The sequence below is a fragment of the Erpetoichthys calabaricus genome, chromosome 6 (genome assembly GCF_900747795.2).
Source record: "Erpetoichthys calabaricus chromosome 6, fErpCal1.3, whole genome shotgun sequence".
Taxonomy (NCBI): Eukaryota; Metazoa; Chordata; class Cladistia; order Polypteriformes; family Polypteridae; genus Erpetoichthys; species Erpetoichthys calabaricus.
This window is the reverse complement of record NC_041399.2, coordinates 154,054,036-154,116,176: the sequence shown is the minus strand read 5'-3', so window position 1 is coordinate 154,116,176 and position 62,141 is coordinate 154,054,036. Positions and strand designations below refer to the sequence as shown.

At 39.6% G+C, this 62,141-nt stretch overlaps 1 protein-coding gene across 1 annotated transcript; it reads left to right on the top strand.

Moving 5' to 3' along the window:
• The first annotated feature begins 4,539 nt into the window (after positions 1-4,539).
• LOC114653953 (leukocyte elastase inhibitor-like) lies at positions 4,540-30,506 on the top strand. The gene is made up of 6 exons (XM_028804477.2): positions 4,540-4,723; positions 6,317-6,457; positions 6,912-7,029; positions 14,204-14,346; positions 23,097-23,264; positions 29,936-30,506. The coding sequence occupies exons 1-6, from the start codon at positions 4,559-4,561 to the stop codon at positions 30,338-30,340; spliced, it is 1,140 nt and encodes a 379-aa protein (XP_028660310.2). The 5' UTR covers positions 4,540-4,558; the 3' UTR covers positions 30,341-30,506.
• Positions 30,507-62,141: the final 31,635 nt, after the last annotated feature.

Genomic DNA, 62,141 nt, shown 5'->3' with positions numbered 1-62,141 from the left:
TCACTGACTGACTCACTGACTGATTGACTGACTGACTGACTGACTGACTCACTCATCACTAATTGTCCAACTTCCCGTATAGGTGGAAGGCTGAAATTTGGCAGGCTCATTCCTTACAGCTTACTTACAAAAGTTAAGCAGGTTTTATTTTGAAATTCTACGAGAAACGGTCATAACTGAATCCTACTTACGTACATATATACGTCAATAGCCTGCAGCTCGGTCGCCATGTGAGGCAGGGTTGCGTCCTGCATCCCCCAGCCTCCCACGTAGTTGGCTGCCTGCCTATGTTGCATTGTAGCGGTGCCACATAGTTAATGTTGTTAAATGTCAGTTCTGAATGCGTCTCGTTTCATTGTCCCGTTTGCTGTTAGAATGTGTATCAGTTAATGCCGTCCCCGATGATGGAAGGAGACCACAGCCGCAAACCTGGAAAACACCTGTTCACGATTAATCAATTACTGCCGTCACAGGACTATTTAAGCCAGCAGGAGGAGGAGGAAGGGGAGGAGAGAAGGAGATTTTTTCACATTCACGGCCACGAGCCATCTGTACCTGTTATATTCCACATCGCGCATTTCCATCCAGTTTGTTTTTCTATCTGCCGGACTTGCTTCAAGAACCTCATCATGAGAGACCCCGGGGTCGGAATTAATCATCCACCACGCACCCAGGATTCACGGTGAGGCTGCTCCATTTTGTCCGAGGAAAATCAAACGACTCATTTTTCGCTAGTTCAGTCAACCGCATTCAGGACAGTTTTTTTATAACCGGACTCAAGTTCACATTCATTTCCGTATCTCATTCAATTTTTCTTATTCGTGTTGTGTGTTTATATGTTACAGGAGCAAGGGAGGGTTTTTGTTGTATTTATATTTGGTGGTGTCTTGTTGTTGCTGGGATGGAGGGATATTTATATTTATATCAGTTTTCTATTTTTTGCATGTCTTATTGTTTCATTTAATACATTTATTCAGTTTAATTTTACATCCTGCTTTTGTGTACTTATATTTACACCGTCGATTGTGGGGAAAAGTTTAATTGGTTAGAAGTACGGCTTGATAGTTAGATTCAGTCTCAGTAAATTATCCAGGCCACAGGTCTTGGAGGTGTAGCTGCCGGCTGGGTAAAGGGGTCGGTCGGTACAGCGTCCCCCATCCCCACTCCTCCCACATAATTGGCTGCCTGCCTATTTTACACGTTTGGAGAACTGCTAATGCTTCTTAAACATCTTAGATTCACAGGTGACGATTTCAGTAGTGGACACTTTGATGTTTATGAATGTTTCAACTCTCAAAAGCTTGATGCAAAGTTATCGATGAAACTGGTTGTATGCTTACAACGCTTGACAGATGCGAAAATTTCACTTCAACACAACAAGTCCTGCAAATAATTATTTGTATATTTTCCCTCAGTTTAAAAATTTTCTTCTTAATAACAATTTTAAGGCAGTACTTCGCCGCTGCGAAGCGCGGGTATTTTGCTAGTTGGTAATAACTGCTGACTCATAATCAAGAGGTTGTGGGTTTGATTCCGAGTGCTTCCCAGAATTACCATTTTGAATAGTGAGCTGCTCTTATTGGAGGAGAAGAAAAAAAGTATGTAAAAGAAAAGAAAGATGGAGATTGAAACGGAGGTTGCATGGATGAAGGAGGCAAGAAGCAGTGTGGTGAGAGAGCCAGTGTGAGCAAGAGCGAGCAAGCGAGCGCGTGCAGACTTGCAGGCAGCTGGACTGTGAGCTCTAGCAGGGTGTTTGGCCAACACCTAGGGCAGTTGGCTGTGGTTGCTCCCGCTGAGCATTCTATGAAGAGCAAGAGTGACTGGAAGAAGGACGGCTGGCTGTGTAAGGCCGAGAAGGCAGCGGGAGTCAGGAGGCTTGGGTGGTGAATTCCCTGATGTGAGCGTCCTGGTCATTAGGGAAGCCAAGTCTTGGTCTGGGGAGAGTGCTGAACCGAAGCCAGGGATCGGGAAGCCTCCAGACCAGAAGGAAGAAGGAAGGACAGCTGCAGGTAGGGTGGCTCCCCTGTTGCGAAGCCTGGATAGGGAGAAGCAGGGGGGTCACCAGTTAAAGAATGCACCGGCTTGTTTTTAAAGAGACTGCTTCATGTCATAGTTTTAACCTCATTTTTTAAAAAGTTTTTTCTATTGGTTTTTAAACCTTCACTCGTTTTACTGGATTATTTATTGAAAATATTTTGAAAGCACTGCACTTTATTTATTTGATTGTTGTTTTGTTGATGATTTTAATAAAAGCACTTGACACCTTTTTACAACATCCTCTTGCTCAATTTGTTATGCCTCACTGCCAAGCTCATCGGTGACATTACCGATGGTGCAGGGTTCAAGGACTCCCAGAAGCTGAAAGGGAGCATGGAGCGAACCCGCATCATCTCAATATGCAATGAGCAATAAAATGGCTGCCTAATTTTAGCCTGTTGATGTGTGCTGTAGATAAGCTGTAATGTACTGTAGCTTAACTGAATTCTGTAATACTCTACTGATACTGTAGAGTACAGATCAAAGAGTAAATACCAGATTTATTACATAAAATGCCTTCTTTTAGAGTGTCAAAAACCTCAAAGACCTTCACTAGGGCTTTTACATAAAGTATGGCATGTTACTTATGTTGTACTATTATTGGCTTAATTATAAATGTAAATACTTGACATTTTTATAAATGAAGCTTGTCTATTTGTCTCAGTTAATTATTTTGTTCTTATTAAACTGGATTAATTTAGATTAGAAAAACTGTATTAATTCTATGGGGAAAATCAGATACATACAGAAGCAGAAACATAAAAAACAAGCATACAGACTCACAGGATACTTTGATTCTTAGATACTTAGATTCTTAAATAAACAGATACTTCAGAAAAATCAACTTACATCATAAATAGGAAACTGAAGTTCCTTTGGAACTGGCTTTTTGATTTGAAAAAAAACTTTTACTTGGCTAATGATAAGAGAGCAGTCACAGTCACAGTGAGACTTTATAAAGGCATATTGTGGGTATAAAGGAGCCCAAGTATCGTTTTTTGACAAATGTCTGCTGAATAATTTTTAGGTATATGCACTCAAGGATACTGTGACAGAGAGACAAGAGGTTCAGCATGGTTCATAATGGTAATCATATTCTCTGTCACTACCTCCATCCGATTGAGATATCCCTTAACTGAGCCTGCCTGTTCATCAGCTTATTGATTCAATGGTCCTGTATTGAATTGATGTTACCAGTCCAGCACACCACAATGTAGAAAATTGCATTGATTGTCATAGAACATTTAAAGAATGTCACTACCCACATTAAATGGACACAGCCTCCTAAAAATGAAAGTCTGTTGTGCCTTTTCTTATATAGCTTTGCTGCATTAATGCACCAGTCCAGCCTATCATTGACGTGGATCCCAAAGTATCTGTAGATCAGCACCAACTCTCCATCCTCTCCCTTAAGAGTGATTGGGTGAAGAGGCCCTTTGGTGCACCAAAGGTGAATAACCAGTTAAAGACAATACTCTTTGCACCAAGAACCAAATGTGACTTCTATACTCTATCTCATCCCCTTTTGTCAATACATCCCATTATTGCAGAATCATCTCTGCAAGTGATATGACCTGCTGTTCTGTTTATTGTCTGAGGTGTACTGAATGAACAGAAAAGTAGGCAGGACTGTTTCTTGTTGTGTTCCAATGTTGCTCACATCTCTATCCACATTCCTTGAGCATCACAAACTGCAGTCTTGAGGATGGGTGTAGTTCATTATCCAGGATGCCACAGGCTCATCCTCTAGCATATCCCCGAACTTACCGATTGACAGGGATGGCTAGATGGTATTGAAGACACTAGAGAAATCAAAAACCATCATCCTCACAGTGTTTACAACTTTAATTATTTTCATATTTTTGAGCAGTTTAAATTAACTAAAAGGAAAAGGAAGCCACTAATCAAACGAGTGTTGACATATATTATGCAAGGTGAAAGTAAGACTTTAAAGGAAATGCATGCACAATTTAAAGTTACGCCTTGGCAGCAATATTAGCATAGCTGCATAACATAAATTTTCATTTATTTGTTAACTTTATTCAAGTAAAAGATTACATTGTCATGATTAAGCTACATTTAGTTAGTCTTCCTGCCTCAAAACGTTACTCATTTGGGTTCAGTCATCAGCCTGGCCATTGTGATTCTCAGTTCTCCGGGTGTCTATATTTTTCCTTTTAGGTATCCATATTTTTCCTTTTCCTACATTTTTATTTTTAGTTTCTTACAAATCACAAATATCTGTCAATTAGGTTAACTGCCAGGTATAATTTTATGGTTATGTATGTGTTCCCTGTTACAAACTGATGTTTCTGCAGTTCCCAAACTTGTGCTTGATACTATAAAAATTAAAAGCTGAAAACAATAATGATTTTTTCTTGACTGACCAAAAGCCCCACTTCTCTGGCCTCACATCTGTCACTCTTCTTATTTATGGTAGGATAACTTTGCATTTGTATTTCCACTGTGTCTTGATGTTATGTACTGTTGTATTATAGATTTCTTTTGTAACATTTGAGTCATGGAGTCATTGTGCAGTGCAATCTCTCAGTTCTCTCTGGACCTGTTTAAGAATCTGAGTGAGAAACAGACCAGTAATATCTTCTACTCACCCCTGAGCATCTCATCTGCTCTGGCTATGGTTTGTATGGGGGCCCGGGGAAAGACAGCTGCAGAGATCATGAAGGTGAGTTACTAGAAAAACACAGGCTTTTAAATAAAAATTGAAAATTTTAGAGGAACTGCAATATCAGGGTGTGTTTGCATATCCACAATATTCATGTGGACAAAAAGTGTATTGAACAAGTGCTTCAGTGTGACCAAAGTTTAACCTAATTTTTCTTTGTTACTTTATTTGGTAAATTAAGACTGTTAATCTGTTGAAAAAAATTGCAGTTTCATTTCATTTTTCAAGGAAATGAGGTTAGTTAAGGGAAGAGTATAGTAAATTTAAATGCAAATGAATCATAAATATGATAAACACCAACGTAAATGTCTTTGTTAACACCTCTGTGGGTTTGGGGAGGTGCATTTGATTTTTATTGCATTTATGCAAAATTACAGTACATAAACATTTATCTCTGCTTCTCTTTTAAACACTGACATATATTTTTATAATCAAATAATAATGTCTTCATAGTGAATTAGATGTTTTATGAGGTTGCTATCAGTGAATCCTGAATTGCACTTCCTGCTAGTTGTTTATCCATCTATCTGTTCATTCATTTTATAATTGGGTCATGGGAATGCTTAATCCAGATGTGGCTCCAGTCCATCAAAAACATTCTATCCATGTTCACCTTTTCACTTACAATTGATTAATTTATTTATTTTATTTAAAGAAGAATGATCTGGTAAAGCCTATGTCACATTAGACAACTTTTTCAGCAATTTTCAGTTGCAGCCTTCATTTGCATAATCTTATCCATTCAGAGGCATTTGGTTTGCCGCTCCTATGAAATCAATCGTCTACTATAACATACCCAACAACTCAGACCAGCTAGTCTGCAGCTGGCTAAGATAACATCAAATGGTTTAGTTTTCTTTTTGGTCAGAGGGATGGGCTTTTTGCATGCAAGAGTTGAGAACCAATGAGTGTTCATCCAGAAGTACAATGTATACAATGTAGCGACAAGGAATAAGGAAGACAGATGTTTTGAACCTCGTTAATAGAAGAGAAGCTTACATTTATTAATATTATCTCATATACCAAAGTGAGCAGCTTCAGTAACGAACCAATGTCCCATTCAGGTTTGCTTCCTCCAATGTGTCCAATGCTTCAAAGAAAACTGTGCTGGAGTAAGGTGGTTTGGGAAATGGATGAAATGAATAATTCTTCACTTTACTACACCAAAGTACTGCACAACTGATTAATGGAGTGCAAAAAAAAAAGTGTAATGCCTGACCCAGATGATACAGACCAAACAAGTGTTTTTATGGCTGCTACTGCCTTTATAAAATGTGAACCTGGATTAAAAAAAATTGTTACCTTATTTATGCAGTAGTTTATTTATTTTCCAAATTTTTGAAAGTTATCTTTTTTAATCTGAATGTTATTCTCAGTTTGTAGTGAGGGTTGGCAAAGGTGTTTGTTATATACAGTAGTGCAGTATTCAGAATGCTGTATTTAAAAAAGGTTAATATATCATACTTGGTCTATTGCACCTTGTCTTTCTTATAAAAAATCAAACATTTTTTAACATTTTAACATGTGACAAAAGTTCTGTCACCTGGTGATCGATAGCATTGTTGATTAATAATGTTCCAATTTGTTTTTAAGTCACTTCATGTTCACAAGGCTGGGGATGATGTTCATTCCTATTTTAGCTCACTGATAACTGACATCAACAAACCAGGAGCTTCCTATCAACTGAGCTTGGCTAATCGGTTATATGGGGAAAAATCATTTGAATTTCTCAAGGTAACAAAATTTTGTTTTATGTTTTGATGTGTTGGCTCATCCACTTCCCACCATGACAATTATACTAAGTTTTTATTTATCTATTGATTGATTAATTGATTAGCTTTATTATCTTTCCTGTGAGTCTGTATTCTTGTTTTTATGCTTCTACTGCTGTATACATCTGAATTTCCCTATGGGATTAATAGCATTAATCTAATCTAAACTAATCTAATCTAATCTAATCTAAAGTACTAGATACACCAAGCATTTAATGTTACCATCAGTACCTCTTTCTATATCTCCATCCTTTGGTCTCTTCTCCTTTTACTAGTTAAACATTTGTCCAAACTCTTTTCCTGACTCCACACTCGCATGAAGAACTGGACACATGGTGGCTTTAAACCACATTGTGACAACAGAAGAAAAGCAAATATTACTAAACATAATATACATTTCTAAACTTTCTTTGCAGGAATTCATTGGTAAAACCACCACATTTTACCATGCTAGCCTTGAGGCAGTTGACTTTATTCAAGCCCCAGAAGCATCAAGAAAAACCATAAATGCTTGGGTTGAAAAGCAGACAAATGGTAAATATTTCTTTTTGTATTTGAGTCTCTAGTTGAACCAACATGAGAATGAACATTACCAATACTGGCATGAAAATTGTTAGTACTTCCCCCAGCATAAACTACTAAGAAGTTGACAAAACAACATATCTATTCAGTCAAAGAAAGAACATTAACATAGATTATATGCCTACTCATCTGTTTTTAAATCAGTGCTCAAATTAAGCACTGCTTTCATAGTCAGCTGCAAAATCTTGATTGACATGTGAGTGATCATAATAACCATTTATTTAACTGATCAAACATTATGAAATGTAATTTTGTCTTAGGCAAGCAATCACAGCTGCTATACTCCAAACATTCACTATTAATTGTATATAATACCTTTACCAGAGAATGCCTGCTTAAGGCATACTTACAAAGCTATCAATAATACAAAATAAAATGCAATGTAAGAAAAGTTTAAAATAATGAATTATCTGATATCTTGGAAATAGCACAATTTTGATTTTCTTTGTATACATTTTCTTAGTCTTGCTTTTTTCTAATTCATATTTCTTTATTACTCGCTTTCCTTTGCACATCTCTATTGTTGCTTTGCTGAAGCACTTTTCTCAATTTACAGTCATATGAAAAAGTTTGGGAATCCCTCTCAGCCTGCATAATAATGTACTCTACTTTCAACAAAAAAGATAACAGTGGTATGTATTTCATTTCCTAGGAACATCTGAGTACTGGGGTGTTTTCTGAACAAAGATTTTTAGTGAAGCAGTATGTAGTTGTATGAAAATAAATCAAATGTGAAAAACTGGCTGTGCAAAAATTTGGGTACCCTTGAAATTTTGCTGATTTGAATGCATGTAACTGCTCAATACTGATTACTTGCAACACCAAATTGGTTGGATTAGCTCGTTAAGCCTTGAACTTGAAAGATAGGTGTGTACAATCATGAGAAAGGGTATTTAAGATGGTCAATTAAAAATTGTGCTTCCCTTTGACTCTCCTCTGAAGAGTAACAGCATGGGATCCTCAAAGCAACTCTCAAAAGATCTGAAAACAAAGATTGTTTAGTATCATGGTTTAGGGGAAGGCTACAAAAAGCTATCTCAGAGGTTTAAACTGTCAGTTTCAACTGTAAGCAATGTAATCTGGAAATGGAAGGCCACAGGCACAGTTGTTGTTAAACCCAGGTCTGGCAGGCGAAGAAAAATACAGGAATGGCATATGCGCAAGATTGTGAGAATTGCTGCAGACGGTGTATCTGTACATCGTTCTACAATTCAGCTCAATTTGCACAAAGAACATCTGTATGGCAGGGTGATGAGAAAGAAGCCCTTTCTGCACTCACACCACAAACAGAATCACTTGTTGTATGCAAATGCTCATTTAGACAAGCCAGATTAATTTCGGAACAAAGTACTTTGGACTGATGAAACAAAAATTGAGTTATTTGGTCATAACAAAAAGTGCCTTGCATGGTGGAAGAAGAACACCACATTACAAAAAAAAACACCTGCTACCTACTGTCAAATTTGGTGGCGGTTCCATCATGTTGTGGGGCTGTCTGGCTAGTCCAGGGACTGGGGCTCTTGTTAAAGTCGAGGGTCAGATGAATTTAATCCAATATCAACAAATTCTTCAGGATAATGTTCAAGCATCAGTCACAAAGTTGAAGTTACGCAGGAGTTGGATATTCCAACAAGACAATGACCCAAAACACAGTTTGAAATCTACAAAGGCATTCATGCAGAGGGAGAAGTACAATGTTCTGGAATGGCCGTCGCAGTCCCCTGACTTGAATATCACTTAACTGAACTGGAGAGATTTTGTATGGAAGAATGGTCAAAAATACCTCCATCCAGAATCCAGACACTCATCAAAGGCTATAGGAGGCGTCTAGAGGCTGTTATATTTGTAAAAGGAGGCTCAACTAAGTATTGATGTAATATCTCTGTTGGGGTACCCATATTTATGCACCGGTCTAATTTTGTTATGATAAATATTGCATATTTTCTGTTAATCCAATAAACTTAATGTCACAGCTGAAATACTACTGTTTCCATAAGGCATGTCATATATTAAAAGGAAGTTGCTACTTTGAAAGCTCAGCCAATGATAAACAAAAATCCAAAGAATTAAGAGGGGTTCCCAAACTTTTTCATATGACTGTATAAAGTATTGGATGACATCTTATTTAAGGATGAAAGGCTGTTAATGTCCCTTGTCTGAATTTTAAAACAATTAAGGAAATCTTCTTGTTTTCTAAAGAAAATATATTTAAATAAATTATTTTATCTGTCCCACTTTGTGGTTTCCCATCTGTTAATTTTTTGTTTGGAACAGGCAATTAAATTACAAGAGAACAAACAGTTTTCAAGAATGATTTGGCTATGAACAATAGTAACGCTTTATGGTCTGGCATGAGGGAAGCTGCAGACAATAGGATCAACAAAGCTTTTTTTGATGTTTTCTCACAGGTGCAAGACAGCATGGGCTAAATGTATCTGTGTTGGGAGACACACTTCACAATTATCACAAGCATTATTATGCTTCAAACTTTCCTAATTCATTGAAAAGCTTAATTTTCCTTGCAAATTCTTGACCAGGTTTGGAACAAAAGTCATAATATGAGATCATTTATTTAACTTTACCTTACCTAAGCCAAGCTAATTCCTTAAGCTACAAAGATCTGAAACACACACACGCACACACCCACCCACACACACACACACACACACACACACACTATGGCCTGGACACATACCAGAATGACTAAAAAGGAATAAAAATAAAAATAAAGGAAACTTCTGAATTGGCAGTCTCAGTCACAGTGAGGCATTATGCAAGTGTATTGCTGTTGGTATGAGGAAGCCTCAATAGTGTTTCCTGACACACTTCTGTTGAATTATTTGTTAGGTGAAAGTCCACAGTGTTATTGTATCCGAGAGATCATGTTCCGGATTTGTTCATAATGGCAGTCAGTTTTGTTTTAGTTCTCTCCTTTTCTATCTGTATGGGGTCCAGAGTGTGTCCCATAGTTAAGTTTGCCCTTTAATTTGTTTGTTGATTTGGAGGGCCTCTCTTGAAGTGATGTTACCGACCCAGCACACTACAGCATAGAAAATGTCACTGGCCATTTATAGAAGATGTGAAGGATGTCACTGCCCACATTAAAGGAACACAGTTTCCCTTTCTTATATAGTGTCTCTGTGTGGGACCAGCCCAACTTGTTATTAATGTGGACCCACAAGTACTTATAGGAGCGCACTACGTCTACATCCATTCCCTGAATAGTGACTGAACATAGAGGCTATGTTGTGTTATGAAAGTTAATAACCATTTCCTTGGTTTTGCTAATGTTAAGATGCTGACAATTCTTTCTGCGCCAAGAAACAAAGTTCTCTACCTGACTCCTACACTTAAGTGACATGACCTGGGGCCTCATGTATAACGCCGTGCGTAGAACTCACACTATAACATGGCATAAGCACAAAAGCGGGAATGTGCGTACGCACAGAAAAATCCAGATGCAGGAATTTGTATGTACGCAAACTTCCATGTTCTTCTGCTACATAAATCCGCTACATAAATCCCAATCAGCATGAAAAGTAACGCACGTGCACGTGCCTTCTGTCCTGCCCCAACTCCTCCCAGAATTACGCCTCTTTGAATATGCAAATCAGTATAAATAGTCTTCTGTGAAAAGACAATGGGAAAAGCATGGGGGAAAATATAAGAATTTCAGCGAATACCAAGTGGAGGCAAAGGAAAAACGTACTATTTGTTGGTTTAAACAGTAATATAATCAACAAAAGAAAGTTGATCGAATGACAGAGTGTCGGAAAAACTCGAAAGCTCAAGTTCACAAAGTCGCACAGTGCCCGAAATAAAAAAAATGTCACATATCAAAGTCGCCATGAAAGCTTATTAGGGTACAGACAAAAAAAAATAGGCACACAGTGGGAAAAAAGCATGAAATGTCAACTTTAATCTCAAAATTTCCACTTTAATCACGTAGTTTATTTTGCCATTAAAGTAGAACATCATAAACTTCATCTTAAAATCGTTTAATTTACTAGTTTCTTAAATCCCATTGTAACTAAGGTACACGTTAAATGCTTTCTTCTGTATTTGATCTTTTATGTGCTCTGTGTGTGACTCACTACCTACTTCTTAAACGGGCTTTCTCTTTCTCCGACAGGACACATAATCCATTACATTCGTGATATTACAGCTCTCTGAATAATTAAAATACTGAGATGTATACGTGATATCTTTTTTATGATGATAGGAATGAAAGCATGTTATTAAACATGGGAACACGGTGGCACAGTGTTTGTTCATGTCTCACGCAAGAGGCTTGCTGCGCCATGCGCGACCTTCGATGAAATAATTTATTACAGAAGTACTGTCAATTTCAAACGTACTAACCTCCAATTCCTGTCCTTACTTTTCTTTCTCCAAATACGCAATCGCCACACAATAGCTCTGTAATAGACGTGAAGCCATTTGTAAGCTTAGAACGCCGATTCTTCAAAACTTTTAAGGAACATTGAAATATCTTCGTAGTAATTGTTTAATTATTCTATCCGTCTATCCTTCCAGTGTCGCGTCAGCACCAGTATAAATACAGCGCGAGGCAGGAGCTATCCATGAACTAGCTAGCGCTGCGGCACCGTGTCCTCACATGTTTAATTATTAACAATACAGATTATTTAAATGAAGTTAAAGTTTTATCTGTATAATATAATCAACATATTTTGCTGCATTTCATCATAAAAATGATATCGTCATCATATGTAAATACACACTTTATAAAGTGGCGCAGGTTGTGCAATAACTGTAGTGCAACTTTACAGTGAGGTGATTGTACTTATAAGTACAAACAGTTCTACAAGGAGCACTTGATGGACTGATTGAGTGCGTTTATAGTTCTTGGGATGAAACTTTTTCTAAACCACGAAGTCCGTACAGGGAAGTCTCTAAAGCGTTTTGCCATGGCTGAGGCAGCGTCTGCTTCATGCTGTATACCAATAATTCTCTTTCCAATTAGCTGCTGCTGTGATTCCCCACTCAGATACAGTGATATAAATACTCCGAGTGGTGCAGTGAGAGTAATATGGAAAAAGATGATCTGCTGTGGCAACACCTAATGGGAGCAGCTGAAAGAAGAAGCAGATGCAGTGAGAGTAACAACGCTAAAGCAGTTATGGTATTTGGAATACTATGGCTATTCCCTAGACCATTATATTGCTACAGGTTAATTACAATCAGATGCATTACACTAATAAACAATATGCAGTTAGTTTCAGTGTATTTATAAAGCCGCGTCAGGAATGTGGGTCTAAGAAAGAAAGGGTTACTACACAGGAACAGTAGCACTGCTTTGACGCTAGGTCCCGCCAGTCTGCAAAACCGAGCAGAGAAATTGCGTACATCAAGGTATGAGGTCCCGTGGAAATGTGCGTGGCTTTACGCCAAGTATAGGTTTTATACATCGTGATTTGAGCGTGGAAACGTTCATACGCAACATTTCTGTGCGTACGCACCATTTATACATTAGGCCCCTGTGTTATATTTATAGTTGGAGGTATAGAGAGTGAAGAGAAAAGGAGACAGGACTGATCCTTGTAGTGCTCATATCTGTATCAGAAACAGTGTCCTTGAGACTCAAAAACTTTGGTCACTGGCAGATAGTCCATTATCCAGGACACAATAGGCTAATCCACCTGTATATCACTGAGCTTACCCATTAACAGGAATGGCTAAATGGTATTGAAGTTGCTGGAGAAATCAAAAAACATTCCTCACACTGCTGCCTGCTCAGTGTGGGTGAGAATAAGCCTTGTGGAACAAATAAACAATTACATCCTCCACTCCAGTCTTTGTCCAGTAGGCAAACTACAAGGGATCCAGGTGGTCTACAAGAGGGCTCATATAGTCAAGGACCAGCCTTTCAAAGGTGTTCATGATGTGAGACGTAAATGCCACTATTCTGTAAACATTTGATGAAGAGGTGCCTGCTTTCTTTGGAACAAAAACGATACAGGATGTTTTCCACAGCAGTGGCACTTTCTGGAGCCTTAGGGACAGACTGAGCATTTGACAGATGATACCACAAAGTTGGTCAGCACAGGTCTTGTAAACTCAAGAACTGACTCCATCTAGCCCATGGCTTTTCCTGTGTACAGCTTCCTCAGTTGTCTCCTCACTTGGTCTTCAGTTATGGATAGCCCATACTAATGGTTAGAGATGGACTCATCACTGACCATTCCAGTTGAAATGATAGAAGTTCTTGATGTAGTGATAGATAGATAGATAGATAGATAGATAGATAGATAGATAGATAGATAGATAGATAGATAGATAGATAGATAGATAGATAGATAGATAGATAGATAGATACTTTATTAATCCCAAGGGGAAATTCACAATTGGGCATGGTGTAGGGGGATTGGGCATTGGAAGAAGGAGGCAGTGGAGGGAGAAACTATTAAAATGTTGGTTCAAGGCATTAGCTTTGTCCACATTCCCTTCTAGCACTGAGCCCTGGATTGCTTGAGTCCAATAATTATGTCCAGTAAGTAGAACGTATAATTCCATTAAATACAACACAATCTTCAAGGCAGCAAAAAGACAAGAACAAATACAAAGTAAGATGCAGCATCATCAATAAGGAAAAACAGCATTCTCTCAATGCTGTTCCAAAAATGAAACGCTAAGTTTTCAAGGAAACATTTATCAATATCTCAGATAAGATTTGAATAAACAAAGTGTGTTTTCCAACCAATAAGGCTTAATATTAGTCAAACTTAAAGTAGAACAGAAAAGTTATTGGTTACCTTTGGCAGAATGGGAACAACCTCTGCAAGATTAGTACAGCAGGATTAGAGGCAGACTAAATTGATTAAACCTATGCAATAAATGTGTAATAAATACAGGAAGCATGAGGTTACTATGAAATGAGAGAGAGTGTCTAACTTCACATATTTAAACAAGAGAGAATTTAACAAGAGAGTAGAGGACAGAAAAAAAATGTTAGATTTTTTTATAACAAGGTACTTAATGATAGTTTTAGGTCACACGTTGTTTTCATTCATAGTTTAAGCAAATGTCTTGCAGCAAGTGCAATAAAAATGTAATGAATTATTATTATAAAAATTGGTTAACCAATTTTATATTATTTGTCATGCAGAAAAAATTAAGAATTTGCTTGAAAGTAGAAACGTAGATGCCCTCACAAGACTTGTGCTGGTAAATGCTGTCTATTTTAAAGGAAACTGGGAAAAAAAATTCCAAGAATCTGAAACTATAAATGGGCAGTTCAGAATAAATAAGGTATGTAAACCTTAACTCTTATTATTTTTTTGTCTTACGATGCTGTATTGTGAAGGTATGATATACATTCCTGTAGAGTGCCCCAGATGTAGTTACTGCAGGGGCATGGTGGTAGGAGACTAGCATTATCGATGAAGGTATTTTCATTTTTTCTTCAGATTAGTAAAGGTAATATTTAATCTCTTGGTTTTTTGGAGAACAGAGATAACAAAGTTCCTGAAACAATAGGAGTCAATGAGAACCAATACTGAACAAACAACGTAAATCATCAAAACATCCTTGAAAAGAAAATCTCTGTTTGCTCATGTCACATAATCCATAAATCAGATATCTGGCTGTATCCTCACAACTTTGAAAACACATGTATTTTTGCTAAAATATTATTAAATAAACCATTTATGGCAAATCCTAACCTAAGTGACTGGGAAGCATATTCAAGCAGGACCAAGGTCTTTCATTGGAGACTTACAGTATCTCTCCCCTCATTCACTCATCCTTAATCCACAGCTCTGTGTTTCTGAGGTTTTTCAATAGCAGCTTGTGAAACTGAACCTTTGAATTGACCTCCTGCTTGCTGAAGCACCTTGGAAATTTTGAAGCAAAAATTCAGTCTACAGATAAAAAAAGTATGGTGTGCAATTCCCGCTTTGGTGTGACGTTCACAGACTTTTAAGCAGGCAGTGGCTCAAACATTGAGAAGAAGATATTTACAGGACAAAAAGTAACATTTTAATCCTTGACACAAATTAGTGGCAACTTTTATTTCAGTTAAATTATTAAGAAAACACTTCACCCCCTCTACAGTGCATATACTATATCCTCCTAATGTACTGCATCTTAACAAGATACAAGAGCAATAAATGAATTCCCATCTAATTACATGAAATGCCAAATGAAGTTTATTTTTATCTTAACAACAAGAGTTCACATTATACCACATCAAATCAAAGATTTGTTTTTTCTCCATATTGTGCCTTTTGTAGGTCAAATATCCTGGAAACCACTGGAACAGATGATTTGGTAACATAGATCACCATTCTTTCTTGAGCGTTAGACTTTCAGTAAGGAAAATTACAATTTTAATGATCCAGAATCCTGAAGTTCAATACAAAATGTTCATGTACTGTTCTTATACTGTATAAGCAAATGTATTGTGATCTCTCGGTAGGAAAAGCAAAACAAATAACAATACCTTCTTCCTTCTGGTTGTAGAATTTAGTGCAAAATTTTCTTTTTGGATCTGATGTTTTGATAGATGGCTGTGCTCTCTCTTTCTAAAGAAAGAATTGGGAGGTGTTTCTCAGTTTGAATTTAACCGAATTAAGCTCGGAAAAACGTTATTCAGCAGTTGCTGTAGATACAAGAAATGCAACATAGACTTTCAGCAACTGAAACAATACTTGCAGCAAACTCTCTGCATATACCCAGCATTGCTTGGACACTGTACTTTGGTCAGGTGTAGGCAGAGTAAAATATTCTCAGCACTGTCAGCAGCACTGACTCAACTGAGCTCAAATACTACTGATATTCTGCAATCTGAACTGAAACATGTCCTTCATATTTCCTCTCAAGAGAGCAGAGACACATGCCAGAATGAAGAGACATTTGACAGGCAGCCATGGTTTTACGATGCCTTACCTGTTTTCTGTATGTTTGACATGTTAGACAGAAAACTCTATGCTTTGTGAAAACATTATTTTGAAAGTTGAGAGCTTTTGATAACTTATTAGAAGCCAACTGGAACAGTTAACGTTTTCAGAAAAGTGAATATGTGTGGCTAGTGCGTCAACATTATGACTACATTCCACATTATGACATCATGCAAACCAGCACAATAATTATTATAGACAAAACTTTATATCCATATGGAACAGTAAATAGTAGACTACCCATCTTCAGCAAGGCATGTTGCTTATCACTGCTTTTTCTCTGTTTCTTACAATGAAAAGGAGACATGCACTTGTGTTCTAAAGTGATCAATTATGTCTTAATGGGAGAAACGGCACTTGGAGCAATGAGGGGAATAGGCAGACAGGGGCTTGAGCCACTATAGCCAACTCTCTGTGCATGCCCCTGCTGCCTGACCAATAGATGGCAAAAAAGAAAATGTCATGGTTTCAATTTAATGCTGTAAAACTGACTGGAAAAGAAAGAAAGAAATCCTATCACCATTTCAATCTCTCATTAGTTTTTTGTGGCTTCTTGTTTACACCGGGAAAATAAGATGAAATAAAAAAAATCATTGACTTGTAATTTTAGATAGGGGCGGCATGGTAGCGCAGTGGTAGCGCTGCTGCCTCGCAGTAAGGAGACGTGGGTTCGCTTCCCGAGTCCTCCCTGTGTGGAGTTTGCATGTTCTCCCCGTGTCTGTGTGGGTTTTCTCCGGGTGCTCCAGTTTCCTCCCACAGTCCAAAGACATGCAGGTTGGGTGCATTGGTGATCCTAAATTGTCCCTAGTGTGTGGGTGTGTGTGTGTGCCCTGCGGTGGGCTGGCACCCTGCCTTGCGGCCTGTGTTGGCTGGGATTGGCTCCAGCAGACCCCTGTGACCCTGAGTTAGGATATAGTGGGTTGGATACTGGATGGATGGATATTGCGGCAGCGCAACTTTCACAGCAGAACACAAAATCATTACAGTGAAAGATAAATAAGTTGCATAGATTACTTAGAAAATGCACACATCAGACACTGTCTGTAAATAATAGTAAATGCAAATTCAAATAAATTACACAATCTTCTATTTTACCAAAAAAGCGCCAGATTTCAAAAAAAAATATAACATAATTTGTTTCCTGTGCAACCTTAATCTACTGAATATTTTCAAAGTCACTTCCCAAAGACATCCTTCTTACATATAAACTTGTTTTATGGTACAGTACATTTTACCAAGCAAAAGGATTAGGTCTACAGGATATTAAGGTGGAATACATGATAAGGATATTAGTGTGATGAAGACACCACAAAACTAAAACCAAAATGACAGTAGGTTTAGAGTTGATTAAGAACAGGAGTTCATTGAAAGAACAGGAAACTCCAAATCAGTAAGATAAGTACAAAAGTGTTGGTCACAAAAGAATTAAACAGAATCAAAATACAAAATGCAAGACAGAAATGGCAAGTTTTCATTCACTATTCTGATATTAACATTGATAGAACCTTCAGCTGACTCTCGCTCCTTGGATCACATACCTTCTGAGGCCCAGTCTATAAGGATAAAATGTGTTCTGGTTCTAACAGATCTTGTTGTTGTGCCAAGGAAGAAAATAACTAGCACCAAGGGGCAGAAGGTCCTACATTCACAGAAGGTGTCTCGGATGTAGTTACTCTAGTATTTACAGAAGTAGAATAGAAATAGGTGGTGGAAAGAAATTTAATAGAAGTCCCGTAGATCAGTAGGTGGCAGCAAGGAGGTTTCCCACACCAGGGAAGGTACTCAATTACAGTCCTGACTGTCCACAGTGGCTGCAGGTTTTCATTTCAGCTATTTTCATATTTGGAAAGCAGTCCTAGCAGATAATGAAAGTGAGTTCATTATTTTCTTTTCTGAAAACGTTATCTGTTTTGCAGTCATTCCCTTTTCCATCACTTACTTCAAAACATTTTATTAATTTAATTATAATAATTCATTACATTAACACAGATACTTCATACTGCATGTACACAGGTTTAAATGGAGACCCGTTAGCTGGAGAGCTGGCAGTTCCTTAGTCATTTGCACCTCAATATTAATTGATGGCTTGTTAAGAAAACAGGCAACAATAAAACCTAAATGCAGCTGTTTAAAGCTAAAATAGGCAATTAAGGTTCTGAATTGTAACAAGCAAGTTAACTAAAACTGAAGCCCCCCAAAAATATGACTTGATTCGTAAATTACACAGGTTCTAATTAAAAAACTGATTAATGTGAAACCTGAAGCCACTTTGGACTTCCAGGACCATAAATGAGTACCCCTGCTCTGCACAGTGTGTGGACCTCTGCTCTATTTTAGGAAGTACAGGCTATCAGGCTGTTTCCTGGCCATGATGCCCAGGGCTGCAGGTGCACCTGGGGTTGAAAGAAGGTGCCTTAGGAGGACATCCTCTGGACTACCTCAGGGATATAATGAGATAGATATGTCCGAGAAATGATCTCAGACTAGGATTTGTCAGGACATGGGCTCAGCTGGCAGAAGGAGAGACCAGAGGATCAATGAATACTGTATAGCAGATGAGAGGAGTTTTTATTCTGGTATAACAGTGGCAAGTGAGCTACCTGTATTGATATGTAAAGATTTATATGTTTAATGAATTGTAAATGTCAGTAATGGAGCTACATTCACAATAGTTATATATATATATATATATATATATATATATATATATTAGTATGTATGTATATATATATATATATATATATATATATATATATATATATATACTGTATATACAGTATATATTACTGCCGTGAATGTAGCTCCAATACTGACATATTTATAATTATTTGGTCCTTTTGTTATTCCTTGTTTAAACCTCTTACGCCTAAATAGGCCAAGCACTGAGGCATAGTAATTACAAGGAACTTCTAAGTCTGAAATGAACAAGCTCTAAAGCTGAAAAGAAAGCAACCACAACACCAAAGCCTAATCAATAAACAAAATAAAATGTTATATTTAAAGCTACCAAGAGCCATACATTTCAGTAATAGAGCATTAGCAATTTTTTTAGTTATCCAGAAACTTGGACATCAACAAATCCTTGTCATTGACTTAACTAGCATTGCTGTGATGATATCCAATAAACACAAGGTGGCAACAGAGTGCCACAACTAATGACAACACAGTCACAGCAATAGGAGTGTGTATGTGTGGGTGTGTATGTGTATGTGTGTGCTCAAAAACAATCCATAAAATGATGACATGGTGATCTCAGAAAGGTAATGCAATTAAATAGCAAAGATCTAAAAATGCGTAGGAAAGGAATGCAGTCTTCTAAGAAAAAAAGAGCCTGCTCTGTCAGTCAGTCATTTTCTAACCCACTTTGTCCTTATCAGGGTCACAGGGAGTAAACCCTGGACTGGGCACCAGTCCAACATAGGGCACACACACACCCACACTCCAAGCACACACTAGGACCAGTTTAGGTCACCAGTTCACCTAACCTTAATGTCTTTGGACTGTGAGAGGTAACCAGAGCACCAAGAGGAAACCCAAACAGACATGAGGAGGACATGCAAATTGAATGCCGGGAGGACCTGTTACAAGACGAGTCCAACCTGTCATTGATGTGTGCACTGCCTCTAAATCCACTCTCTGAACAGTGAATGGACATAGAGGTTCTTTGGTGTGCCAAAAGTCAATAATCAGTTCGTTGGTTTTGCTTATGTTAAAATGCAGGCAATTCTTTCTACACCAAGAAACAAAGTTCTCCACCAGACTGCTATCATCTGTCTCATTCCCTTTATCAATACACCCCATAAGTGCTGAGGCATCTGAGAATTTCTACAAATGACATATCCTGGTTATATATTTATAGTCTACATGTACAGAGTGAATAGAAAAGGAGATAGGACTGCTCTTTGTGGTGCTCCAGTGTTGTTCACATCCAAATCAGAAACCCAGCCCTTGAGTCTCATAAACTGTGGTCTACCCTCCAGATAGTCCAGTATCCAGGACACCATAGGCATATCCACCTGCATATCTCTGAGCTTATTCCTTAACAGGGATAGCTGGATGATAAAGAAGGCAGTGGTAAAGTTAAGAAAAATAATCCTCACAATGATGCCAGGCTGCGGTGGGTTGGCACCCTGCCCGGGATTGTTTCTTGCCTTGTGCCCTGTGTTGGCTGGGATTGGCTCCAGCAGACCCCCGTGACCCTGTGTTCGGATTCAGCAGGTTGGAAAATGGATGGATGGATGATGCCAGGTTTGTCGAGATGAGAATAAACCTTGTGGAGCAGATAGGTAATTGCATCCTCAACTCCAATCTTTATCCGATAGGAAAATTGCAGTTGGACTAGGTGGTCTACCATAAGAGGACTTATAGTGTTGAGGACCAACATCTCAAAGGTCTTCATGATGTGACATAATCTTACTAGTCTGGGACCTTAGGAAACAGGTGACAAAGGATATCACAAAGTTGAACATCACAAGCTTTAAGAATAATAGCACATGAATGTTCAAGTTCACTACACTGAGGCAAGGTATAGTTGGAATGAATGCAAAGATGAGATGATCAGGGGCCTCATGTATAAACAGTGCGTACGCACAAAAATGTTTGCATATGTCCGCTCCATGCTCAAATCGCAACATAAAAAAACTAAATTTGGCGTAAAGCCACACACATTCTCACACCAGCACCCTGCCTTTCATACGCACATTTTCTGCTTGGTTTTGCAAACTGGCAGCACCTAGTGTCAAAGCAGTGCTACTGTTCCTCTGTGGTTTCCCTTTTTATTTTAGATTCTCATCACCAGGCGGCACGGTGGCGCAGTGGGTAGCGCTGCTGCCTCGCAGTTGGGAGATCTGGGTTTGCTTCCCAGATCCTCCCTGCGTGGAGTTTGCATGTTCTCCCCGTGTCTGCGTGGGTTTCCTCCGGGCACTCCGGTTTCCTCCCACAGTCCAAAGCAATGCAGGTTAGGTGGATTGGCGATTCTAAATTGGCCCTAGTGTGTGCTTGGTGTGTGGGTGTGTTTGTGTGTGTCCTGCGGTGGGTTGGCACCCTGCCCGGTATTGGTTCCTGCCTTGTGCCCTGTGTTGGCTGGGATTGGCTCCAGCAGACCCCCGTGACCCTGTGTTTGGATTCAGCGGGTTGGAAAATGGATGGATGGATTCTCATCACCATTGTTTTAATTGTATTATTATTATTGCTATTATTAAAATTATTATTATTTTATAGGAAAATAAGTTTATGGAGGATTTGCATATTGAATCTCATTGTACCATACAATAACAATAAAGGAATTCAATTCAATTCAATAGACGATAAAACGTATTTACAGATGATAATGACTGGCTTCTAAGTCGATTTACATTTTCATTTTCTTCTTGGAGCCCTTGATATAATTTTTAAGATGAAATGTACAGTATTAAAGTATGTGTATTACATTGTACAGATAAATTTTTAACTTCATTTAAATAATGTATACTGTTAATAATTAAACATGTGGAGGAGCGGTGGCGCAGGGGTAGTGATGAGCTGCATGCCGTCCAGGGATTGGTTCTGTCTGGCACTGTATGCTTGCTGGGACTTGCTTGACCCTGGATGGATAAATGGATGGAATAATTAAACATGTACTATGAAGATATTTCAATGTTCCTTAAAAGTTTAGAAGAATCTGCGTTCTAAGCTTATAAATGATTTGACATATATTAAAGAGCTTGTTTTGTGGCAATTGGTTACGTGGAGAAATAAAAGGAAGGACAGGAATTGGGGGTTGATACATTTGAAAGAGACAGTACTGCTGCATTAGATTATTTTATTGAGGGTCGTACAGGTCCCAGCAAGCATCTTGCAGGAGACAGGAACAATCCCTGGATGGGGAGCCAGCTCATCGCTACCACTGCACCATCGTGCCCCTGTGTTTAATACATGCTTTAATGCATTTCATCATGAAAATGATATCAAGTATACATCTTAGTATTTGAAATGCTCAGAGAACTGTAATATCATGAATGTAATGTATTCTGTGTCCTGTCAGCATAAGAGAAAGTCCATTTAAGAAGCACGTAGTGATTCACACACATAGAGCACATAAAAGAACACACACAATACAAACCATTTAACATACTTCTTTAGTAACAGTGGTATCTGAGAAACTCTAGTAAATTTAACATTGATAATAAAGTTAAGTTTATGAGATTCTACTTAAAGGACAAAATAAACCACAAGATTAAAGTGGACATTTCAATCTTTTTTTCACTGTGTCCCATTTTTTTTTTCGTTTCTCTGAACGCTAATACACTTCCATTTGACACTCAGACGGTGGGCTACAACTCGTCCTTTCACAGTGACTTTGATATCTAGCCACTCCTTTTTATTTCGGGCACTGTGTGACTTTCTGAACTTGAACTTTTGAGTTTCTTCGCCACTCCATATCACTCGAACAACTTCCTTTTTTGTTGTTTATACCACTGCTTAAGCCAACAAATAGATAAGTTTTTCCTTGCCTGCACTTTGCATTTGCTAAAATTCTTTTTTCATGTGCTTTTACCATTGTCTTTTAACCAAACACTGAATGGGGTAGGTGATATTTATATTGATTTGCATATTAAAATATGCAAAATTCTAGGAGGAGTTGGAGTGGGATGGCAGGCACATGTACATGCATTTCTTTTCACACTGACCAGGATTTATGGAGCGGAAGTGCGTGGAAGTTGGCTTACACACTGTTTTGGGCATCTGAACTTTTTTGTGCTTATGCACAGTTCCAATTTGTCTGTATGCTGTGTTTTAGTGTGAGTTCTACGCACTGCGTTATACATGAGGCTCCAGGTCTTCGTGTTACCAATGAGTATTTGAAAATCATATCAGACTCAGGCTTGAAAAGTCAACTTCATTGTGGTTTGTAAGATGAAAATGGGTATTAAAAGACTTTCATAAAGTAGTTGTTGGTAAAGGTGGGAAAATCTTTATTTTAAAATGGGTTAATATCTTTTTTGCAGTAATTTAGTCAGATATTTGCAGTAAATTTTTTTTCTTTAAAATGATACAAAGCACAATAAGCTTAGGATATGTATAGTATCCATTAGTAATTCTAATTCTTTATGACTTTTACAGAATGAAACAAGGCCAATTAAGATGATGTATCAGAAGTCAAAGTTTAATATCACCTATATTTCTGAGTTGAAGTGTCGCATCCTTGAACTCCCATATGTCGGTAATGAACTGAGCATGCTGATAATGCTACCAAATAACATTGAGGATAACTCCACTGGTCTAGAAAAGGTGAGACACTGAATTATTGGTAGATATGACAGTAACTTCCTTTGCAAAACTATCAGTCTTTGTTTTTGACTATGTTACAACAGATTTGCGGTATAATAATGTTGTGAACCAGTAGAGGCCACTACAATACGCCAAACCGCAGACACAACAGCACACAAACAGTTGCAGTTGCCAAGGAATAGATTTATTGCCACAAATACTTGAGTACACTATAAAGCTCCCTTTATTGACTCCATTTAGGTGAGCTATGTCCAACTACTCTCCTGACTCTGATTCTCTGGGTGATTCGGAGCAGCTTCCTTTATACTGGGCCCAAGAGTACTTCTGGTGCTATTACATTGCATCCAGGAAGTACTTCCAGGTCAGGTACAAAAGAGCTACTCACCAAAACTACATGCAGCCCAGTGGGTTTCCAAAAGGAATGCATTTTAAGTAATGATAATATATTATTTAACAAAAGGAATATTTGTGGTATAAAAATGTATACTAAGTATGATCATATTTTTTGTACAGGTTTTATATATATATATATATATATATTGCTAATTCAGCCTTCTTAACACTAGAATTCCTGAAGCCCACAAAACAACTCGTAATCCCAGGCCACCTTTAATTCTTTCGCACCTCTCCATCAGCATCTTTTGTGCTGTAAATGTGTCAACTGGCACAAAGAGCAAGCAGCCCCATTGACGGAGCTCAAGTCGCAGAGAAGATTCTCAGAGCTCAAGTCTTGTTTATCTGGGTGTGAGGTGCCTGGAATTGTTGAGGGTAAATAATATATTGTCATTTGGAATACATACATTTCATGTGTGTTCCATGTCTACAATGTATCTATGTAAATGTAGGATGAAAGGAAATGTGAGGCAGGAATTATTGAACACATAACTAAAAAAGAAATGTTTTTTACATTTTAGTAATAACTAGCAAAATACCCGCGCTTCGCAGCGGAGAAGTAATGTGTTAAAGAGGTTATGAAAAAAAAAGGAAACATTTTAAAAATAACGTAACATGATTGTCAATGTAATTGTGTTGTCATTGTTATGAGTGTTGCTGTCTTTTATATATATAATATGCACACACACACACATAAACATATATATACATAAACATATATATTTACATATCTACATATACACATATCTACATATACATACGTATATACACATCCACATAAACATATATATACATATACAAATTTACATATCTACATATATATATATATATAGACATAGATATATACATACATACATTCACATATATATATATATATATATATATATATATATATATATATATATATATATATATATATACTGTATATATACATATCTACTTATTGGCTCCTGTATTTAGGATATGGCAGGTTGGATAATGGACGGATGGACATCTGTATGCATAGCCCTATTTGCCCATTTTCGTTTTTTTTCTTTCTTCAGTAATATTTCAGCAAACCCGGAGCTTGTCAGTTCAAATACTGGTACTGACACCACTGTGTGACCCTGAGGAAGTCACTTCACCTGCCTGTGCTGCAAAAAACAAAAGTAATGTAACAAATTGTACTTCAGATGTTGTAAGTTGGTGGAATAAAGGCATAAGTGAAATAGATATATATGTATTATACACATAGGAACTATTCATTTATTTTCAGTTAAGTCATCTGCAGCAAACTTTTATAAATGAGGGTTTCTCCTTTTTAGATAGTGCAAACTGTTTCTTCTTCATTGACGTTTTCTCTTGGAGAGCTTTTTTCATTTCATTGAAAATGAAAGCAGCAGCTGCCAAAATATGTAGCTTTCTTATTAATTTTTCAACATTGTGTAAAATAAATGTATAAAGTAACATAAAAGGTTTAAATACTGGTTATTCTTTTACACTAAAATATTACTACACAGATACAAAAAAAGTAAAATGGATATGTTCTTTTTCTTTAAGGAGATTAAATATTACTGAAGAAAGAAAAAAAAAATTAAACAGCCAAATGGGGCTATGCATATGAACTTAAAAGGTTTAAATAAAACAGAAATATATATTTTATTTTTACTTGGTTAACTTGTGGAAGGTGTATCCTGTAGCAAAGCCCTAACTGTTTTCGTGAAAGCTCGTTTCAGTCAATAAGTCTTATGTGTGTGTTTATGTATGTGTGTATATATATGTAGATATGTGTATATGTAGATATGTATATATATGTATATGTATATAAATGTTTATGTATGTGTGTATATTATATATATAATATATATATATATATATATATATAAAAGACAGCAACACTTATAACAATGACAACACAATTACATTGACAATCATGTTACGTTATTTTTAAAATGTTTCCTTTTTTTTTCATAACCTCTTTAACACACTACTTCTCTGCTGCGAAGCGCGGGTATTTTGCTAGTATATATATATATATATATATATATATATATATATATATATATATATATATATATATACATACATATACACACATACATGCAGTTTCAATAACATAGAAATCAATATAAATATTAACATCATTATCATATGAGAATATGAAGTAATATATAAGAAGCACATTTCATATAAATATAAATTATTAAACAGTAAAATCTTCTTTTGTAATTTGCTACCGTGGCAATTTGTGTGTCTGTCCAGGATTTTAAATCACCTGTAGCTCGCAAACCGTTTCACCTATTGACTTGAAATCTGGTACACATATAGTACGTCACGTCTACTATCCGCTTTATGGGTGATGATTGTATTACTCTTTTTATGTTTATTTTATTTTATTGTAGAATCAACTCCTATCTGCGCACACCAGAGCGGCCGTGGGCGGATGCGTATGGTGTATTCACTCCATGTTATCGTGCATTGCGCTGTCACTGGTATTTTGATAAAAGAATTTGAACAACATATAAGAAGCGTATAAATTATTAAACAGTAAAACATTAACATTTAAGAAGTAAAGTTAGATTAAGTACTACTGCAGTGCCCTCGGGTATACCTCATTTTTTGTTTGTCCATTACATGCTTAAATGTATACATTTTTTGGTGTACCTACCCGAGAACACGCGACATATAACCGAGCGTGGGAGAAGCATGGATTTTAAACACACGTTGAGTTCATCTGCTGGTCTCCCTCGTGGAATAACTGGTAATGTTTGAATAAAATCTACAGCGAGTAAAACGACATTACCTCCTATTTTTTTTTTACGATCTCTGAGATGTTGCTTTTTTCGGTTCAAGGCTTCATAAGCTCTTTTATGTTGTATGGTGTACTTATCCCAAACCATCATCTTTGAATGTTGCAAGACTTTTGCCTTGTATGTAGATCGGGGTAATTACATTCATTGCATTCCTAGTCTGAATCACAATCTGATTGTATGGGTGGTTACCTGGCACTGTAGGGTTGCCACCCGTCCTTTAAAATACGGAATCGTGCCGCATTTGAGAATGAAATTGCGCGTCCCGTTTTGAATCAATACTGGACGGGATTTCTCCCGTATTTTTTTTATCATTTTTTTTAAAGCAGCGTCTCATGCAAATCATCCCACACGCATTTTATGAAGATGCCTCCTTTCCTACTTTTGATTGGGTAATACTTGATGTCATCGTTAGTTTGATTGGTCTTTTTAACTGTCCAGTGAGGAGGGCGTGTCTTTTAAGTAGAGTCTGGAAAGTGTTGGCACTGAGATGTGGCGTCAGCGCCAGAGTTGAAGCCCCTAATGTTGCGGTCAGCAAGTCGGCTAACATCCGCCATGTGCCGTCTTTCAGTTGCGAGAAGCAGATCATAGAATGGTTGAAACTGTTGCCCCTAACGTTGTGCCACGGTGTGTGGTTTGTTTATACCTCGTGTGTTCTCATTAAACTTTTATCTCGCGAATATGTTATTGCAATCCGCAGCGGGAGCGTTTCTATAAACTTAATTTAAACTTACGTTTTACACCGTGCTTTGTTTCCCTTATGAACATGCTTGAATGCTTCACTCGCTCCCTTCTCAATTGTTTAATTAATTTTTTGCTCTTCGCTGTTTGCGGCTCTTCCGTCATTTCCCCCTACTTCGTTCTTTTATCTCGCGAATATGTTATTGCAATCCTTAACGGGAGCGTTTCATTAAAGTGATTGAAAATAGTTTTGCATTTACCTTTTTAGTAAAAGGCGAGGTTTTAAACCTGAGAAATCACCCCGTAAATGCACACGTTTAATTGCACATGTGTTAATATGTATGCTTACACAGTATTAAAAGACAGTCAAAAATTAACGTCATTTACCTTCGTTCCCGCGTTTGACTCGTGCTGTAAATCTCTTCCTTGTTTTTAGTTCACGTGATTACGTAGGAGGCGTGACTCCGCCTCCTCCATTACAGTGTATGGACAAAAAATATGTTCCAGTTATGACCATTACGCGTAGAATTTCGAAATGAAACCTGCCTAACTTTTGTAAGTAAGCTGTAAGGAATGAGCCTGCCAAATTTCAGCCTTCCACCTACACGGGAAGTTGGAGAATTAGTGATGAGTGAGTCAGTCAGTCAGTGAGTGAGTGAGTCAGTCAGTCAGTCAGTGAGGGCTTTGCCTTTTATTAGTATAGATTAACAAAATATAGACATGAAGTGTATAATGTGACTGAAGTCCAAACATCAAATAAACACTTCAAGAATATTCAAGAATATAATAATAGAAAAAGAAATCAGGTTAGCGTACACACTGACACGACTGCTTGGGTGGTGCATCGGTAAGAGCTGCTGACTTGTAATCAAGAGTGTTGCCACTGGTTTGTTTAGCACAGTTACCATATTATATAAATAACTACAAAACTACCATGTCACTGTATACCCACTATAGAAAACTACAGCTAAAGCATTACCGGATAGCTAAAACATAAAAAAAAAGCTGTTGTTTTGAGAATGGTAATGATGGAGTTCAAACCACTACTGTAATTATGTTGACTTACAAAGTTCGATTCTGGATGTGTCCATTTTTGAGTAGTGAGCTACTCTTATTGTTACTATTATAGTATAAAACAATACATTTGATTTGAATCTGTACCAGCTGGTGTAAATTTATGGTACTTGTAAAAGTTAGCATTTTTTTTAAATTCAGTTTTATTCTCTCAGTCACATTAATGCTTCCCCCGATCTGATACTTCTGTTTTCAAATAAAGACGTGCTATAACTGAGGTGAACTCAGATGAGGATAAGGGTTCTACACCAGAGAAAGAGAACAGAAGCCCTCCCTGCAAGAAACATTCACTCACACATAAGAACAACAGCATGACATCAAGACTTGGGTTTTGTCCTGACATGCAGTGTAAATTGTGGGACCTTATATACACAATTGAGTGCCTTTCTGAACAAAGTCCAATCAAGTCAGTTTGCCACTGGTGGAAAATAATCAACACAATTGAAGAATACTTACATAAATGAGAGTTTTCAGTGTTTGACTTTTGATAAATTTGCAAACCTTTCTGAAAAAATGTTTTCACTTGGTCATTATGGGTTATTATGGAAGCTCTGAACCACACAAAAAAAAATGATGGAATAACCCTTTATCGCGTACATACGTGAAAATAATCTCGGACATACGGGATAGTTTTACATATGTACCAGATGTTTTCACATATGTATGATGTATTCATGTACGTACAAGATTTTTTTTAAAAAAACTTCAAAAGTATGCTTTGGGTATCCTTTGTGTATGTGAAAACATCTCGTATGTAGTTGAAAGTATCCCGTATGTATGAGATATATTCACATACATACGGGATATTTTAACATACATACGTCATACATAAGTTATATCACATAACTTTTTCATTGTGCAGAGCTTCCATGGGTTATTAAGTATAGATTAATGTGTTAGTGTGGCAGATTAATTCCTATAAAATTAAAACTACAACACAATGAAGTGTTCAGAAGCTGATGGGATCTGAATACTTTAAGAATCTAGTATGTTTCCAGCACAGAATAATAGAAATTTTGTATGAATTGCAACATAAGTAAACTGCAGTTTTGCATTTTATAAATTACTAATGTTGCAAGCACTGCATTTAAAACAATATAAAAGATCATACACTATAATTTTGAATTTATCCAACCACCCATCTTCCTTTTAGGATCTTTTAGGAGTAGCTAGATGTTTGGAAAGACATTAGATGTTTGGGGCGGTGTTGGATATTGGTGTTAGATGGATGCTTCTTTATCATATTACACATAATCTATTCTCATTTTTTAGTTTTGCACATTTACCATATTATATAAATAACTACAAAACTACCATGTCACTGTATAGCCACTATAGAAAACTACATCTAAAGCATTAACAGATGGCTAAACCATCTTAGATTTTTTAATTGTATGAAAAATGGCTTGCTGATTGTGAAACCAGTTGAAATATAAACCTGCAGCTATAGTGAGCCACCAGGACTGTATAACATTATGTAAATCTTCTGTAATGATCAGAAGAGTATAACACAGATTACACGTATGGTCTGCTGTTCCTGTTGCAACATTGAAAGTAACACAATTTTCAATATTATTTCCCATTGTAAATCTTGTAATCTTATAAACTGTATTGTTATAATTATTCTCATTTGTTTGCAAGTGGCCCTTGTTCAAATTTTCTTTCAACTGCATAAATAATAATAACTTAAAATGATATATTTAGCAAATGAAAACAGTTGTCGTTTAATTGCAGCTGGAAAAAAGTCTTACTTGGGAAAAACTGCAAGAATGGACAAACCCTGACATGATGGATAATGAAGAGACTGAAGTGTCAATTCCCAAGTTCAAGCTTGAAGAGGCATATGACCTGAAAAAGACTCTCATGAGTATGGGAATAGTGGATGCCTTTGATCCGAAAAGGTCTGATTTCTCAGGCATGTCTTCCAACAACAATCTTTTTCTCTCGAGAGCAATACATAAATCATATGTTGAGGTAAATGAAGAAGGAACCGAAGCTGCTGCAGCAACTGCAATGGTATTATCTAATCGATGTGCCTTTTTTACTATGCCATTTACTGCAGACCATCCCTTCTTGTTCTTTATCAGACACAATAAAACCCGGAGCATTCTATTTTATGGCAGGTTCTGCACTCCTTAATTCTTTCACTGTACTAGTAATTCAAAACTGATCTCTTATCTTATGTTATAGCTTTACATTTCTTGTACTATACAAACACAGTAATGCTAAACAGTTAAGCTGAAAAATCTCATTGTTATAATTGGCCTTAGCAACATGTAGTACTTCAAGAATAAAATCTTTCTTAAAATCATTTATTTAGCTGAGTTTCTTTTATTTACAGCAACACTAAAATGTATGCTTTCCATTAATGAATAAGTACAACTTAATTCTGTGTGGGTATAAATAGTTTCAAAGTCTAACTCTGTGTTGTTTAACTGACTTCATCCAACAAACTAAACACAGTGTTTTTTTCACACATTTTGTAAAAAATGGATGTCATGGTGAACTTAACATTTGCTGCGGCTGGAAAGTCAAAAATCTAAGTTTTTGTAATACTAGAAAACACTACGAGCTGCGGTCCTCAAATAAAGGTGATTCAAATAGACCAAACTGAGCATTTCTCTTTTGGCCAAACATTCTTTTGTTTTCAGTAAGAAAAAATACCAATCCTCAGTGAACACATTGTTAATCTACATTTCAAAAATATTACTCCTCAACTTGACATTGATGTAAGGATATAAAAGCAATGTTTGGATATGGATGGACTTTGAGAGTCTCTTTGTTGATGTTCTTATTTGTCAGCATGCACCTCTCTGTAGTTATCATTCTTACATTCTGTAGCGTGGAGTACGTGTGCCATGTTGATTAACCAAAGTATTAGTCAGCTGTTCAGCTGCTCTATATATGTTTACTTCTTTTCATTATTCTTCATTGAAGCTCCTCCTGTATTTTGCTTCATGCTCAGGAGATGTTGCCTCTGGAATTCATTTTGGTGTCATTACAGTTCATAGCACTTTATTTTGCAATCATAACAGTCACTTTGGTCTGAGGATAGAGGCACAGGTCAGTTTGTGCAGGATTAATTCCTCTTTCACGTGCATTCATTCTGTTTCCTATACTTAATGCTCAGCAGATGGCCCTTTTGTTCTCCTTATAAACAAATACCCCTCACTGCAGCCTGCAGAACTGGGAGGAGCTGGATCTTTTTGGAGTAGCTAGATGTTTGGAAAGATGTTAGATGTTTTGGGGCAGTTTTGGATATTGGTGTTAGAGGATGCTCCTTTACCATATTACACATAGTCTATTCTCATTTTTTTGTTTAGCACAGTTACCATATTATATAAATAACTACAAAACTACCATGTCACTGTATAGCCACTATAGAAAACTAAAGCTAAAGCACTAACGGAAGGCTAAAACACCAAAAAAAAAGCTGTTGTTTTGAGAATGGTAATGATGGAGTTCAAACCACTACTGTAATTATGTTGTTTTACAAAGTGGCTGTAATTTTACTGTAGAAGACATTAAGCTACTGTTTTTTAACATGAGGTCTGTCTGCATAACATGTCTACATAATATTAACATCTGGAAATCAACCATGAATAATTAAGTGTGCAGCTTGCTGCAGAATCACAAGTGAACAACAATTGTGTGACTCATTTGTGGCTAATGATTCAGTTCAGTAATCAAATGAATATGAATCATGAGACTTCTGTGCGAGTAATGAGCCGTTAAAATGTGTAAACTGTGGCAATAATGAAACCTTGATAAAGAGGTTTTGGGGCAGCCCCCAGAATAATTGAGAATTGGCTGCTGATTGCAAGAAAAAGGCTGATGCAAGGTTTTTACAGACAATAGTCCACAACAGAATTGAACAGGTTAGGAAACATGGCCGATATATAGTAGAAAAGCAGGAAGAGAGGAATCTTGGGACCAGAACCAGAAGTGACGTCGTCCTGAGAGCCAGGCGGAATTTCCCACATTTGGTCTGCGGGGAGATAAGAGAAAGGATTAGTGCACCCTGCCACCCCCTGGTCTGACTGGGCCTTCTTCTGAGCCCTTTAGCTGCCTCCCATGTACACGTGTGTGACAATACTTATGTAAAATGAAAACAAATTAATAGTTTTAAAATTGTTTATATGTAAAAATTACAATAATGAATTGTACAAAACTTCAATACATTCTAATATACAGTAAATGTGTTTTTACTGTATTGTACTTATATGATGAATGAGAATCGTCAATGACAGAGTTTTTGTTCGCTGATATTATATTTTTAGCTCAAAAGAATCATAAATGAAATGAGTAGAAACTCATGAGTCAAGCGGTTTTTGAGCATGTGCTTTAAACATTTGCCAGCATCAGCAAAATGAAAGACACTGATGACTTTACACAAGACACGTGTGTACTTTCGCTCTCCCATTGAACTTCACTGATTTAATTTCTTCATGCTTGCAGACTGATTCAATTCCCTTAAAATAGTCATTCAAAAAGATCAAATTGTTCATGAGACTCCCATCACTACAACCTAGCAGACCCCTTCTTTGAAGAGTATCTACGACTACTGAAGACTCTGTGCTACTGGAAGCTGCACTGCACTGCTGGACAGTACATGTTTCTCCTGGCTATACAGTGAGAGAATTCAGGTAGAAAATTAGCAACTACAGCAGGACATACAATAAAGCAATCATTAACAATTGCCGGTGTCTCTGTAGTAGTTAATCCTACCATTGGGTCCTAAGAATATAGTTGGAAAAAATGTGAAACAATGAAAAAGGTTTACTCTAAAACAATAACACTTACAAAATAGGAATTAAAACAATAAAAATATTGCAGCACTGGTACCAAGTGCCAGAATAGATTCCTTTGTTCTTTACATTAGGTGGCTCTCTTTAAATGGACTGCTCATTCTATTTGCATCATTGTTGGCTTGCTGGTATTATAAGCTCACCTGTCATTGGCTTTGAAGCTTCTCATTTGTAATATAGAATGCAAGCTCATACTGTTGGTGACTCATCCCTGGCTATTTCAACTTCTCAGTGCTGTTACATAGCCCTTCCTTCAAAGTCACTGTCCCCAGAAACCACTTCCAAATTTTACATTTTTTCTGCTCTTAAGGAATTATCCAAATCTCATTGAAATATTAGCAATATTTGCAGTTGCTATGCTAGCATTTACAGGCAGATATCATAGGGATTTGCTGGGAATGCTGCTGCTGCTTTCTAGATGTTTGTTTCCAGAAATATTTTCTTATTATTTGGTGTGGCAAAATGTATTTTGTCTTTGTGTTTCTTGTGTAGATTATGATGGGTGATTTTGTTTCCAATGTGTGCTTCTGTAAAGTTAGGGGCACATTGCAGTTGCAGACTCAAAGCAATAACATCAGCTTTATCAGGTCCATGAATAGCACATGTGGAGGTCCATTTGCACATGAGAGCTGTTTGAAGGAGGTTGATCAAGCACATTGACCCCACATAGTAATGGGAAAAGATGAAGAGGAGGAATAAAAAGAAGAAGATGGGAGAGAGTTTCAGTAGCATTGCTTCATGCAGTTGTGCTGTGCGTTAAAGTGGTGGTTACATCAGTAAGGCAATTCTCTAAATTGTCCGTGAAGGCCAGCCAGTAGGTTTTTTCTGTTGTTTCCTGTTTGGTGTGTTTTTTTTTGTTGTCTTGCTGCTGTTTGCTTGTCTTGATGTTCCGCACAATTAATACATCTGAATTTATTGCATCACATATTGGCTGAATAATCAAATATATGGCATCTTTGACATTGATCCGTATTGGATTTATTTTTAGGTTTTTTAACTTTAACTGTGATGCAAAGTACGTCAGTAATTTGAAATAAAAAAAACCATTTACCTTCATTGTTCTGTTCTAGTTCAACTGAAAGCGGAGAGCAGTGTTGACATAATGGATTATTTTCATTCACTTTACTCTTCTGAATTGGAAGCAATTCTCCAGAAATCATCTCCTACTTCTTTGTCAGTTATACAAATTGGGAGACTCTACTAATCAACTTGAATTTTTTTATGTATTAGTATTAGTGAGTGATGTTCAAGTATGTCTCGATGCATGCTCAATAATCCAGGTAAGGAAATCCTAGAAATTTGATTCTGTTCATCTGGACAAAGTTTTTAAGTGGGAGAAATATTTCGAGACTTATCCAAGTCTCTTCTTTAGTCTCAATTGACTGCAGGTTTCCCCAACCTTATAAAAAGTACCTTTGCTTAATCACAGAGACTAGCACCATTGACAAAGGGCCAGTTGATCAGTGATATGCAAATTGTCCATTGATTAGTAGACGTGTGAACCATTCATAGAGGGTTGAGGAATGGCTGCAATCACAGCATTGTAAAGTGAATCTATATATGGAAGAAGTGGAAAAGAGGGCTCTATCATCCTATCCTGGAACACCACCGAGCCATTGGTTCAGATATGTGGATGACACCTGGGTGAAAATCAGATCTCAGGAGGTACCACAGTTCACAGACCACATCAACGGGGTGGACAAACACATCAAGTTCACCAGAGAGGATATGAAAAATAACAAGCTAGCCTTCTTAGACTGTGAAATTTCCATCGTCAACGGGGGACATTTGAAAGTGGATGTGTACCGTAAACCCACACATACGGACCAGTATCTAAGGTTTGACTCTCACCATCCACTAGAGCACAAACTAGGTGTCATTAGGACTCTACAACACAGAGCTAACACCATTCCCACAGACTCAGAGGCCAGGGAAGCAGAAGAACACCACGTCAAAAAGGCCCTGAGTAAATGTGGATATCCCAGCTGGTCCTTTGTCAAAGCAGGGAGGACACCTAAAGAACGCTCCAAGCGATTCATGAGAGAGGAAGGACATCCACTGCCTAAGCAAAAACCCTTAGTGATCCCGTATGTGTCAGGAGCATCGGAACAGCTGAGGCGCATTTTCTCGAAACACCAGGTCTCAGTGGCTTTCAAACCCCAAAACACGCTACGCCAAAGATTGGTCCATCCCAAGGATCGGGTCCCACGGCACAAACAGAGTAACATAGTTTACGCAGTTAAGTGCCAGGAGGAGTGCCGTGAATTGTACATCGGGGAAATCAAGCAGCCACTGGCTAAGCACATGTCACAACACAGAAGAGCTTCCTCGTCAGGCCAGGACTTCACAGTCTATTTACATCTACAGTATAGTGGTCACTCCTTTAAAGATGAAGAGGTGCACATCCTGGACAGGGAGGAGCGCTGGTTTGAGAGAGGAATCAAGAAGGCCATTTACGTGAAAAAGGAACGACCATCTCTGAACAGAGGAGGGGGCCTAAGGGTACATCTGTCGCCATCTTACAATGCTGTAATTGCAGCCATTCCTCAACCCTCTATGAATGGTTCACACGTCTACTAATCAGTGGACAATTTGCATATCACTGATCAACTGGCCCTTTGTCAATGGTGCTAGTCTCTGTGATTAAGCAAAGGTACTGTTTATAAGGTTGGGGAAACCTGCAGTCAATTGAGACTGAGGAAGAGACTTGGATAAGTCTCAAAATATTTCTCCCACTTAAAAACTTTGTCCAGATGAACAGAATCAAATTTCTAGGATGTTCAAGTATATTATTCTTAGCTCTCAGTATGACTGTTGCAGTTTTCTCATTTTGTGGGATTTGATCTGGATTGTTTTCATGAATAGTTTCTTGTTGCATATCCTCTGTGCCTAGTGTTGTAAAGAAATTTCTTGTCTAAATGTCTTGGGGTGTCCCTGATGAGAGATGAAGGCAAATTCTCTTTTTTTTGTAAGAACATTTAAAAGGCACATTTTCTAACTTTCCTTGACAAATGTAAGATTAAGTAGTAGTTGCACTTTCAGTGCTATAACAGGAACAGTGGCCAGTCGTCCACTGTTTCTAACTCCATTTCTGAAGAAGGTTTTCTGTCCTCTGCCTGTGCAGCTATGCTACTGATTATTTCTCTTTCTGGTTTACTGCCATTAAAGTCACCTCCTAGCCTGATGTCTCAGCATCCAGCTTTGAGAAATGAGGTTCCCACTCCCTTTTTAGCTTCTGCACTGGCAAAGCAATCCTATCTTGTCAGCTCATTCTCAGGGTGAGAATGCTTAAATGAGCTTTGACAAAAGATAGGATCAACGTGAATGAATCAATGTTGAATCAAAATTAATACATTTGTCCCTGTACTGTGTATCTTCTTTATTGTTACTGTATATCAATGACTTACCAGTTTATAGCAATCTAGCCCTGGGCAGGTCCAGACATTACAATATGATGGTTACTAATTATGATTCTAATAATAACAGCCATAAGCAGTGAAATAATTGTTTGCATGTGAAAATCAAACAGATTTGGGACAGGCAGCTGTTACTGCAGCAAGCAAGTGTGTTTACAAGTTTATTATTCATGCCAGACCAAAAGCTACAACTGAAGAGTAGAAATGTCTCCATAACAACTATTCAATGAACTTGTCAAAGCTTGCTGCATAGAATTTCAAATGTGTCTGTTCGGTGTTATAAGTGATTTGTCTGTTGACCATTTTCATGTGCAAAAGAATAAAAAAAAATAAAATAAAAAAATAAAACCAGAAGAAATTAGTCTACTTTTTAAAAAATGTACAAGTCACTCTGCAGAAGTGCATCTTCTACTACTTTGTCAGTTATACAGATTCAGGGACCTCTAATAATCACTTAGAGTGCTTCTTTAGCATTCAGTATCCAAAAGTGAATATCAACATTTGTATATCAGATTAATTATTTAGGGCTCTGTAATCTTTTGCAGTGTCTGCCTGAAGCTTTATAGTGTCTTTTGTAATTATTGATTTGTTTATTGTTATTCCTTGAGACTTAAGATCTTTAGATATTTGTATTCTAACTTTTCTTTGCTCTCGGTAAGACTATTGTAATTTTCTTTTTCTGCCAGATTTGATCTGCATTGTTTTTATCTGTCATTTCTTTATGCATGTCCTCTGTGCAAAGGGGTGCTAAGCACTATATTGTCTCAATGCTTGGGGTGTTCTTGGGGAGATGGGTGGGCAGATTGTCTTTCTTATCTGAGAACATTTATAAGACAAATTGCACATTCAATTTTCTAACAGGAGCAACATTAGCTTTATGGTCATGGATCATGCCCTGTTTCTGTCTCCATTTCCGAGAATGGTTCTCTGTCATCTGGATGTGCATTTTTAGAGATAAGTTTCTGAAGATAAATAATAATATTGAGTTGTCATTACAACTGAAATTCAAAATTGATGTCCTTTTATTACACCAATTGGTGGAGACCCCATGTGCTATTGTTCAATGCAGCATACCAGACTGACTAAAACTAACAGAGCAGTGTCTTATTGTTTAGTTTAATTTACACAACATCCATCCATCCATTTTCCAACCCGCTGAATCCGAACACAGGGTCACGGGGGTCTGCTGGAGCCAATCCCAGCCAACACAGGGCACAAGGCAGGGAACCAATCCTGGGCAGGGTGCCAACCCACCGCAGGACATTTACACAACATATTTGTCCATATTTTAATTTGCACCAATCAGCACACAAATAAATGGTATATTCTTTTAAACTTCACTATGCCATTGAATATTATCTATAGATCCTAAATAGTTAATTATTAAATGATCTGGGTAAAAATCTGGTGTATATCAGAGAACAAAATATAAAGTTAAAATATTATATGATCTCATCAATATTTATAGTTTTTTCTGGTGCACAAGAAGTCAGAATGTCCTAGATTACCAGGCAGGCAAATTCAAACACTTGTTTTTCCTTCCTTTATGTCCAATTTTTCTTAGCTCTTGGTCTAACTATTGAAATTTTCTTGTGTAGGTGGATTTGATCTGCATTGTTTTCATGAATAGTTTCTTGTTGCATGTCCTCTGTGCCTAGTGTTGTAAAGAAATTTCTTATCTAAATTTCTTGGGATGTCCCTGAGGAAAGATGAAGGCAGATTCTCTTTTTTTTGGTAAGAACATTTTAAAAGGAACATTTTCCAACTTTCCTTGACAAATGTAAGATTAAGGAGTAGTTACACTTTCTATGCTATAACAGGAACAGTGGCCGGTTTCTGGTTACTAGGCATCCACTATTTCTAACTCCATTTCTGAAGAAGGTTTTCTGTCCTCTGCCTGTTCAGCTATGCTGCAAATTATCATCTCTCTGTCTGGTTTACTTTCATTAAAGTCACCTCCTAGCCTGATGTCTCAGCCTCCAGCTTTGAGAAATGAGGTTCCCACTCCCTTTCTAGCTTCTGCGCTGGCAAAGCAATCCTACCTTGTCAGCTCATTCTGAGGGTGAGGAGGATTAAATGAGCATTGACAAAACATTGTAAATGTGACTGATTGGATCATAGTAAATGAATCAATGTTGAATCAAAATTAGTAAATGCGTACCTGTTCTGTGTACATTCTTTTTTGTTACTGTATATCAATGACTTACCAGTTTATAGCAATCTAGTCCTTGACCAGGTCCAGACAATACAATATTTTGGTTACTAATTACGATTCTAATAATAACAGCCATAAGTAGTGAAATAATTGTTTGAATGTGAAAATCAAACAGATTTGGGACAGGCAGCTATTACTGCAGTTAGCAACTGTGTTTACAAGTTTATTCATGCCAAGCCGCAAGCTACACCTGGAGAGATCTATCTCCTTAGCAACTATTCAATTAACTTGTAAATGGTTGCTGCATAAAATGTTAAATGTGCCTGTTTGTTGTTAAAAGTGATTTGTCTGTTGGCCATTTTCCTGTGCCCAAAAAACTTCTTTGTCAGTTATAAAGATTAGGAGACGTTTAATAATCACTTGGTGTGCTTCTTCAGTATCCAGTATCCAAAAGTGAATATCAACTTTTGTATGTCAGATGAATTTAGTTAGGGTTCTGTAATCTTTTGTAGTCCTTTATAATTATTGATTTGTTTATTGTTGTTCTTTGTGGTTTACAATCTTTTGAAATTTAGATCCAATTTTTCTTAGCTCTCGGTATAACTGTTGCACTTTTTATGATTTGATCTAAATAGTTTTCATCTACAGTTTCTTGTTTTATGTCCTCTGTGTCTAGTGGAACAAATAAATTCTATGTCTCAATGTTTTGGGGTGTGCATGAGGAGAGAAGAAGGCAGATTTTCTTCCTTTTGTAAGAATATTTACAAGACACAGTTTCCAATTTTTCTTGTGTAAGATTATGTAGTAGTTGCACTTTCAGTGTTGTAACAGGAGCAATGGACAATTTCTTGTTACTGATAGTCCACTGCTTCTATTTCCATTTCTGAAGAAAATTTTCTGTCCATTGCCTGTACAGCTATGCTGCAAATTATCAGTTCCCTGTCTGGTTTACTGTCATTAAAATCACCTATTAGCCTTATGTGCCAGCCTCCAGGTTTAAGAAGCAAGATTTACCCTTCCCTTTTAGCTCCTGCCTTGGCAAAGCAATCCTACCTTGTCTGTTTATTCTCAGAGTGAGAAGGGTTAAATAAGCATTGACCAAAAACTGTGAATGTGACTGGCCGTTTCCAGGTAAATCAATGCATTGTGAAAAACAAATAATTGAATAAAATGAATCAAACAACTGCAGCCTTCATCTGTGTAGCTCTTTTCATGTTAGTCTTTCCCCATGGCTTACCCTTCCTAAGCAAGCTCGGCTCCTGTCACTTCCAGACATTTCAATTTATTATGGTTAATAAGTTACCCATTGAGAATTCAAGCAAAATTATACCTTTTATTATCTAACTAAAAGATTGCAATATGCAAGCTTTCAAGGTATCTCAGGTATTTTCTTCAGGCAAAATGTACTGTAACCACTGAGATTCTAATCTTAACTGTCAGTTGCAAGATGTCAAACACAGTTAAGTGCTGTTGTTGCTGTGCACACGTGAACTTAAAGCTCCACTTTTCGTAATAACCATTGGACTTAGTTCTCTATGCTGGCTGCATCTATCTATCTATCTATCTATCTATCTATCTATCTATCTATCTATCTATCTATCTATCTATCTATCTATCTATCTATCTATCTATCTATCTATCTATCTATCTATCTATCTATCTATCTATCTAAAATGTCAACTGTTCCTGTCCATTGTTTTAAGTGGTTTATCTTTTGATCATATTCTTTTGCGAAAGATAAATAAAAGAAGAAGTAGTTGAAAAAGCATGGACATCACCAGGCACAGCATTTGACCTTTTTCTGATGGCGGGATTTCTTGTGTTTACAACCTTCTTGTACTGGTCATTGCACTCTGTGCTGCCCTCCTCCTCTGTTCCTATTAGTCTATCTACAAACAGGACATCTGTTACTTCTTTTTTCTCTGTTATCAGCATATGCTATCACTAAATTATTTATTACGATCTATTTGGATTTATTAGTCTATTTATTTACCTATTATTCATTTACTTTCCTATTAGTATAGTGTAGTATAGACTAGTATAGCATTTTAGTATTTTTATTGTCTTGCACTGGTCCTGTGTTATGTTATTTATGTACTATTTGTATATATGTTGCACGGTGGTCCTGGAGAACCTTATTTAATGCAGATTTTCTTCTTTTTGTAAGAACATCTACAAGACACAGTTTCCAATTTGTCTTGTGTAAGATTGTGTAGTAGTTGCACATTCAGTGTTGTAACAGGAGCAATGGAAAATTTCTTGTTATTGAGAGCCCACTGCTTCTATTACCATTTCTGAAGAAGGTTTTCTGTCCTCTGCCTGTTCAGCTATGCTGCAAATTATCATCTCTCTGTCTGGTTTACTTTCATTAAAGTCACCTCCTAGCCTGATGTCTCAGCCTCCAGCTTTGAGAAATGAGGTTCCCACTCCCTTTCTAGCTTCTGCGCTGGCAAAGCAATCCTACCTTGTCAGCTCATTCTGAGGGTGAGGAGGATTAAATGAGCATTGACAAAACATTGTGAAAGTGACTGATTGGATCATAGTAAATGAATCAATGTTGAATCAAAATTAGTAAATGCGTACCTGTTCTGTGTACATTCTTTTTTGTTACTGTATATCAATGACTTACCAGTTTATAGCAATCTAGTCCTTGACCAGGTCCAGACAATACAATATTTTGGTTACTAATTACGATTCTAATAATAACAGCCATAAGTAGTGAAATAATTGTTTGAATGTGAAAATCAAACAGATTTGGGACAGGCAGCTATTACTGCAGTTAGCAACTGTGTTTACAAATTTATTCATGCCAAGCCGCAAGCTACACCTGGAGAGATCTATCTCCTTAGCAACTATTCAATTAACTTGTAAATGGTTGCTGCATAAAATGTTAAATGTGTCTGTTTGTTGTTAAAAGTGATTTGTCTGTTGGCCATTTTCCTGTGCCCAAAAAACTTCTTTGTCAGTTATAAAGATTAGGAGACGTTTAATAATCACTTGGTGTGCTTCTTCAGCATCCAGTATCCAAAAGTGAATATCAACTTTTGTATGTCAGATGAATTTAGTTAGGGTTCTGTAATCTTTTGTAGTCCTTTATAATTATTGATTTGTTTATTGTTGTTCTTTGTGGTTTACGATCTTTTGAAATTTAGATCCAATTTTTCTTAGCTCTCGGTATAACTGTTGCACTTTTTATGATTTGATCTAAATAGTTTTCATCTACAGTTTCTTGTTTTATGTCCTCTGTGTCTAGTGGAACAAATAAATTCTATGTCTCAATGTTTTGGGGTGTGCATGAGGAGAGAAGAAGGCAGATTTTCTTCCTTTTGTAAGAATATTTACAAGACACAGTTTCCAATTTTTCTTGTGTAAGATTATGTAGTAGTTGCACTTTCAGTGTTGTAACAGGAGCAATGGACAATTTCTTGTTACTGATAGTCCACTGCTTCTATTTCCATTTCTGAAGAAAATTTTCTGTCCATTGCCTGTACAGCTATGCTGCAAATTATCAGTTCCCTGTCTGGTTTACTGTCATTAAAATCACCTATTAGCCTTATGTGCCAGCCTCCAGGTTTAAGAAGCAAGATTTACCCTTCCCTTTTAGCTCCTGCCTTGGCAAAGCAATCCTACCTTGTCTGTTTATTCTCAGAGTGAGAAGGGTTAAATAAGCATTGACCAAAGACTGTGAATTGAATCTTTATTTAGCTTGAGAAAATTACTATTCATCCAATTAGAAACACAAGTAAGACATTGTGTTAGTGAAATAACAGCGTCTGGGTCATTGGGTGCAATTGATAAATACAGCTGTGTGTCATCAGCATAGCTGTGGTAACTCACATTGTGCCCCGAGATAATCTGACCTAACGGAAGCATGTAGATTGAGAAGAGCAGCGGACCCAGGATAGAGCCTTGTGGAACACCATATAGAATATCATGTGTCTTTGAAGTATAATTACCACAACTAACAAAGAATTTTCTCCCTGCCAGGAAAGATTCAAACCAATTTAAGACACTGCCAGAGAGGCTCACACATTGACTAAGGTGATTTTTAAGAATGTTGTGATCAATGGTGTCAAATGCAGCACTCAAATCTAAGAGGATGAGAACAGATAAATGGCCTCTGTCTGCATTTACCCGCAAGTCATTTACTACTTTAACATGTGCAGTGTCTGTACTGTGATTTGTTCTAAAACCTGACTGAAATTTATCATGAATAGCATGTTTATTGAGATGGTCATTTAACTGCATAATGACTGCCTTCTCTAGAATTTTTTTTAAGAAAGGCAGGTTAGAAATGGGTCTAAAATTTTCAAAGCAGTGGGGTCAAGATTATTTTTCTTGAGAAGGGGTTTAACTACAGCGGTCTTAAGACTGTCTGGGAAGACCCCTGTATCTAATGACGAGTTTACTATGTCAGAAACACTATCAATCAGCATGCCTGATTCTTCTTTGAAAAAACTTGTTGGTATTGGGTCAAGGACGCAAGTGGAGGGTCTCAGTTGAGAAATTATTTTATGTAAATCAGGTAAATCTATCCTGGTTGAAGAATTTAATTTGTTTATAACGGAGTACTGGGGCTTTAGAGGATCTGCAGTGTTGGGGAGATATACTATATTATTTCTAATATCATTAATTTTTTGATTGAAAAATACAGCAATACCCTCATAGGTTTCACTGGAAGTATTTTGGAGGCATTCCTTTGCATTACCTGGGTTTAGCAGATGATCAATCATAGAGAATAAGACTCTGGGATTACTAGCATTGTTATTTATAATCTTAGAGAAATAGCAGCGCCTCTCAAGACGGACTGTGTTGTTGTATTCTGTTATTTTAACCTTCAATATCTCATAGTGGATAGTTAGTTTAGTTTTTCTCCATTTATGCTCAGCTCTATGGCATGTTCTGTTTAAATCAGACACTCTTTGGGTCTTCCATGGTATAACAATGCTGGAAGATTTTTTAACTGTCTTTTCAGGTGCAACTATGTCAACAGCAGCTCTCACCTTACTATTAAATTTTTCCACCTTACTATTTACATTATCCTCGCTATTATAGTTAGCACTATAAACGGACTAATTTCTTAGAATGTTTGTACGTTTTAAAGCTGCTGATGAATCAGAGAAGCGTTTTTTTAACAATATGCTTCTCATGAATGGTTTCTATCATTATTTCTATATTAAATAGTAAAAGAAAATGGTCTGATAGACCAATATCAATGACCTGCTTTACATCAACTTTTAATCCTTTGGTAATTACTAACGTGTGACCTTCTTTATGTGTAGGCTGATTAACGAGCTGTCTCAAATCAAAAGAGTCCAGGAGGTTCATGAATTCTTTTACTTTTTGGTCAAACTGATTATCGATATGAAAGTTAAAGTCGCCGATTATTAAGAGTGTGTCATATTTCGCAATTAAAATTGACATTAAGTCAGAGAATTCCTCAAAGAAAGATGCTTTAAATTTAAGAGGTCTATACACGGATAATACTAGAAAGTGAGAATCTCCATGAATAATAACGGCGAGATACTCGAAGGACTTGAATTTACCAAAGCTGACATATTTACACTTTAACCGGCTTGAGTAAATGTTTGCCAAGCCGCCGCCTTGCTGTCCTTGGCGATCTGCATGAGTAAAACTGTAATCCGGTGGCGCAGATTCAATTAAAACAGCCGTGCCGTCTGAGCTAAGCCACGTTTCACTTAGTGCAATAAAATCAATTTTTCTATCACTAATAAGATCGTTGATAAAAAAAAATGTTTTGTTAGTTAATGCTCTAACATCTAATAGTGCCATATTGTATGTTTCGGAGGAGCAGAGCTGAATTCTATGTGCGTTATTGATGTTTGGCACAGAAACTAGGTTATTTTTGTTGGCGCCGCTCTGGGTGTATATTTTTATTTAATCTGTAATCTGTTTTTATAGTTTTTATACGTTGATCATCTAAAGTAGTAATTGTAATTAAATTATTATTGTTTATGTGGCACTGCCTAGATTTTTTACGTGCATTAAGATTGGTTATTAGAGTATTAATGTTGTGCACTTTTACGGAAGACTTTGTTAAGCAATTATCATGTCCTGGCAAAAGATTAGCAAGGCAAACCACTTATGCACCTGCCTATTGTAATTAGCTTCTAAAAACTGTAAATAAACACTAGTTAGCTGAAAGAAAAAAATTACAAAAAATGGAGGAGATTGCTATAAAAATTGAAAACAAAATGAAATATCAGTTTCAATTAAAACATGTTTGCCAAACAGAATCATAAGCATTAATGAACCTAGTCTATGCTGAGTTCCTCTTTTATAGTAGTAAATGGACGATGGATGTCACATATTCACAGAGGGATGTGTTGGTGTTGCAGACATTCTGAATCCCAGAAGATCAGCCATAAAAATGACAAATGACCCTTTATTAAAAAAATAATAATAAATGGCAGCAATATCTGATAAAAACTAAAGTATTTAGCACTTTGTATTAAAGACATTTATAGGTCTGTTATTTTTTTACTTTGTATATTGAGCTATGCATGGTTATGTATGTCGTTGCAATTTAGTTTGCCCAGTATTCGTTGTGTTACTGTGAGAGGAGGAGGAATCACAGAGCTTGAATTGTCACTTTTTATGTTCTCTGTTTAATATTTCAGACCATTAATGAAAAAGAGAAAACATCAAGAACTAAAGGGTATTTGCATCATTTATTCGTGGCGGTTTGTACGGCACGTTGCATATATATATCACAACGCAGAAGCTTTGAGGGTTAACTGAATCTAAAGGCCAGGATGAAGCAGAACGGCGTGTGCGGTGGAGACCGGTTACATATGCATTCAGTTCAGATCCATCTGTAATGATTCCACTCACTCAGAGTTACCTGTCGTTTCACCTAGTATCTTTAACAAACAGCTTATTACATTTTTTATCAAGATTATTTAAATTAAAAATTTTAAACATATGTTATTTCTAAAGAATGGCAATCACACCAATAATTACTTTTCAAAAATGTAAAATGTGGAAATATATTAAACATGGTGGGAATGTTAAATCGGGATTCTGCTGTAGCAGGATAACAAGTGTTTCATGTGTAATACGCTGTAGTCCTGGAAGCAGCTCAGTTGCTATTCTGGGGATCTGTAGTTTTTCTATTCTGGCTTTTCTCCTAAATGCCAAAGATCTACATTTTAATTAAATGGTCACGTGAGGGTGAATATGTGCGTGAGTTAGCACTATACTGGCCTGGCATGCAGTCCTGGGTTGGTTTATGACTTGCAACCAGTGCTGCTGGTGAAGGTTCTCACTCACTGTATCTTTAATTGGATTAAGTGGATTTGAATAAGTTAATTTTAAAGACAATCCTTTAATGGAAAATGTAAAAGAGAAATAAAAACGACAGCTTGAACAGGAGAAGAAAAAATAAAAATTAGGGTAATAGGTGAATGTCTAAATATTTTAAAGTTACATCTTATAGTGTAGCTTTTTTAAGTGACATGATGCCAACAGTGATGAAAGACAACAGGAATAATCAAATTCTTATAGAGGAATGTTGCAGAACAATGTAAACATTGATCCAAAGAGAATATTTATTAAAATAATGTTCATGAAATTGATGTTAGAAACAGTGAAGGAGCCATGAAATACAGAAAACATAAAATCAAATACTGTATATTGTTTTTTGTCTTAGGTTTTCCCATATGGTGAAGTTGATAATCTTGAGGGACTAAAAAAAGTAATTTATTTAGTAATTTGGAGATAGGAGAAAGAAGTGCTGCTAAGATCAAAAGTCACAAAAGAGAAAGCAGGAGCAGATTTAACAAATAAGGAAGGGTTGCAAGTGCATAGGGCCCCAAAGTAGCTCAGGATTCCATGATAAAATGCATTTATAAACTTTTTTTTTTTAATTTTAAACATATTAAACTTGCGGTTAAAACTGCTATTTTCAATGGACTTCTGTCAACATGGCTCTCCTCCATTCAGTCCAGGCTATAAAGATTTATTTCATGTTACTGCCACATTAGTGCGCAGTTGGAAGTGAAGCCTGAAAGAATAAACTGAAAACAACATGGCTAAGAAAAGAGGCTTGTAGTGTAGCAGGGTCAATCACATACCAGTATGTTCTGCAAAGAACAAGTTCATGACTAGAAAATAAAACACAGTTACCCAAGTGGAGCAAAAAACTAAAAACAAGGAAGAAAGCAAAAAAAAAATAATGATAAACTAAAGCTTAATACTAGATTACATATACATATATATAATCCAGTATACAGTATTTATACACACACTCACACACACATATACATATATATATATATATATACATATATATATATTGTAAGAAGATGCTATATAGCGCCTGACCTGACACAGATTGACATGGAGGCACGGGTAAAATAAAACAAACTATTTATTTTCTTTGTCTGTGGGTGCACGTCTTCCCCATGACCCACAGGCAATACTCAGTCCCAAATAAAGCACAGTACACCAAGCACTCTTTTTCTCCTCTCTTCCACCACCACCACCAATCCTCAGCAAGCTTTGTCCACCGCCACCCGACTCTGGCCACTGAGTGGTGGTCGCTGGCTCCCTTTTATTGGGTACCCGGAAGTGCTTCAGGTGGTTGATTATAGACATCCAGCTGCACTTCCGGGTAAGGCAAAACCAGTGTCCGAAAGGGGCCAACCGCTCGATTTATCTGTAAAATGTAACATACATACTGTTTTGTCTTGGTAGAGTAATATATATATTGCTCTACTTTCCCCTATTGTATTATTAATACAGTATGTAGCCTTAGAATACCTAATCTCACAGACTTACCACTGTTTATAACGTATTATTGTATATAACTTATCCCCACCTTCCCTTCTATATCTATAACCTCAAGCAATTAGATATAGTAAAAAGACAAGCAGAAGTTATGTTACACATAAAATAATGTATTACTGATAATATTCATAAATAATAACAAAATGCAAAGTACATTTGAATATTGGCAACCATACAACCTGACTAAATGGTGATATGTAGTTCAGGTGGCATACAAACTTGTCTCTCTATATATAAAAGAAAATCCTGGAATGGAAAGCAAATGCAAGGCTACGATACGTGATCCTTTCGGAAGACAATTTTAAAGACCCGCGAGACCAGAAACACCCTGCCACGGTGCAAGACACGCCCTACTTACAAGATAAGACCATGGGCAGAAAAAAAAAATCAGTAGTGTAAAGGCAGTCACGCAGCACACACAGCCCCATGGCTCTCTGTGCATATAAAGTGTATAAGGTCAATACGGTAGAAATGAAATGAATAGGTTAGAAATGAAACGTTGACGACTAAACGAAAACGAAAGAAAAGTGTGGAGAAAAGAGACCCAAATGCGGTGGAGAGAAAAAATGCTAAAAAGAAAAACAATAATCTAGGTGCAAATTTAGAAAATAAGGAAAGTGATAACCATCCCAGAACAAGTGGAATTGAAAACAAAACACGTCCAATAGGGCTCAGAATTAAAAGATTAGAACTTCATAAACGGGAGCAGGGTTATATGTCCTGCAAGAAAGCGATTTAACCATGCCCGGGCCGGAAATAAAGGACAATTATTGTTTTTATAACATCATGCGAAATAAACTCAAAAAACTCAAACTCAAAAAGGACAATCAAAATAGGGAGGACGGACATTTTATAAAGGCGGACAGGAAATAATGTGGAGGGATGCTGGGAAGTGTTGAAATGGATTCTGGGAGTCTGACGTCATCAGGTTTCGTCAGAGGCTATAAATGAACCCGGAAGTGTGCGTTTCCTTGAATCGTCCGGGCGCTCTTTACGGCTCCGCTGCTTCGGCCTTTCTGAGGAAGTAAGGAGACAAGGATTAGTACATTGCCATAGCTCCCTCGCGGGACGTTTTACGCGACAAACCGGATCGATCAGCTGCTCCCCAAGCGCTCATGCGTGACAGGACCCCCCCATTAGCCCAGACCCACCGGGTCGGGCGACCCGAACCGAGAGGCCGTGAATGCAGGAGAGAGCATCAGCGTTGGCCTGCAGGGAGCCCCGACGATAAACGACAGTAAAGTTAAACGGCTGCAGGTAAAAAAACCACCTGGTGACATGAGGATGCAGGGCCATCCACTGGAGAGTGGCATGGTCTGTTACCAATGTGAACTCCCGTCCCAGCAGGTAGTACCGCAGGTGGGTTACTGCCCATTTGATGGCCAAGGCTTCCAGTTTCACCGCTGCATACCTTGTCTCGCGGTCCAGCAGTTTCCGGCTCAGGTATTGCACAGGATGCTCGACACCATCAATGCTTTGGCTCAGCACGGCTCCTAAACCTGTGTCCGAAGCATCGGTCTGGAGAATAAAAGGCAATGAAAAGTTAGGAGTGCACAATATAGGTGCCAAGGTAAGGGCCCGTTTTAAGTCACAGAATGCACGATCCGCTTCCTTGGTCCACACCACAGTCAAAGGGGCCCTTTTCTTTGTTATATTTGTCAAGGGTGCTGCTCTCTCAGAGAAGCGGGGCACAAACTGGCGGTAGTACCTGGCCAATCCTAAGAAGGCTTGCACCTGTTTCTTGACCATCGGACGGGGCCATTCCAAGATGTCTTTAATTTTGGTGCACTGCGGTTTAACTAATCCTCCTCCCACTAGGTAGCCTAAATATCGGGTTTCGTTCATCCCAAAGTAACACTTGCAAGGGTCGATACGAAGCCCAGCCTCTGCTAGCGTCAGGAGAACCGTATAAACCTGCACTACATGTTCCTACCAGGTGCCAGAATAGATGACCACATCATCCAGGTAGGTGGCACAATACTACTGGTGGGGCCATAGCACTCGATCCACCAGATGTTGAAAGGTCACCAGTGCCCCGTGCAGTCCAAATGGGAGTATCTTATAGTGCCAGTGACAGCTTGAGGTACTAAAAGCCATCTTCTCTTTAGCGGAAGCCGTTAAGGGAATTTGCCAATACCCCTTCGTCATATCCAGGGTAGTCAGATAGCGAGCCGTCCCCAGTCTCTCCTGGAGCTCATCCACCCGGGACATGGGATATGCATCAAACTTCGAGACCTGATTAAGGCGTCTGAAGTCGTTACAAAACCGCCACGACCCGTCCGGTTTGGATACGAGGACGATAGGACTAGACCAGGGGCTATGGCTCTCCTCGATGATGTCCGTGTCCAACATCTGTTGAACCTCTAGCTCCACTTCAGCACGTTTCGTCAAAGGGAGGCGGTAGGGGTGTTCCCTGACGACCACCCCTGGGGCTGTCACAATGTCGTGCTTAATCAACGAGGTCCGGCCAGGTGCTTTGCTGACCACCTCTGGGACGGTCAGGATGGCTCTTTCGAGCTCCTGTCGTTGTAGGGGCAGCAAATTGTTAAGGGGTGTTTTTTCTGAGAAAAGGGAGAGAGAAGGGCAGGGAAGAGGGTCATTTTCCCGATCTCTCCACGGCTTCAAAAGGTTGATGTGGTACACTTTCTCACTCGGTCGACGATTCGGTTGACTCACCAGATAATCGACGAGTCCTTTTCTCTCTTTAACTTCGTATGGGCCCTGCCAATGAGCCAACAATTTAGAATGCGAGGTGGGTACGAGCACCATTATGCGATCCCCTGGCCGAAATTCGCGTAAGGAGGCATTCCGGTTATAATTCCGGACCTGTGCTGCTTGAGCCCTAGACATGTGATCTTTAAGTAAAGGTCTGATTTTTCCCAATCTATCGCATAACTGCGCAATATACTCCAATACGTTGGTGGAGGGACGGGCCTCCCCTTCCCATCCTTCTTTTAATATATCCAATAGGCCCCGGGGTTGTCGTCTGTATAATAATTCAAAAAGGGAAAACCCCGTGGAGGCCTGCGGCACTTCCCTATAAGAGAAAAGTACTAGTGGTAAAAGCTGATCCCAGTTCCTACCGTCCTCTCTGACTACCTTGCGGAGCATCTGCTTCAATGTTTGGTTGAAGCGTTCAACCAGTCCATCCGTCTGACGGATGTCTTAAGATGCTTAACCCGGAGTAGCTTGGCAACCTCCCTGAACGTTTCTGAGGTAAAGGGCGTACCCTGATCCGTGAGGATTTCTTTGGGTATGCCCACACGGGAAAAAAGCCCTACTAATTCCCGCGCAATGTTTTTTGTATTGGCAGCTCGCAGGGGAACTGCTTCAGGGTATCGAGTTGCGTAGTCTTCCATTATCCATCCATCCATCCATCCATTTTCCAACCCACTGAATCCGAACACAGGGTCATGGAGGAGTCTTCCATTACCAAAATATATTTGTAGCCACACACCGAGGGTTCCAAGGGTCCCACAAGATCGACACTGATCCTCTCAAAGGGTATATCTATAAGGGGTATTGGGATCACAGGAGCACTGTCCCTCCGGGTAATCTGTCACAGTTGACAAACCGGGCAGGATTGGCAAAAACGACGGACCTCCTCATTGATCCCGGGCCAATAAAACTGGAGATTAACCCTCTCCAGTGTCTTTTCGGCCCGAGATGGGTGCCTAGGAGGTGGGCGTGAGCTAATTCGCATACTTCCCGCCGGTAGGTCCGCGGCACTAGCAGCAATTTCCACACCTCGCCGTCGTGCTCGACCACTCAATACAACAAATCATTTTCAAGTACAAAGTAGGGCCCATGTGGTGTGGAAGCCATAGACGATATGTCGTCAGCGGACACAATAGCATTCCTGGCGAACTTCAAGGAATCATTGTTCCATTGTTTGCGTTTAAATGATGCCGGGGTAGAGCGATACTGTATGTCTAACCCACCGAGTGTATCCACTATCGGGTCCGTAGGGGCTCTCGACCGCCCCAGAACTCCACCCTGGATTATTTCCGGAACGTGGTCCGGTGCTGTACAGCACTCCCCATAACCAGACGTAGTTTAGGTTTAGGAGAGGTGATAGTCATACCGCTTTTATTGTTTGACCAGTCCTGTCCCAAGATTACTGAGAAGGGTGGCTCCGGCATCACGGCGACCATTAACCGTTTCAGAGTCCCTTCCCAGGAGATGTAACACATTGCGGACCTATAAGATCTGGTCTTCCCGTGTACACAATTGACCCCCAAATGCTGGGCGAGCCATTGTCGCAGTAAGACATAACGGCGAGCAACAATGGTAATATTACTCCCGGAGTCAAACATTGCCACCACCGAGTGTCCATTCAATAACACCACTCCTGTATTAGTAACCGCGAGGGGATTAGACAGTGCACAGTACTTTTCCTCTCGGGTCCAGCTGCAATCCATGGGCTCTTGGTTGAGTGAGCAAGCTGGCAGCATGTTTCCCGGCTCCCCACACTTGAAACAGCACGGGAGCGCGAGTTTCCGCTCCTTGGGCCAGGCCGGAGCCTCCGTGGCACGGCGAGTGGGCTCAGGGACAATGGGCCGTCACAATCGGGACCCACGACTGCAGCTATCAGACCCCCCGACTTGGGTTATCACCAGCTGACGCTCCAAAACCTCCAGAAGACAATTCATGTCTTTGAACGGGTGACTCTGGACCTGTTGGGCGAAATAATCTGGTGCATAGATCAGCCCCTCACAAGCCACTTGCTCTACCACCTGGCGAGCCTGGTTTTTATCTGGCCGTAGCCGGCGCCTTAGCTTACCCCAATACTCAAAGGCCTGGGCTCTTGCCGGGAGTGCGGGGTCAAAGCGCCATTGCCGCCAGACGCGAGCCTGCTGGCCGGAGGTCACTCTGTAGCGCTGATATATTTCGGCCTTCAGGGGATCGTACTGGGCGGCTTCCTCCTCGGGAAGGTCGTGATAAGCCCGCTGTGTGGGCCCATTCAGGTAAGGCGCCAAAATGGACGCCCACTCAGCCCGCGGCCACTGGTTTCGGGTAGCCGTTCGCTCGAATATCGACAAAAACGACTCTATGTCGTCATCCCCCGTAAGGGCCAGCATCGGAGGGAGGGGTGGTTTTGCGGGCTCCGGCCTTGCTGCTTCTGCTGCTGCCAGCTGCCTCTTCGCATCTGCAAGCTCTGCTTTAGTCATGGCTGCATCTACCTTCATTGCTTGCAGCACCGCAACGAGCATGTTGAGGCCCGCGTTCAGGTCTTGTCCTTCTGTCATTGTTCGGACTGTACAATCCTGCCGGCTACGCCACTGTGAAAAGAATACACAAAATAGGATAAGGGTTGGGGGTTTTAAGCCCCGTATACTGTAAAGTCAAGGTCAGTTCAGGTTTTCAAACTCAAAAAAGACAATCAAAATAGGAAGGACGGACATTTTATAAGGGCGGACAGGAAATAACGTGGAGTGATGCTGGGAATTGTCGAAATGGATTCTGGGCGTCTGAAGTCATCAGGTTTCATCCGAGGCTATAAATGAACCCAGAAGTGTGCGTTTCCTTGAATCATCCGGGCACTCTTTATGGCTCCGCCGCTTCGGCCTTTCTGAGGAAGTAAGGAGACAAGGATTAGTACACTAACATAGCTCCCTCGCGGGACATTTTACGCAACAAACCGGGTCGATCAGCTGATCCCCAAGCGCTCGTGTGTGACAGTAGGCAGGTCTACAAAGTGGAAGGTGACAAAGCAGTTTCTGTCCATCTCATCTTCTTGGTTGTTAACCTGGTGCCAACACTCAAATTTTGCTTCCAAGCATTCATTGGAACAGCTTGGCCACACTGCCACTCTGCTCCAATGTGCTAATGGTAACCCAATCTCCTGCATGGATTTTACTGTGCTAATTGCCTTCACTATTTATTATCTGCACCAACCCAAAGTCTATAAAATTTTACAATAGAAGTTGCTCTATTGCAAAAGGCCAGAAAATGGTAACAGAAATAACTATTTTCCCTTTCCTGTCTTCCTGCGCTACCCTTCTATTTTTTTTCATTTGCCTGTGTGTCCCCTTTTATTTTATGGTAACTACTACCTGAATGTGTGGGCTGAACCCTCTCCAAAATCCCAGTGCCAGATTCAGCATCTCTCCTAAAACTGACCTTTGCTCTTCACTCAAGACCAGCTCACTTTTCTCCATTTTTTTCAGGGAGATTCATAGGCTGTCTTTTTAAACAACTAGTCAGTCAGGTTTCGAATTACTGAGCCTAAGTGTGTGCGCTTTTTAACTCTTTTAGGGTGGATGTCGACTTTTGTCGACAGGAGGGGTTGAAGATGAATGTCGACAAAAGTCGACATCCAGGGATAGGGGGCGACAATCAGCTGTTAATGGCGACAAATCTCACTGTCACGTCACAGGCATTCCCTCTGTGCTTGGAGGAATGCTAGACTCGTTGACTCGGCAACTAAATCTTGCGTGTGCGTGAGTTGCGAAATGTAAACAATGGCAAGATGGCATCGACATGTGAAAAGGGAGCGAAGCAAGTGCAGAAAAGAAAACACTCGGCAGACGATGTTTTGCGTATTATCGCAGAGTCGGACTCTTGATTTTTCAGAATCGGATTTTATTGGCAGTGATCAGGAGATCGAGCAAGAGAGTGAGAAGCAGGCATCAGCTGATCAGACACCAGCCGATGCCGCGCCAGCGGATCTGCTGCCAGTTGAGTGCCTTCGCGCAGCCGATGCATCTACGGCAAGGTTCGCATGGGATAAATACACAGACATTGATCCGTTGAGAGCCCATCTGGCTACCGGAGTTTACAAGACGGCATGGCTTGCTGTTGGACGCAACAGATCACCAGCTGCTGTACTTCAGGCTGCTCTCTCCTGATGCTGCTTTTCAGCTACTGTCAGACGAGACAAACAGGTAGGCAGAGATTTTTTTTGAATCGCGGGCTGCGTTTGCATCACATTCTCGTTTTTCAAAGTGGAAACCCACAACGAAAGACGAGATGAAGCGCGCTGTGGCATTACAAATAGAGATGGGACAGAACTGGTGATATAACTTCAGGGAGCATTGGTCCAAACGTGTTTTGTCCCCTGGTAGCTTAGGTACGTGCTGCTGCAAAGTTTTATTCACTTCTGTAATAAACAGAAGCAAATCCCATGGGATGAGCCAGGCTATAATGCCATACATAAAGTTCATAAAGTTTCAGAAGATGAAAAGAGGTGACAATACGGTTATCATGCAGGCAGAAAACTTGGTGGCAGTGGCATGGCACGATGGCAAATGGGTGACTTGTCTCTCTACAGTACACACTAACAATATATGTGAGAAAGTGCAGCAACGGACAATTGAAAAATAGGCACCAAAGCAACACATATTGTAAGGAGTGCAATGTGGCAATGACTGAAATTGGCTGCTTTGAGCGAGATCAGACTTTGCTGTGTAAAATGTATGTGATATGTATGTGAAATCATAGAGTATGGAGGCTCATACAACATGCAAGACAGTAACATTTGTCAAAAGTAAATATTTTTTGTTGATTTGATATGTTAAACAATTGCTTTGTGTTCTTTTTTAAAAAATGTTAGTTTTTGGAAAAATATTCAACCCTGGGAGAAAAGAAACAAAAAAAAAATTAGCCCTAAAAGAGTTAATTACAGTACTGCTGGCCCCAGCACAGCTGTTAGGACTTTCACACCCCTGTGCATTCTTGACTTGCTGCCTGAGTTTGCAAGCCTTCCTGCTGCACCATCCCCCATCCTTTGTTCTTTGGCGTGTCCTGTTTCATTCAAACCAACTCCTAAACTGGTGCACTTTTATTCCAACTCAGTCATTCTTGCACTAGTACTTTCAGACCTTTCACACAAAAACACTTGAATTCCCTTAATTTCCATTGTTCCTTGTTTAAATTCCACACTTTCTTTACTCAGTATCCTTATGCCATTATCCATTTCATGCCCTTTAGTCAACAATTGCCATTCACGCTCACCAGCTACTCTGCCTTCTATCTGATTTCTTTGTCCTAAATCAAATTTCAGTGCAGCACTGGTTACCTTTCCTAACAGTGGTGAAATATCTTTCGGGGTAGCATGTTCTTTAAATACTGGACAGACCTCACAATTACCTGGAGATTGTGGTGCAGTGGAGAGTAATGGAAGGAAACACCCTTGCTGTTTTCCCTTCCTTTCATCTCTCTCCTTTTCCTCACACTCACATTCCCACTCTTTATCTGACCACTCATCTGTCTCAGGTATGTCACCCACCCATGTTTTAGGGTTCCAGTCCGATCCGGTTACTATTGCCCTAACTTTCACCATGGGTGGTTTTCTCCTCTTGTTTCCCCTGCTTTCTGTGCTTTCCACTTCAGCAGTGGGTGTTCTATATGCTAGCACTTCACAATTTTCACACCAACTGTTACATCTTTCAAAACTTTCACACAACATTCCACAACTTTCACTTTTATTCTCATACTGATCTTCCTTATTACCAATAATACAAGATAGTAAACCTCTTATAACGGCAGCTGTCTTCTTTAAACCAGATTTCTGTTTTCCTGATTTTAATCCTTCCAGCCCCCTTCCATTTTGTGGCATGCTCAGCTCAGCTTCTGCTTTCTCTACCTGCACTACAGGTTTGCATTTCTTAGCTTTAGCCTGCTTGCTTCTGCCACTCCACTGGAAGATGGCTGACTTTAATATAAATTTAGGCATTTCTGAGTCTACAATTTTACTCTAATACAATTTGCCACCTTCATTATGGGTTGGCCTACTTTTGCCCCTATAAGCAAACATACACATACATACACAAAGATCCTAAATGAATAAGTGTCGTATGAATGACACATGCATGTCCCCTCACACCCTAACACTTTAACCACTTAAATGCCGTATGAATGACGTATGGATGTCCCATCACGCCCTAGCACTTTAACCACTTAAATGCCGTATGAATGACGCACGCATGTCCCATCACTCCCTAGGACTTTAACCACTTAAATGCCATATGAATGACGCATGCATTTCTCACCACTCTCTAGCACTTTAATTAGGCACTCACTACCATCAGCACTAACAAACATGCAGGTGTCCTCATGACACACATGAAGTCTCTACACTTTGTTGGTTATATTCCATTCAGCAACCAAACAATGTTTACTTCCATTGCATTTGTACACTGGATGCCCTAAAATTCACATACATAAACACACATATACATCAACAGTATTTGCAAACAGGGTGCAAAACATGGTTACCCCAAAATTCTGCCGGACTACGCCTATTGTTTTGTCTTGGTAGACTAATATATATATTGCTCTACTTTCCCCTATTGTATTATTAATATGTAGCCTTAGAATGCCTAATCTCACAGATTTACCACTGTTTATAAGGTATTATTGTATATAACTTATCCCCACCTTCCCTTCTATATCTATAACCTCAGGCAATTAGATATACAGTAATCCCTCGCTATAGCGTGCTTCGCCTTTTGCGGCTTCAACTCCATCGCGGATTTTATATGTAAGCATATTTAAATATATATCGCGGATTTTTCGCTGCTTCGCGGGTTTCTGCGAAAAATGGGTCTTTTAATTTCTGGTACATGCTTCCTCAGTTGGTTTGCCCAGTTGATTTCATACAAGGGACGCTATTGGCAGATGGCTGAGAAGCTAGATTGCTTACTTTTCTCTTGCGCTGACTTTCTGTGATCCTGACTTATGGGGATTGAGCAGGGGGGCTGTTTGCACACCTAGACGATACGGACGCTCGTCTAAAAATGCTGAAAGATTATCTTCACGTTGCTATCTTTTGTGCAGCATGTCGGTGCTTCGCATACTTAAAAGCTCGAAGGGCACGTATTGATTTTTGCTTGAAAAACAAACTCTGTCTCTCTATCTCTCTCTCTCTCTCTCTCTCTTTGTCTGCTCCTGACGGAGGGGGTGTGAGCTGCCGCCTTCAACAGCTTTGTGTCGCGGTGCTTCACATACTTAAAAGCCAAACATTGATTTGTATGCTAGAGATTGTTTTCTCTATCTATGTGACATTCTGTGCTCCTGACACACTCCTTTGAAGAGGAAGATATGTTTGCATTCTTTTAATTGTGAGACGGAACTGTGATCTCTGTCTTGTCATGGAGCACAGTTTAAACTTTTGAAAAAGAGACAAATGTTTGTTTGCAGTGTTTGAATAACGTTCCTGTCTCTCTACAACCTCCTGTGTTTCTGCGCAAATCTGTGACCCAAGCATGACAATATAAAAATAACCATATAAACATATGGTTTCTACTTCGCGGATTTTCTTATTTCGCGGGTGGCTCTGGAACGCAACCCCCGCGATGGAGGAGGGATTACTGTAGTAAAAAGACAAGCAGAAGTTAAGTTACACATAAAATAATGTATTACTGATAATATTCATAAATAATAACAAAATGCAAAGTACATTTGAATATTGGCAACCATACAACCTGACTAAATGGTGATATGTAGTTCAGGCAGCACACAAACTTGTAGTTACTTAAATGTCTCTAGTTAAGGCATCATTGGTGCTCAGCTTTCAGCCACATGTCTGTTCAAAATGACTGCTAAACTGTGCTCTTTATTGTGTTGTCTTCAACATCACAGGTTAGCAAGAGAGAGATACTTCTTCATCATATGTTGGTTGGTAAGAGACAGATAATTCTACATCATCACAGGTTAGCAAGAGAGAGAGACTTCATCATATGTTGGTTGGTAAGAGAGAGAGTGTGAGGTTAAACAAGTAAATATATAGATTTTCTGTCCAACCCCTACAGCCAATAGGAAGTCATAGTACTTAAAGGCCTCTGAGCCAAGCCAATTCCAAACAAGCATACCTCAGACCAATGGGGAAATAGAACATTTTAAAACCTGCCACCCCCAAGACCATATGTCTTTATGGCTTTCTTGTGGGGGGTTGAAAGACTAAAGCAGAGAAACACTCGCCAAACTGGTTTAAAGCACACACCCCAAATCCTGTCGTAAAATTCAAAGCAACTCAGTCGTAAAAGGGGCAAACACAAATGCCTCTCACCAAAGTAACACTAAATTACATTGCTTTGCCTAAATTACAAATAAAGACATACAAAATATTTATCCCCCTCCTCGAACCGCCATCTTATCGTGGTGGAGGGGTTTGCGTGTCCCAATGATCCTAGGAGCTCTGTTGTCCGGGGCTTTATGCCCCTGGTAGGGCCACCCAAGGCAAACTGGTCCTAGGTGAGGGATGAGACAAAGTGCGGTTCAACAAAACTTCCATGATGAATACAAAATTTGGACAGCGTTTTCCCTCACCCGGATGCGGGTCGCCGGGGCCCCCCTCTGGAGCCAGGCCTGGAGGTGGGGATCGATGGTGAGCATCTGGTGGCCGGGCTTGCACCCATGGGGCTCGGCCGGGCACAGCCCGAAGAGGCAACGTGGGTCCCCCTTCCCATGGGCTCACCACCTATGGGAGGGGCCAAGGAGGTCGGGTGCAGTGTGAGTTGGGTAGTGGCCGAAGGCGGGGACCTTGGCGGTCCAATCCTCGGCTACAGCAGCTGGCTCTTGGGATGTGGAATGTCACCTCTCTGAAGGGGAAGGAGCCTGAGCTAGTGGGCGAGGTCGAGAGGTTCTGGCTAGATATAGTCGGGCTCACCTCGACGCACAGCTTGGACTCTGGAACCAATCTCCTTGAGAGGGGCTGGACTCTCTACCACTCTGGAGTTGCCCCCGGTGAGAGGCGCCGAGCAGGTGTGGGCATACTTTTTGCCCCCCAACTTGGAGACTGTACATTGGGGTTTACCCCGGTGGATGAGAGGGTAGCCTCCCTCCACCTTCAGGTGGGGGGACGGGTCCTAACTGTTGTTTGTGCGTATGCACCGAACAGCAGTTCGGAGTACCCACCCTTTTTGGAGTTCCTGGAGGGGGTGCTGGAGGGCATACCTTCTGGGGACTCCCTCGTACTGCTGGGAGACTTCAATGCTCACGTGGGCATTGAAGGCGTGATTGGGAGGAATGGCCCCCCCGATCTGAACCCGAGTGGTGTTTTGTTATTGGACTGCTGTGCTCATCACGGATTGTCCATAACGAACACCATGTTCAAGCATAGGGGTGTTCATATGTGCACTTGGCACCAGGACACCCTAGGCCTCAGTTCGATGATCTTTGTGGTCGTGTTGTCAGACTTGCGGCCACATGTCTTGGACACTCGGGTGAAGAGAGGGGCGGAGCTGTCAACTGATCACCACCTGGTGGTGAGTTGGCTCCGATGGTGGGGGAGGATGCCGGTCAGGCCTGGTAGGCCCAAACGTGTTGTGAGGGTCTGCTGAGAACGTCTGGCAGAGCCCCCTGTCAGAAGTAGCTTCAACTCCCACCTCCGGCAGAACTTCGACAATGTCCCGAGGGAGGTGGGGGACATTGAGTCCAAATGGGCCATGTTCCGTGCCTCTATTGTTGAGGCGGCTGACCGGAGCTGTGGCCGTAAGGTAGTCGGTGCCTGTCGTGGCGGCAATCCCCGAACCCATTGGTGGACACCAGCGGTGAAGGATGCCGTCAAGCTGAAGAAGGAGTCCTACCGGTCCCTTTTGTCCTGTGGGACTCTGGAGGCAGCTGATAGGTACCGGCAGGCCAAGCGGAATGCGGCTTCGGTGGTTGCTGAGGCAAAAACTCGGGCATGGGAGGAGTTTGGGGAGGCCATGGAGAACGACTTTCGGACGGCTTCGAGGAGATTCTGGTCCACCGTCCGGCGTCTCAGGAGGGGGAAGCAGTGCAGTGTCAACACTGTGTATGGTGGGGATGGTGCGTTGCTGACCTCGACTCGAGGCATTATGGATCGGTGGGGGGAGTACTTCGAAGACCTCCTCAATCCCACTAACATGCCTTCCAATGAGGAAGCAGAGCCTGGGGACTCGGAGGTGGGCTCCCCCATCTCTGGGACTGAGGTCACCGAGGTGGTCAAAAAACTCCTTGGTGGCAGGGCCCTGGGGGTGGATGAGATATGCCCGGAGTTCCTCAAGGCTCTGGATGTTGTAGGGCTGTCTTGGTTGACACGTCTGTGCAACATCGCATGGACATCAGGGACAGTGCCTCTGGATTGGCAGACTGGGGTGGTGGTCCCCCTCTTTAAGAAGGGGGACCGGAGGGTGTGTTCCAACTACAGAGGGATCACACTCCTCAGCCTCCCTGGAAAAGTCTATTCGGGGGTTCTGGAGAGGAGGGTCCATAGGATAGTCGAACCTCGGATTCAGAAGGAACATTCTGGTTTTCGTCCTGGTCGCGGAACAGTGGACCAGCTCTACACCCTTAGCAGGGTCCTGGAGGGTGCATGGGAGTTCGCCCAACCAGTCTACATGTGTTTTGTGGACTTGGAAAAGGCGTTCAACCGTGTCCCTCAGGGAATCCTGTGGGGGGTGCTCCGAGAGTATGGGGTACCGGACCCCCTGATAAGAGCTGTTCGGTCCCTGTACGATTGGTGTCAGAGCTTGGTCCGCATTGCCAGCAGTAAGTCGAACCTGTTTCCAGTGAGAGTTGGACTCCGCCAGGGCTGCCCTTTGTCACCGATTCTGTTCATAACTTTTATGGACAGAATTTCTAGGCGCAGCCAGGGTGTTGAGGGGGTCCGGCTTGGTGGACTCAGGATTGGGTCACTGCTTTTTGCAGATGATGTTGTCCTGTTTGCTTCATCAGGCCGTGATCTTCAGCTCTCTCTGGATCGGTTCGCAGCTGAGTGTGAAGCGGCTGGAATGGGAATCAGCACCTCCAAATCCGAGACCATGGTCCTCAGCCAGAAAAGGGTGGAGTTCCCTCTCAGGGTTGGGAACGAGATCCTGCCCCAAGTGGAGGAGTTCAAGTATCTCAGGGTCTTGTTCACGAGTGAGGGATGAATGGAGCGTGAGATCGACAGGCGGATCGGTGCAGTGTCCGCAGTGATACAGGCTCTGCATCGGTCTGTCGTGGTGAAAAAGGAGCTGAGCCGTAAGGCAAAGCTCTCAATTTACCAGTCGATCTATGTTCCTACCCTCACCTATGGTCATGAGCTATGGGTAGTGACCGAAAGAACAAGATCGCGAATACAAGCGGCTGAAATGAGTTTTCTTCACAGGGTGTCTGGGCTCTCCCTTAAAGATAGGGTGAGAAGCTCAATCATCCGGGAGGGGCTCAGAGTAGAGCTGCTGCTCCTCCGCATCGAGAGGAGTCAGATGAGGTGGCTCGGGCATCTGATCAGGATGCCTCCTGGACGCCTCGTCCAACCGGGAGGAGGCCCTGGGGAAGGACCCAGGACACGCTGGAGGTACTATGTCTCCTGGCTGGCCTGGGAACGCCTTGGGATTCCCCCGGAAGAGCTAGAAGAAGTGGCCGGGGAGAGGGAAGTCTGGGCATCTCTGCTCAAGCTGCTGCCCCCACAACCCGATCTCGGATAAGCGGAAGAGGATGGATGGATGGATGGAAATATTTATCAAGTTATATGTAAAATCTCACATCACAACACATACTTTAATGCATTTCATCATCAAAGTGATATCAAGTATAAATCTAAGGATTCTAAATGTGCTGTGTGGTGATCTATTGCTATTTGCCACTGCTGTCAGGTCAGGAGGAAGTACCAGAAAAAAAAGCCGGCACAAAACATGGTATGTGAGACTTTTAAAATATATTGTATCATTACGATCGGGAATATGCGACGCTTGAATATAAAAGCACCACAAATGCATCTGTATGTCGGCATTTTGCTTCACCACATCGAACCATTCATCAAACATCGAAGCACACACATCGATTCCGTAGGATCCGCATAG

Excerpts from the sequence above, each read along its gene's own strand:
- LOC114653953 (XM_028804477.2), top strand. The coding sequence starts at position 4,559 with ATGGAGTCATTGTGCAGTGCAATCTCTCAGTTCTCTCTGGACCTGTTT. Across the intron at positions 4,724-6,316 it reads CAGCTGCAGAGATCATGAAG|TCACTTCATGTTCACAAGGC; the intron begins GTGAGTTACTAG and ends TTTGTTTTTAAG. Across the intron at positions 6,458-6,911 it reads AATCATTTGAATTTCTCAAG|GAATTCATTGGTAAAACCAC; the intron begins GTAACAAAATTT and ends CTTTCTTTGCAG.